The 68,444-nt window shown below is 56.6% G+C and overlaps 3 protein-coding genes across 5 annotated transcripts; 1 reads left to right on the top strand and 2 right to left on the bottom strand.

Annotated features, from left to right (window-relative positions):
- The first annotated feature begins 11,589 nt into the window (after nt 1-11,589).
- On the top strand, nt 11,590-23,640 carry CCND1 (cyclin D1). 2 transcript variants are annotated; one of them, XM_021082686.2, is made up of 5 exons: nt 11,590-11,946; nt 13,519-13,734; nt 14,278-14,437; nt 17,916-18,064; nt 20,330-23,640. In XM_021082686.2, exons 1-5 carry the CDS (start codon nt 11,749-11,751, stop codon nt 20,492-20,494), a joined length of 888 nt encoding a protein of 295 aa, XP_020938345.1. In that variant the 5' UTR covers nt 11,590-11,748; the 3' UTR covers nt 20,495-23,640. The 2 variants fall into 2 exon arrangements, with proteins under 2 accessions (XP_020938345.1, XP_084866018.1); XM_085009892.1 differs by lacking the exon at nt 11,590-11,946 and adding an exon at nt 12,480-12,697.
- Nucleotides 23,641-29,262: 5,622 nt separating this feature from the next.
- LTO1 (LTO1 maturation factor of ABCE1) lies at nt 29,263-37,275 on the bottom strand. 2 transcript variants are annotated; one of them, XM_005654640.4, is made up of 6 exons: nt 37,123-37,275; nt 35,709-35,814; nt 34,608-34,678; nt 31,304-31,421; nt 30,922-31,035; nt 29,263-30,159 (listed from the first exon to the last, which is right to left on the bottom strand). In XM_005654640.4, exons 1-5 carry the CDS (start codon nt 37,170-37,172, stop codon nt 30,967-30,969), a joined length of 414 nt encoding a protein of 137 aa, XP_005654697.1. In that variant the 5' UTR covers nt 37,173-37,275; the 3' UTR covers nt 29,263-30,159; nt 30,922-30,966. The 2 variants fall into 2 exon arrangements, with proteins under 2 accessions (XP_005654697.1, XP_020938344.1); XM_021082685.2 differs by having other exon boundaries at nt 29,263-31,035.
- A 19,570-nt stretch (nt 37,276-56,845) lies between these two features.
- Nucleotides 56,846-62,098, bottom strand: FGF19 (fibroblast growth factor 19). The gene is made up of 3 exons (XM_003122420.4): nt 61,591-62,098; nt 61,083-61,186; nt 56,846-58,421 (listed from the first exon to the last, which is right to left on the bottom strand). The coding sequence occupies exons 1-3, from the start codon at nt 61,829-61,831 to the stop codon at nt 58,107-58,109; spliced, it is 660 nt and encodes a 219-aa protein (XP_003122468.1). The 5' UTR covers nt 61,832-62,098; the 3' UTR covers nt 56,846-58,106.
- Nucleotides 62,099-68,444: the final 6,346 nt, after the last annotated feature.

The raw sequence follows: 68,444 nt of genomic DNA, 5'->3' as shown, positions 1-68,444 counted from the left end.
TTCATCACATTAACAGTGCTTGATCCCCCCCCCCCCGCCCCCGAATCCAAATTACAGGCCAAAGCCACAAAATTGTCTCCCAATCAAAGGCCTCTTGCCGAACGCCCCCCCACACACCAATTCCCCTTAATCAGGACCAAGGGGACCAGCCAGGCGCTCGGCAACGGGGAACACACTCGATTTTCCAATTTGGCAAAGCTCCTCGGCGCTCTCCCTCTAATTCTCCTGCTCATGTTCTTTTGAGGAGGTTTTGTGCCTTGTGAGCCAGAGTCCCATGGCAAACAGAACAACAGCAGCAACAACACATGCCAAGCTGAGAGCCCTGGAGAGCCGCCAGCCCAGCCTCCGTCCCACAAGCTCTCCCGGGAGCCCGGCTTTCATGTGGCCCTTGTTGCTTTAGGCTGGGCATCCGCTGGAAGGCCTTCCATGCGTGTTCTCTCTGGATGGTCTCATGATTTCTGAAGCCCCACTCTTGCGGGCGGACCCCCCACCTCCCACATCCCAGCTCAGAGCCAGTTTTCCAAACTCCAAAGACTTCCAAAGAGACACCTTCCCTGGGGAGCCGGGGGGCAACCCAGGGTCTCTTTTTCCTCTGAGCTCCTGAGCAGGCCAAGATGGTGGCAGGAGGGGACTGTGGTCACAGCTTCCAAAGGGAACAACCTCCCATCCAGCAACATGTGAGGCCCCAGGAACATCGCATCGGACTCAGGTTGGGGAGGGGCTGGAACAGCCACTGGGTCTGGTGTGAAGACCAGGGTGTCATGCACTTGGGGGCGGGGGACACTGTTGCAAAGGGAGCTTTAATGCCAAGGGCAGAAATAGGGGAGTGCTGGGTGGGTGAAGGTTTTATAGGAGGAAGGAGACAGGGGAGGAGAGGTTGACTTGGGCAAAGAGGGTCTCGGAACTCCAGGCTAATGATTTTAGGACGTCTTGGTGGGGGTGGGGGTGCGTCCTGGGGAGCCAGGTACTTGAGCATGGGTTGATGTAGGTACCTGAGCATGGAGTGGAGGGTACCTGAGATGGACTCCTCAGGTGGGACCACCAGATGCGGGGGAAAGGGGAGCAGTTACAACCAGAGCAGGGTTAAGGTCCTCACTTCAGGCCGGGTGACAACTACACGACCAACACACATCTTAGTCACAGCAGTGGCTCCCCCTCCGCAGTGTGGGTTTAGAGTCTTCACGTCAACATCCGTCCCTCCACTCTGTTCTCCTTTAATGTTGTGTTGGCGTTTGCCTCGCCACGTAAATCTCAGGATCACTCGGTCAATATCCACAAAATAACTTGCTGGGATTTCGATCAGTTTGACCCTACAGACCAAGCTGGGGAGAACGGACCCCTTGACCACACTCATTCTTCCTCTCAACAGGGATGGGCTCTCCCTTCATTGCGTTCTTTGATTTTGGTCATCAGAATTTTGGAGTTCTCCTCCGATAGAGCTTGCCCAGTTTTGTTAGGTTTAGACCGAGGTGTCTATCGGGGGAGGGGGTGGGGCTACTGTAAACAATGTTGTGTTTCCCGTTTCAAATTCCATGTGTCCACTGCTGGCACATAGGGAAGCACCAGGGACTCTTGTATATTAACCTTGTATCCTGCCACCGTGCTTTTACCCTTTAATGTCCCAACCCAGAAGCTTCGGGCGGCACTGTCACTCACAGCCTAAGCTGCAAGGGAGGCTGGGAAGTGTAGTCTTTAGGTGAAGAGTTGGTCCTGATTTCCTTAGCTGTAAACAGCGGATGAAGTGACTGAACTCAGAGGTCGCTGTGAATGTGAATCGCTGCTCTCTGTAAAGATGCCCTGCAGGTGCAGAGGGAGGGGCCTGTGGGGTGGGCTCCTAACTTTCTGCTCCCCCCTCCTCCCCCGCCCCTCCCCCCTCCCCCCTCCTCCCCCGCAGTCACACCTTCCTTGCCACCATCCTTGTCTTTCACCTCTTCTTCCCAAAGAGCCTCTTTCTATGACCTTGAAGGTGGCATGGGTATTTGCTGGTGGGTGAGCCTGGGGGGGAGCTGGAAGGGGCCTTCCGGGTGTCCCCTAGAAAACCCAATTCCTCTTCCCAGAGAGCTGCCCTGACCTCACCCTCATGGCCCCTGACCCTGCTCTCTGCCCTCCATGACCCTGGGTGGCCCCCTCTTTGCTGTTGTCACCCCAACCGGGGAAGCTACAAAAGGGCCAAGAGCTATTGTTCTCAGTCCCTCCAACAGCCCAGAGGAAGTGGTACCTTCACCCAGGACAAAGCAACAACAAAAAAATTCAGACGTTTTCCTTGATGGCTGCAAGGATATCAGCTCAGCATAAAAACCCTGCGTATCTCGTCTTAATCTTATGGGCAGTTATAAAAGCCTTTGATCAAAAAAAGACAAGGAGACGAATTGGTTGTGACTTAACAAAGAGGCTCCTTTTCGTGTCTGCAGTTTTCAGAGGGTGAGATTTCTTGAGAGTCTTGGTTAATAACGACGAGAGCTTGCTGAGGGCCCAGATTTAGCTACCCTAACTTGTCTAGTCTTCATGAAATATCCTCTGAGATCTATCCTTTCCGCCAGCCCTCTGTAGCCATGGATTCCCCATCATGGGTCAAAAAAAGTTTGAAAAACAATTAAAATTCCAGAAAGTTCCAGCAAGCAACACTTGAGTTTGCCGCACAACGGCAACGATTTTCATAGCATTGATGGCACTGTAGGTTTTCTGCGTACCCTAGAGAGGAGGAGGTGTGTGGGTCATATGCAGACACTACGCCTTTAGAAGTAAGGGACTGAGGCATCTGGGGGGTTCGAGACCCACCCGCGCTGTGCAGACTGAGGATGGCTGGTCTCCCCGTGGTGCCACCCTGCTTTAAAGGGTCCAGAGACTCTGCTTGCTGGCCAAGGGCATGCCGTGCACCTTCTCCTTTCAGGCTGTCACGTGTGCTCTTCGAACATCTAGAACAGTCTCTCCTCCCTCTCTGCCTTTTGAGTTTCCACCCTTCCTCATTCTCCGGTGAAGCCTTTCTGGTCACCCCTCCTCAGAATTCTAATTGCAGTGGCTGCTCATGACCTTCATGGAAGTCCCGGGTCAGCCTAGGTCTCAGCTGCAGCTGCAGCAACGCCAGACCCTTTAACGCCCGGCTGGGGATGGAAGCCCCACCTCTGTAGTGACTCGAGCCATGATGCCAGTAAGATTCCTTTTTTTTTTCTTTGCTTTTTAGGGCCTCACTTGTGGCATATGGAGGTTCCCAGGCTAGGGGTCCAATCGGACCTACAGCTGCCAGCCTACACCACAGCCACAGCCACAGCCACATGGGATCCGAGCCTCGTCTGTGACCTACACTACAGCTCACGGCAACACCAGATCCTTAATCCACTGAGCGAGGCCAGGGATTGAACCTGCAACCTCATGGTTCCTAATCAGATTCGTTTCCGCTGTGCCACGAAGGGAACGCCGGCAGTCAGATCCTTAACCCACTGTGCCACAGTGGGAACTCCTGAACTTGCATTTTTAAAAAATGTTTCCATGCGCTATTTCTCAGGCCCCCAGTGGAAAGTTCTGGAAGGCAAAGACCATAACTCAGTCCCATTTGGGCCCCATCCTCCTGCTCCTAAATATTTAACAAGGCCTGACACAAGCCAAGTCCTTGGACACAGGGATCTGATTGCCTAGTGCTGCTCCAGAGCCATCCCATTCTCTTCCCTCCCTGTACCTGCCGTGGCTGAGAGGTGGTCCCCAGGAGACCTGAGCACCTCCTGACCACAAGAGCTGGAGAACTGGACCGTATTTGGACATAAGGTCCCTGCAGATGTAAAGTTAAGAATCTTGGGAGTTCCCGTCGTGGCGCAGTGGTTAACGAATCCGACTAGGAACCATGAGGTTGCGGGTTCGGTCCCTGCGCTTGCTCAGTGGGTTAGGGATCCGGCGTTGCCGTGAGCTGTGGTGTAGGTCGCAGGCGCGGCTCGGATCCCACGTTGCTGTGGCTCTGGCGTAGGCCAGCAGCTACAGCTCCGACTGGACCCCTAGCCTGGGAACCTCCATATGCCGCGGCAGCGGCCCAAGAAATAGCAAAAAAAAAAAAAGAATCTTAGATTATCCAGGTGGGCCCTAAATCCCATGGCAGGTATCCTGAACAAGAGATGGAAGAGAACAAGACACACAGAGAGGTCCTGTGAAGACTGGGGCAGACCCCGGAGCGAATCGGTGACACGCCAAAGGACGCTGAGTCCCAGAAGCTGGAAGAGGATGGAAGGTTGTCCCCTGGAGCCTACAGAGGGAACAGAGCCCTCCCAACAACTGGATTTGGGACTCTGGCCTCCAGAACTGTGAGGGAATTCATTTCTATTGCCTTAAGCACCACCGACCCACTGCCCCTCCCCCAACCCTCCCCAGGTTTGTGGTCTTTTGTTATAGCGGCTGCGGGGAAACTCACATGCCACCCGTTCGGCCAAGGCCAAAGAAGGGTTGAGGCTCGCGGCGGCAGGGTGACAGCCATCTCACTCCAAAAGAGCTCACGGAATTTTGGCCACGCTGCCAGCACTTAGGCTGCATTTTGGCCTGGAAGCTTTCCAGCTCATGTTTCCAGCTTCGTCTTTGAGTTAGAAGGTGACTAGACGACTGGGTCCAAGGACAAAGGAGAAGGGATGACCAGAGTCCTGGGGTGACAGGATGGCCCGCAGGCTGCTGGCCCCAGAGTCGTTTCTCCCAACAGGCTCCAATTATGGCTAAATGTTCAAACCAGCCATCCCTCCCCTTCCCTTTCTGCAGCAGGACCCTTAGAACAGCCTGTGCCCTGGCCATCAGACACTGGCAGAGGCTCTGGCCTCGGTGGCTTCTTGACATTGTGCCTCTTTGCTGCCACCAGTGTCACCGGCCTGCAGCTTTGGTCAGTTTCACTTATGAAGTCTCCGCATCTTCTGCTTGAGCAGAGAGTGGCCCCTTTTGTGAGTCAGGGGACAGGCATGGACCCCTGTCATCCAGAGACCTTGGCTGGGTCTCCGGCTGTCTGCTCCTTGACCCCCCCCCACCTCCACCGCCGCCGACCCAGAAATCCTTCCCTTTATTTCTGACCCTCATCCTTGCCTGGACACTTGTGCCCTTAATTAATGTGCTTCCCTTTTAAATCAACTTTTTTTGGCAGGGCGAGAAGGAAGAAGGGCAGATTCATGTGGTTAAACTTTTTTTTAATGTAAATAATGCATGTTCTAGGATTTAAATCTCACATGCACAGAGAGCTCAGAAGTCAGCAAATAAAAGCGAGTTTATAGACCATAAAGCCATTTTTTAAAATCCTGTTTCTGAATATAAACTGAAATGTTTAATTAATTCCACATACAGCATGCATCACATGGCCTTCATTCTGCACAAGAACAAATACATGAATGAATAAATCTAACAGGCCTTGACATATGCCAGGCCCTGTGCGAAAGCCCCCCCACATTACCGTAATTACTCGTCCCCCGTCCTCCAGGACACACAATCACACCGGCTTTAACAGATGGGAGGGGGGCCTGCCCAGGGTTGCTCAGCTACTGGCAGATGTAGGTCTGTGTGCCTTACTCTTGTGCAGCTCCACAGATACAGCTGCAAACTTCCTGGCTTCACGAAAAAGTGGTTCGGGAGCTCCCATTGTGGCTCAGCGGGTTACGAGCCCAACTAGCATCCCTGAGGATTCAGGTTTGATCCCTGACCAGTGGGTTAAGGATCTGGCGTTGCCGTGAGCTGCGGTATAGCTCACAAATGTGGCTCGGATCCCACGTGGCTGTGGCTGTGGCGTAGGCCAGTGGCTACAGCTCCAATTCGACCCCTAGCCTGGGAACCTCCATATGCCTTGGGAGTGGCCCTAAAAGGCAAAAAAGAAAAAGTGGGAGTTCCCGTCGTGGCGCAGTGGTTAACGAATCCGACTAGGAACCATGAGGTTGCGGGTTCAGTCCCTGGCCTTGCTCAGTGGGTTAGGGATCCAGCGTTGCCGTGAGCTGTGGTGTAGGTCACAGACCCGGCTCGGATCCCACGTTGCTGTGGCTCTGGCGTAGGCCGGTGGCTACAGCTCCGATTGGACCCCTAGCCTGGGAACCTCCATATGCCGCGGGAGCGCCCCAGAAAAGGGCAAAAGACAAAAAAAGAAAAAAGAAAAGAAAAAGTGATTTGGTTGTGCGTAAATTCTTGACAAAGTAAGATTATTATCCTCTTGAGCTTCCAAGGACCCTGGAATTGTTCTGACAGTACCCCTGACACGCAGGGAGGTGCAGCCGAACGGTGCAGAGTAGGGGCTCCGAGGCCAGCCCCCACAGAACAACGGTGGGAACATGGGCAAGGTGACGGAGCCTCAGCTTGGGTGGGGGGGTTGTTCCAAAGGTTAAGTGCGTGACAGTGACAAGCTGTGGGGGATGGGGACACCTTGGTGAGGAGATGGTTACCATGGTGAAGGCTCTTTCTCCAAATCCTACAGGAGCAAACAGGTGTACTTCCCTTTGTCAGAGCAAACAGGTGTACTTCCCTCACGCTGGGGCCTAGAGGTTTGCAGCAGCCCTTCTCCACCCCCCCACACACACCTCCATCCCAGGGGTGGCAGCGAGGGGAGGGTCCTCAGAATGCCTCTCACCCATCCAAGCTGGGGTGGGGGGTCCCCATCCAGCCTCATGGGCCCCATGAGGCAGGTATCCTGTTGGCTAAGCTCCACTGCTCACGAGCCAGGGACCTGCTCCATTCTTTAGCCTCAACTGATCCTCAGAACAACACCTCTCCGGATGCTTTAAGCATGTCCCATAATCTGTTTCCCAGGCTCGCAGGGTCTTGGACTGATTGGGAGTTATCAGAAAAAGGAGAAGAAAGCCGTCAGCCCGCCCGCTGCAGCTCCTCCTCTGCTGTCACTGCTGGGAAGGCATAATGGTCACCGGTCCGGTTCGGTCGCGTTCCTCAGATGGACAGTCACCCTGTGGAGATACCAGTGGGGGCTGACCACCGTTCCCGCCTGTCTTTGCAAATGAATGTGTCACTACTCCAGCAGTGCTCTCCTTATTACGAAAAGAAAGCCACCTCTATCTATGCTCCAGGAGTGGGTGGGCCCGGCGCAGGGGCTGAGCCCAACGTCCGCGTTCCGCACCCTGGGAGGTCCGCACGCGCGCTCCGAAGCTCGGGAGTGCGCGTCTCCTCTGGGCTTTACGGTAAGCGCGGCGCGCACAGCGACCACGTGGCGGCGGAACCGAGGCCGGGCGGGAATGCGCGGAATGCGCGGCGCGGCCCCGGAGCCCAGGCCCAGGTTCCTGCGGCGCACGCCGTCGCCTCCCCTCTCTCCGCAGCGTGGCCGCACTCCAGCCCCCCGCGGCGTCTCCCCGGACTCCCAGGGCAGGCGAACTCTGCGCGATACCCTGGCGGGGCGTGGGGATAGAGCCTGGCCTTTCGCGTCCCTCGAACCCCCGCACGCCCCAGACTCCCCAGCGGGTCTGAACCCGTATCCCGCCACCAGCCCTGACCGCGCGAGGCCGAGAAACCGAAGGAAAGGAGTGCAGGGCGTAAAGTACGCAACCCTTCTTCCGGCACCCACAAAAAAAGAAAAAAAGTCCACCCCCCTCCCCCGCCCATGGCAAGAGTCGGGAGCCCTGGAACTCAAAGACCCTAGCCGTCCCTATACCCACCCCCCCGGGCCAATTCGAAGGATGGGAACATTTGGGGGCATTTCAGAGGCACAAAGGAGGCTGGAAAGCAAGAGGACGCCCCCCCCCCCCGCGCGCGCGCGCCCCCCGCATACAGTCTCGGGGAAAGGGCTAGATTGGGGGTGGGGGAGCGAGTGACAAGTCCTGCAGGCGACTGAAAGGGTGCCGCCGGAGCCAGCGAGGGTTGAGCTCTGGTCCTCTTCGCGGAGGGTCCTTCCTGCTCCCGCGCGTCTCCGCGGCAAGTTGCCGAGGCCCTGCGGGTCTTCGCGGCGGAGCCCCTCTCCCTAGACCGAGGGAGAGGGTCTGCTGGGCCATCAGTAGGCTTGGCAACTAGAGACGCGGGAGGGGTATGGCCTCCTAGGTCATTATCCCCACCTTCCGCCCGATTCCTTCGCCTTGCCCACTCCACGGCACTTGGTCAGAGACCGGCCGGGAGCTAGAGCCAAAAGGCTAGGGAATTCCTAGTGGACGCTGGGGTTTAGAATTGCTCAGGACAGCAGGCGGTGCGTTTTGAGGGGCAGGGATCTAGGAGTTAGAATCTTCTTTCATCCCTAAGAGTGCACCTTCCCCCAGGAGATCCTAGAGGCGTTATCGGAACCAGCCCCTCCCCACCCGTTGGGGTTTTTTGCTTTTAACTCCCCTGCACACCTCGCCCGCGACCTTGAGAGCTGGGGGTGGGGGGGAGGGTTCCGGTCCCCGCAACCTGCCAGATCGAAGACTGGGGCGCCGGAGAGGGGATTGGTCTGTGTGTGGCTGAAATTAATTGCTCACGGGCGAAACGCACGTCCGCGGCTTGGAACGGTGGGAGGTGCGGCTGCCCCTGTGCCCACCGTGGGTGTCCCGGGTGGGCGCCGGGGCCAGTTTGCTCCGGCTGGTTCCGCAGCTTTGGGGCGCAGGGGGTCCGCACCGCGTAGCCCAGGCGGAGATAACTCAGCACGTGGGCCGCCATACGCGCCCCGAGAGCGAGCAGCGTGGGGGAAGTGGAGCCCGAGCGCCCCCGGAACCCCGCGGTCCGCTTTCGGAAGCGTTTTCCAGAAGGACTTAAGGGCTTAACAATGGAAAACTCGCAGAGCTGGAGCCAAGCCCTTTCAAGTCGCCGCCAGGTATGCGGCTGCAGGTGACCCCACCTGCAGGCGCCCGCTCGCCGCCCAATCCTCTCGGGAGAGGGCGGGCGCCGGGGGTCGACGCCTGTGGAAGGTCTTCGCTCGGCCCTACACTCCCTCCCTCCCTAGAGCCCCCGGCCCGGCGGCGCGCAGCCGCGGTGCGTCCCGGGGTCGGCGCCGCTGCGCGCGGGTTCCTGAATGAACGCGCTCCCTTCCCCCGCCTTGAATGAAGGTTCCCACAGCCAGGGACGGTGGCAAACGCGCCTGCAGCGGAATTCGCCCTCTTGGGGCCGGCGTTCCTCCCCGGCCGCAGTCGCCTCGGTGGGGGGGCCAGAGGGCGAGGAAAGCGGGAAAATGCTTTATTTTGGATTTTCGTCCCAACCAACGTGGTTTCCTTTCTGATTGGGCCACTGGCCCTTTGTTCCAAAGGGTCTCCAAGAAATAGCGCGGAGCACTTTAAATGAGCCCCAAACTCGCAGTTCCTGCTTCGTGGTGGGTTTTTTAAAGGCAGTGCAAAATTATACGTTAAACAGCAAAGTTTTCTAAAGTTGCTTTTCTCTTTGAAAAAAAAGAAACTTAAATCAAAACGCCTCCCTCGTTCTCCTAGAAGCAGCCGCTCTCAAGGGCCGAGACTGTTGCCCTCCCCTCGCCGCCTCCCGGGGTCTCCGGGGAACCAGATCTGGGCTCCCCAGGGTGGGGGCTGGGCCGCTAGCGCTCCCCGCGGGGCCCCAAATTCCAGCGCTTCTCCCGCGAGTTCCTGGACGGCTCTTCACGCTCGTCCACCGGGCTTGCACTTTTGCGCCTGTCCCTGAGCGGGGAACTCAACTAAGTTCCTTGTCGAGATCTGCCCGGTCCGCCTAGTAACAGCGCCGCGCCCCCATTGGCTCATGCTAATTCCAGTTTCCTCTGTCTTTCTCCCGAGTTAGGGGGAAGCTCCCTCCTGGACCCGGAGCCCGTTTTGCCTGAGTGGGCGATCCTCTTTGTGACCCGCTGCCCCTCATCGTTGCCAGTCCGCCTCGGGCCAGGTCCAGGCGCACGCGGGGCTCGGGCCCCTCGCCCCCCGGGACAGAAGCAGCCGGGTGGTAGCTCGCAGCCCCATAAATCATCCCGGCAGCCGCCCGGTCGGGATTTTATGAATGAAAAAGCAGCCCGGCCGCCCTCGTGCGCGGGCTGAGGCTTCAAGGCTCTAGCGCCCCGGGGGCCAACTTGAGCCTGGGGGCCAGGGGGCGGCGGGGGCGGGGACAGGGCGGTGGGTGCTCCCTGGTCCCGCCACCCAGCGATCCCGAGGTGTGAGCCGGGGGTAATTAGCTGCCTGGACCTGGAATATTAGTAAACCCTAATTCTCGGCGGGGAGGGGGCGCGGGAAGAACCCTCCCTTGAAGGGGGGTTGGTATTGCGTGCGCCCTTGCGAAGGGGAGGGGGCTTTTTAATAAGTTTTCTTTGAGCCTTTAACCTTAGGGTGTATGGTGGTTTGATGACACCAAACTATACTGAGGGGAGTAAATGAACATTTTTCTTAATGGGGGTCAGGTAGTGTAAAAACTAAAAAAAATAAAAAGTGAAGTATGCGTAAAATGTTCTTTCAATTTAAAAATAAGCACCGAAGAAGAGCCTGAATCTTTAATTTTAAAAAACGTCATATATTCTTTGATATGTCTTAAAAGTTTGGAATAATATTGGGGACTCTTGTATAACCACGAAGATACATAGGTTTTGTTTAAAATCATCAGATCAATACAGCCATTTCTGTAACCTGTAATTGTTCTGCTCTTTGCCAGCCCCTGCCATCCCCGTCAGGCTCACGAATGCAGCCCCAGGGCAAATTCTAAAGGTGAAGAGAGGTCCACACCCCCAACAAAACCAATTAGGAAGCTTCCGGTGGTCTCGTCCCAGGCGGAGAGGGGACTAGTAGTTCCAGGGATTTAACTTCATTTTTAATTTTTAAAAATGAGGCAGGACAGAGACCAGTATTTTGCAGCCTTCCTTTCAGGGTGTTTTTCTAGCTGTTAAATTGCCAGGACAGGGCAAGGATGGGGGGATTGGGGAACCCCCGCAAGAAAGGACTGGCCAAGGTGGGAAGACAGCCTGCAGATCCCCCAGGCGCGGAGGACAGGATGAAGGAAACGCTGGCCACCATCTTGGGCTGCTGCTGGAATTTTCGGGCATTTATTTTATTTTATTTTTGAGCGAGCGCATGCTAGGCTGAAATATGCTTAACCATTAGGGTTCCTCCCTCGGGCATTGCAACGACCCCCCTGTGTGCCGGAATGAAGCCTCCACAAGGGTTGCCGGCTCTGCGTCCCTGAATGTTAAATGGTTCCTGAAATTTACACGTGTTGATGAAAATGAAAGAAGACACAGAAGCTAAGATTCCTAGGCTGCCTCTCCGCCCGTGGGTGCCCTCGTGGCGTTTTCGGAAATGCACCCATTCTCCTGGCTCGGGTAGAGGGTGTCACCGAACCCCAGAGTCCCCCTTCCATGCGGTCTTGCCCGGCTGCGTGTGGCCTGCCCGCCCTCCTAGTCGTCCCCCTCTGCAGAGCCACCTATACACAACCCCCCAAATCCTAAGGGGCCCACTCGGGGTGGACAGGACCCCCCTGCACCCCTCTTCCCCGCGGGGCGATTTGCGTTTCTATGAAAACCAAGTTTCGGGGGCAACTCCGCTTAGGGCAGGCGCGGCGCCTCCGGGATGGCTTTTGGGCTCTGCCCCTCGCCGCTCCCCGGCGCTCGGCGCCCGCGCCCCCTCCCCCTGAGCCCGCCCCCCCTCCCTCCCGCTCCCATTCTCTGCCCGGCTTTGATCTCTGCTTAACAACAGTAACGTCACACGGACTACAGGGGAGTTCTGTTGGAAGTTGCAAAGTCCTAGAGCCTCCAGAGGGCTGTCGGCGCAGTAGCAGCGAGCAGCAGCGTCCGCGCGCTCCGGCGAGGGGCAGAAGAGCTCGAGGGAGCACGGGGGCAGCAGGAGCTAAAGCCGAACGCGGACCCAGCCCGGGACCCACCGCCGCCCCAAGCCGCCTAGCAGAGCCCCAGCCATGGCACACCAGCTCCTGTGCTGCGAGATGGAGACCATCCGCCGGGCGTACCCCGATGCCAACCTCCTCAACGATCGGGTGCTGCGGGCCATGCTCAAGGCGGAGGAGACCTGCTCGCCCTCCGTGTCCTACTTCAAGTGCGTGCAGAAGGAAATCCTGCCTTCCATGCGGAAGATCGTGGCCACCTGGATGCTGGAGGTGCGGGGCTTCGGGCGGCTCTCTTAGCACTTTTCTGCGACTTGTTGCGCAAACCCACATTTCTTTGCCACTCATCTCCCTCCCTTCTCTCTCACCCCAACTTTGAAGTTTGCTGGAGTGTTGCTAGGAATCGTAATTCCAAAATATATAGATATTGTGGGTATTTTTTGAACGAGGAAGAAGTGGGGGTGGGGTCATTAGAAATTCCCTTCGTGGGGGGGGGGGTCGAAGACGTGTACCTTCGGGCAAAGCCACTGTCAAGGGCACCCCAGTTGGCTTCAGGGTGTGGGCCCGCAGGCTGGGCGCCCTTTGTAGCCCCCGCCTGGACCGCCACCGCGCAGCCCCCGCCTGCGCCCGAGCCCCGCTGCGCCTCCTCTCCCCGCCGCGCGGCCGCTGAATCTCCAGCTCCAGGGGGAGGGGGCATAGATTTGATTTTTAAATTAATATCCATGGACACGTATGCAAGGGCCACTCGTGCCAGTATTATGCGCCATCTTTGTTCTTTTATTGCAAAGCAAAAGTGTTTATTAATAATTGGGGGCAGGGTGGGGGCGGGGAGCGACCGGCGAGGCGCTTGGGGCCGCCGCGAGGGGCCGCGCGGCCACCGGGAACCGGCGGGAGGGGCGCGGGGACAGAACTCGGGCAGTTGTGCGGGGACCCCACTCGGGAAAGAGGGCCCCTTTGTTAAAGCAGCGAGTCCCGGGGCGCCCCGCAAGGCCAGCTTGGGCCGGAGAGCACGCCGGGCTGCAAGGTCGTGTGGCCCCCAAGACGCTGGGGGCTGACTCTCATCTGCAGGGGTCTCAACTTGGGGGACCTGTGTGGAGGGAGCCGGGGGCCCGGGGCACGTTTTCAGGCCTTCAGTGGGCTCCTACGGGCACCGCAAGTATTTTAAAATAATTTCTGAAAGTGCGGCGTGGTGCCCTTGCGAGAGGGAAACGGCGCCCGCGCCCAGGGGGAGGGGGGCTCCGAGTTCGAATTCCTGGGGCTCTCCCCTGAGCCTGCAGCGAGCTCTCGACCCCCGGCCCGGGTAAAGGACCGTCCGAGGGTCATTTTCAGGGGTTTTTTATGTACCCAGTTATTTTTTTTATATTTTTAAATATTTTTTGAAAAGATGACGTCTGGGGAAATGCGGCTCGGCGGCCTGGGACGCCACCTTTGTGTCTCGCAGGCGCTGCGAGCGCGGCGCCCAGCCCCACGGCCCGCCCCACGGCCCTGCACCCCATTTGGTGCCCACCCCAAGCTTGGAGGGTCCCGAGGCACCCACGCGGGCCGGGGTCTCGGGGACCCGCAGCCCGCGAGCGGCACACGCCGCCCAGCAGTGCCCGCTCCCGCTCCACTGTGCCAGCCTCCCGGGGACTTTCCCTTTCAGTTTCGTGGTGGGTGGGCATTAGGGACTCTCGGGGGAGGGGGCGCGTCGGCAGAAGCTCCTGCCGCCCCCTGCCCCGACCCTCCGCACGCTCGGGTACCCGAAGCCAACCCTGGCGGGAGCGGGGCGGGGGACGCCAAGTCTCCGCAGAGGGGGCCGGGCGCTCCCGGCGGCGGCGGCGGTCACGGCCCCCGGTGCCCCTGCAGGTCTGCGAGGAGCAGAAGTGCGAGGAGGAGGTCTTCCCGCTGGCCATGAACTACCTGGACCGCTTCCTGTCCCTGGAGCCCGTGAAAAAGAGCCGCCTGCAGCTGCTGGGAGCCACCTGCATGTTCGTGGCCTCGAAGATGAAGGAGACCATCCCCCTGACGGCCGAGAAGTTGTGCATCTACACCGACAACTCCATCCGGCCGGACGAGCTGCTGGTAACCCTGGGACCCCCACCGCCCCGGGACCCTCCGTTAGCCGCGGGACCCCGGGGGTGGGGGAGGTGCGGGGAGCAGGCAGTCCCGGCGGGCCGCTGACACACTCTCGGCCCCCGGAGAGGACGGCCACGCTGGTGGGGCCCCTCTCGCGGAGCGGGCGGGAGCGGGTGAGACCCTCGCCGCCCCGCATCCTGGCTGCCCCGCCTCACCCTTTCTGTCCGACTCCCCCCGCGTCTGCTTCCCTAAGGCCGCGAAAAGTGGGCGACGCGCGCCCTCTAGCGGCAGCCTCGCGGAGCCTGCGCCAACGTCCCGGGCTCGCGTTCCAGGTGTGGGCGGTCTTCTGGTCCCCACTCGAGGAAGGGTCGGCTTAATTAAACGCAGGAGCCTTTGCCGGCGACACCCTTCCTGTATAGATGTGGGGTCGCGCTTTGTCCCTCCAGGTCCCGGACCCTCCAACGCCCCCCAGTCCTTTCTCCCCGCCCCCTGTCCCACTGGGATCCATGCCTGTGCCTCTCTTTATGCCCGGTCCCCCCATTTCCCCAGCAAATGGAGCTGCTCCTGGTGAACAAACTCAAGTGGAACCTGGCGGCCATGACCCCGCACGACTTCATCGAGCACTTCCTCTCCAAAATGCCGGTGGCCGAGGAGAACAAACAGATCATCCGCAAACACGCGCAGACCTTCGTCGCCCTCTGTGCCACAGGTAGGGTGCCCGCCCCGCCTCTGAGTGCGCGCGCGCACTGTCCGGTGTCCCGCACTCTGCTGCTGTCTCCCGCGTCCTAGGAGATGGTCCCCAGGCCCCTCCCAGTCTCAGCAACCCTCCTCTTTTTCCCTGTCTTGGGGAGCAGAGGGCCGGGCTGTTGGTGGTGGCTCCAGGGAGGGGGGGGGCATCGCCTCCTGGGCGGGCAGCTCAGGCTGGCCACGGCCACGGGGCAGTGCCCGGGGGAGGGGGCGGCGGCTTCTGCTCCCCGCCAAGGCAGGGGTCGCTCCACGCTGAAAGGGCATTACCTTGGCCTCCCGGGCCTGCCTCTTGCGGGTCCTCCCCCCCCCCCCCCAGCCTTCCCGTGTCCTCAAGAAGCCTGAGCTGCGGGGCGGGGTGGGGGGGGTGCTCCTGGCCTCTGCCGGGCTGGGCCACCTGCCAGGGCCGCCGGCGGGAGTGCCTGCACCACGTGCTCTGGGCGGCCAGCAGCGGCCCTCGTGCGGGGGCGGCCAGCAGAGGCGCTTGGCCGCCTGAGGCCCCGCCAGGGGCGCCGCAGGCCGGCTCAGCTCACTGCCCTGGGAGTGGCTTCAGATCGCCGGGCTCGGGCAGCAGCGGTTGGCAGCGGGAGGCCCTCCCTCCCCCGGCACTGCTCTGGCCCTTCCCTGGGGGCTCCTCCCTGGCACTGCCCTCTCCCCAGCCCCTGAGGCCAGTCTCTCAGAACCCAACTCAGAGCCACATGGCGTGGCCCCCTCTTCTCCCAGCCCTGCCCCTGACCCCCTGCGACCTCTCCCTCCGCTCTGACCTTATAAGCTGGGGCCAGGATGCCTGGAGAACCTTGACCGGGGGTCCCAGGCCCCCATCCCGCTCAGCTCTGCTGTGGACCACCTCTATCCTGGTCGGGCCTCAGCGGTCAAATCTGTGTGGGGCTCTCTGGGGGCCACCTCAGGGCCACTCGGCACCAAAGTGGGTCGTTGGCATCTTTCACCCCATCCTCAAAAGAGGGGTAGAGCCCCCACCCCCGCTTGCCTTCACCCTCCTGAGGTCTGGGTGCCCTGGTGCTGGGATTTCTGGGTTAGGAGAGTCGGGAAGGTTCTGCTCCCTGCCCTGCCCCCTGCCCCTCCTCTGCCTGCTCAGAAACGGAACCCCTTTTCCGAGTCCTTACAAGGAAGCCTTCTTGGCGGGGGGCAAACGAGAGGCCCAAACCCTCCTTGGCCTGGATGGACCTGAGGGCTCAGGGTGCCCCTCCCCAGGCTTTCCCACCCCTTAGCACTCGCCTTTGGGGAGGGCAGCCTCTCACCCGAGTCCCCTCAGCCTCCAGGGACCAGCCCAGCAAGCAGGCAGGGAGGCGTTCTCTGGCTGGGATGCCTCCGAAAAGAGAAGCCTCCAGAGACTTCAGGCAGCCTTTTATGGAGCTGAAAGTGCTTCAGAGAAACGGCAAAGTTTCCTGGAGATAATGCAAGGAGCAGTTCTTGTGCACCCCGCCCCCAGGACGGCGGAGGCAGCCTGGAGCTCCCCCTCTCCCGGGACCCCAGGAAGTGGGGTGTGCAGCCTGCGTGGGGTGCTGGCAGCCCAGAAGCCCGGCGCAGAGGCTGTGATCGAGCTTGGCGCCGGCCCTCCGGCTGCTGAGCCTGGGCCCGGCGTGGGGGTGTGGCCCCAGCACAGATACCTGGGCTGAAGGCGGGCGGGTGGCGACCCAGCTTTCACGTGCATTAACTCCAAGGAGGGGCTTGATGAGGGACAGACAGGCCAGGGGAGAGGGCAGCACCCACCCACCGGGTCCTGACCCCGCCTGCCTGTGAGAACATAACGCACGTGGCTGTGTCCTGAGTCCCAGAAGGGCTTCTCAAGATGAGAGTGACATTACAGTCTAAAAACAGGCAGCTTCCGTGAGGTGGAGACGTGAGCAAAAGTCCCGGGAGATGTTTTGACCCCCACGTGGCAAGGTCCCTTTTAAGGCGCCGGGGGTGGGGCTCTGCTTTTCCCGCCCCGAGGGCCTGCAGACCTGGGTTCCTGTGTGCAGGGGCCTCGTCGCCCACACACGGGGTTGGCTTCTGCTCGTGCGCACGGAGTAGCACTGGGGCAGGCGAGGTGACGAATGACCAGTGCTCTTTGAAGCTGGCCTGTCACCGAGCTTAGTGGATGGGCCTGAGCGGGGTCAGCAGAGCCACACAGCTCCCGTGCCCACTGGCCGTGGCCTGCTGGGCTCTTGATAGCCAGGCAGCGGCCAGAAACAGCTGTGGGAAAGACGCGTGCACACACGTGCATGTAGCACACGCACACGCGCACACAGCCCATCCCTGCTGAGCTGGTCAGAGCCCAAGCTCAGGCCTCGGCAATTTCTGCGCTGTCCTGATCAGCCTCGGCAAAAAGCCTTCATTCCTGGCTCCTGGCTCTCAGCCTGCGAGGGGGCTGCTTTTTAAGCGGTGGGGTCGCCCAGCAGCCGCTATGGGGCCCCTTGGTGGCGGTGGCCTTTCTTCCTCCCCTGCCCCCGGCCCGCTCCCGTGAACAAGGCCCAGGCTGTTCATTCTTAGTTTGGGGGGGGACATTTCAGCCCCAGGAGCCCATCCTCCCTTAGGGCTCTCCGTCCCCTGCCATTCAGCTCACCGCCCGTTCCTGGGGCTCAGTGACGCAGCGGGGCGGGCGGGCGGGCAGACAGAGATGCCACGCTCGGCCCTTCTCAGGCCCGGCTCTGGGCTAAAAGGCTCCCTGGTTCAGATGCTGAAAAGGGTGACCCCCCCCCAGTCATCCCTGGTTGGAAGTGACAGGCGACCCACGTGTGCTGCGTCACCTCCCAGATGTCCTTAGGGCTTCCCCATCTTCCATGACAAGTGTTCCGGAGGGGCTTACAAGAGGCAAAACAGGTGCTCCCGCACCAGGGAGCTGCCAGGAGGGGACCCTGGCCCAATGCCAGCCAGAGCCAGCCCGCCCTCCCCTGCCTGCCCCCAGGCGGAGTTTCCCTGCAGTTTGGGGAGGGCGTGCTGAGGACAGCGGGTGAGGGGGTGAAGTTACCCTCTGCCCCTTCCTGGAGGCAGAGAAAACGGGGATAAGCGTCTGGCTGCAGAGATGGGCCATGCTGTGTCCATCTTCCCGCGGCCCCCGGGGAATTTGGGGGCCGGCTTTGCCCAGTGGGGAGGCCTGGCCGTGTGGGTACAGGGGGTCCCCGCTGCCTCCTCGTGGGTGGGTTTTCCCCGCCTTTTTTCCTGAAGGCTCTTATTTATTTGTGTGAATAGCGATGCTGAGGATGGAGCAAGCCGAGTCCCCTTCCCGGAGGCCTCGGCCCCCCTTGCGTCTCTCCCAGGGCTCTTTGTGGTTTATGTTCCTGCTGTTTTCAATGGGGCATCACAAGCTGGTGTTGGAGCCCGGCTTCTGCTCTCTCCGGCACTAGAGTGGCAAACAGGTGCCGGGGGACTTGGGGGCCCAGATCCAGGGATCCTGCAGAGCCCCCCCCCACAGCCCCTTTGCCTCCTCTCCTCCGCCGCAGACGTGAAGTTCATTTCCAACCCGCCCTCCATGGTGGCCGCCGGGAGCGTGGTGGCGGCCGTGCAAGGTCTGCACCTGGGAAGTTCCAACAGCTTCCTGTCCTACCACCGCCTGACGCGGTTCCTCTCCAGGGTGATCAGGTGTGACCCGGTAAGTGACCGCGCTCCTGCGTCTAGATGCTTCTAGAGCCGAGCTGCCATCGGCCGGCGGGAAATGATGGGCTGGGGCCACCTGGGGGACTGTCCGGACCGCCTGCGTTCAGAGGCCCTGGCCCTGGCCGGGGGGGCAGCTCCCCCCTTTACTCTCCCGTTGGAAGGAGAAGCACCTCAGAGCTTGCTGATGGGCTGGAGGGTCCTCCCAGGCCTCTGTGTCCCCCGGACTCCTGGGAACTTCAGCCCCTCCCTGGGGGGCCAGCTGAGAAGAGGGGCCACAGGCAGGCCGAGTCAGTGATCCGTGCCCGAATGGGGGGTGGGGTGGGGCCCGCTGGAGCTTTGTCCCGGCGACAATGTGGACGCCCGATAAATGGCCGCTTTACAAGGGCCCCTGTGAGGTCCAGCGTCCACAGTGGGTCCCGTACAGACCACTCGTTTCTATGGCCCCTCGTTGACAGGCTGCTGCTCCTGAAGCTGGAGTCGATTGTATCTTTCTTCTTACAATTGTCATTGTCTTCTTCTCGACTCTTGCCTGTAAAGAAAGAATTAAAATAACAATTGCAAGGGTTTGTGGCCTTCACCAAATTAGACCGGCGAGGTTGAGGGGTCATCAGCCCCCCTGGTGTGGGAGTGACCGCCTTGACCCCGGCCCGGGTCGGGCTTGGGCCCGTGCTGCTTTTTGGTGGTCTGCCTTCCGGCGGTCGGGAGCCTCAGAAGGAAAGAGAGGGTGGGTGACGGACGCCTGCATGACCCCCCAAAGGGGGAAGGTTCTGGTGCACAGGCACGGGCAGCTCTGGGCTCAGGGAGTGGAGCGTCCCTGCCTGGCTGCTGGGGGTCATCCCCCAACTGGAAAGACCACAGGGGACCGTCAATCTCCACGTGATCCCTTGGGGGTAAAGGTGGGTGTGATGAGATTTGAAATAAAACGCCTCTCAGCTGAGGGATGGGTTTAATCCGTGGAGGTAGAAATCCCATCAGGCTGGTGACCAGGTGACAACCGTAGCTGAGCTCAGATGCAGGAAAGCCTGGGCAGCAGTGGCTCCGGGTCATGGCCGAGCAGCTGCTCCCCCCTCCCGCCCGTGGCTGCTGCCCACTCCTCTCAGGAGGGCCAAGAGGAGGGGGGACGTGCCCGGCCCTGCGGGGAGGGAAGGCCGTCCTGCGCGCCCCCCCCCCCCCCCCCGCTCTCTACTCTGCCATCAGCCCTCCCCGCACTCCGGGGGCCAGTGAGCCAGGGCCCCTGGAGCCACCTGCAGACGCTGGTGCATTTGTTGGGTGGGGGCTCTCAGGTCTCCGGATTGGAACCGAGGCCATGCTGGATGTTTGATCCGAGCCCCAGCGGGGGGAGGACAGCAGGAGTCCTGGGTTCCACTTGGGACCTTCTGGGCCTCAGTTTCCTCCTCTGTGAAATGGGGTCATGTGCACCGTCACTGCCTTCTCATCTGCCACGGTGAATATTGGGAAGGTGGGGAGGAACCCCCCGTAAGGCATGGCGCTCTGCACCCATGGGAGACACCCCGGGATCCACCCAGAAGCCCTGCCGGCTGGGCTTCACTCCTTTGGGGCGGATCCCCCCACCTCCTTGTTCCTGTGGGAGAGGCTGCCCTGGAGACTTTACCTGGCTCTGGACTATTCTAAGCTCCGGTGTGGCTTCCCGGGAGTTGAGGGGGCCTCTCTTCAGACGTGGGAACCTTGGCCGCCCGACAGCAAGGGGCACCTTTGAGCTGCTGGGAGCTTTGGGGACCAGGAGAGGGCCCTAGACTTGGGTTCCTCCTCTCCGTCGAACGCATGGGGCGGGCACTGCGGGAGGACGTCTGCAGCGGTGGCGGGAGAGGAGGGGGATAAAGGGTCCCCGGGGCCACCCAGCACTCATCCTGGGTCACGCGCGCCATTCATCACAGAAGGCTGGGTTCGCCACGAGGGCTGACACGGCAGAGGTGAAGGGTCTCCCCGCCCTGGATCAGATGGTGCTGGACTGGCTGAAGGCAGCAGTGCGGTGGTGGGCCCTGGGGCCAGAGATCAGAGCCCCAGGGAGGGGTTCCAGCCAGGGGTCTGGCCCCGCTGGGGACTCCAGGCGGCAAGGCAGGTGGGCGGGCAGGCTGGGTCCTGAGCAGACTCGCCACCTAACGCCTGGGCTCCTGGGGGCCGATCGGGGGTGCACGCTGTTGATCCTGGGCTCCGGGCAACGGCCCCCCTGGCTTGGGGGAGGCCGCATTTTCTGTTAGCATCCGGGGACCCTCTGAGCATCCCACCCCGTCTTGCCCAGGACTGCCTCCGCGCCTGCCAGGAGCAGATCGAAGCCCTTCTGGAATCCAGCCTGCGCCAGGCCCAGCAGCAGACCTTGGACCCCAAGGCCGCGGAGGAGGAGGAGGAAGAGGAGGAGGTGGACCTGGCCTGCACGCCCACCGATGTTCGCGACGTGAACATTTGAGGCGCCGCAGCCAGGGAGGGGCCGGCCCGCGCTCCCCAGACGGAGCCGCTCAGGCCCGGCCACCCCCGGGGGAGAGGCCCGCCCCTCACCACTGGCGTTCCCCTCTGCTCTGTCTCCCTCCCACCTCTGACTTAAGCGAAAGGCAAAAAAAAAAAAAAAAAAAAAAAAGTACCTGAAAACCTGTCTTTAAAAAACAACAACGACAACAGAAAAAGCGAGGAAAAAAATAGTATTTGCATGACCCTGAGCTGGCGGGGGAGGTGGGTCATGCTGCAGAAATAGAGGATTTTATACCCCATAATCAACTAGTTTTTCTATTAATGTGCTTGTGTCTGTTGTAAGAGTAGAATTAAGATGAGCAAGTGTGCGGGGAGGGTTAGATGTGATTTCTTTCCGTGTTGAAAACAAACAAAAAAAGCATAAACATGTTTTTAAAGAATAGAAAAAAAGCCCACCACCCGTTTGTAAAGTAGAAGAGGGTTTTAGCTAGAGAAACATACCTGTGTGCTTTTTTCCCAAGCACGGCTTTAAAGCAGTCCTAGGCATCCTGTGTCTTGCTTATGCATGTAGTCACTTTATAAGTCATTTGTGCGTGTTTATTTTATTTCGTAGGTAGGCGTGTGACCTTCACCTTATCGGTGGCCGATGTCACCTCTGTCTAGAGTAGCGCAGGCTTCGGCATCGTCCGATGCTGAAAGAGGCTCGTCGTCCTCTTTCTGCCTGCGCACCGGCCACCTGAGCGGTTTGTCGGGCGCCAGCCAGCGTAGCAGGGACGGAAAAGCCACCTCCGACTCCGCGCCCACCGCAATAGTGACCTAATATATTCTATTTTTATAATCTTCCTATTTTTGTAGTTACTTGTTCACGAGATGCTGGTTTTTCACCCAACAGACCTGCAGCTCACATCCAGGTGAAACCCACAGCTGGTTGGTTTTTGTGGTTGTTTTTCTGTTTTGTTTTGTTTTGTTTGTTTTTGGTTTTCCTCAATATTCCAGAACCATTCCATTTCAAAGCACTTTTGGTCCCGTAGTTCTAGGGGCTGTCTCTCTGTTTATGTTGTGTGTGGAGGCGGGTGGGGAGCGATTTCCTAGTGGAATGGTTTGGGAATATTGCCGTGCTTGTGTGTGCACAGCGGATTGCAAGGCAGGTGCATGTTCGTGAAGTGGGGGGAAGCGAGCTGTTTTTGAAGGCGAGGTTCCAGTCAAGAAGCAGGACGTGTGCATTCTCAAATTGCCAGGATGATGTGTTTTTTTTTCCTTTTCTGTAGAAAAGCTGAAGTGTAGGAGTTCCCCTGGTGCCAACTGGTGTTTGAAGTAGGGCCTTAAAGGCTGACCTAGAGAACCAGCAGTTTCAGGGTTGTCTTTAGATGTTTTGCAACGTTGAAGGTTTTTAAACACTAAAATATATAATTTATAGTTAAGGCTAAAAAGAATATTTATTGCAGAGGATGCTCGTAAGGCCAGTACGATTTATAAAGTAATGCAATCTCCCGGTGATTTACACACAGACACACACTTTTCTGCCTTAGATGTTGCAGGTGTAGTACAGTTTATGAAAGTTAGGTCCTTTTATAGGAGAGGGGAAAAAAGAAACAGTCCCAAGATACAACACAACGACTTTGATTCGGCTGATTTGGCCTGTCCGGCGTTTGCCAGAGGGACCCAATCCGAGAGGCGTCAGAGTTACAGGACGTTCAGGGCGCTCGCGACGCGTTCTGACCCCATCCTGTTCTTTGGAAACAACGAGATGGAGCACAAAACCGGTATAGACCATTTGCACGTCTTGGCTACGTACCTTTTGTAGTTACTGTGGGGGGGGGGGTGTTGAAGGAGCGAGGAGGTGAGGGAGGGAGTGTGCGGGGGGCGGGCGCGGACCCCAGGCGACAGGCTGCGACTCCGTTTTCTCATTCGCTGCTACCGAGGACTTCCCAGCACCGTTTGGAGACAGACTCCCCACGCTTCTCTTTCACGTTGTTTTGCTGCTATTGGAGGATCAGTTCTTCTGTTCTGTTTTGTTTTACAGTGTCATATACTGCCAAGTTCTAGGCTGAATTATCTCATAGAAAGATGTATTACGGATGCCTTTTTTTTTTTTTGGTAGGGTTTTTTTTTTTTTTTTTTTTATGTGATCAATTTTGACTTAATGTGATTACTGCTCTATTCCAAAAAGGTTTCTGGTTCACGATACCTCATGCTTCACTTAGCCGCGTGTAAACCAGGCGGCCAGGCCTTGTCTGACCCACAGCCTCTTTGCTTCAGCAAACAGACAGGGGGACGAGACCCCCCAGAAAGGGCCTGGCGGGGGCCCCCCCAAGGGCCGGCGTTCCCGAGGACCCCCGGGCGGCTCTGGAGACAGGCCACGTCCGTGTCCTCTGCCCTGGGCCTGGTTTGCTGGACTCGTCACCAGATCTGGGACTTTCCCTGATAGGGAGTTCTTTCTACAGCCCATGTGACCCTTGTGTGTAGCTATGAAAGTTGCATTATTATTATTGTTATTATTATTATTATTATTGTAACGAGTATGCCTTAACGTGCCACCGTGGTGCTGTGCTGTAGGACTCAGTCACTGGGTGATTGGAATGGCTTCTGGAATGCGTTACAGGTTGGGAGTGCGTTGCATCTGTTACTGTGTTCTGGAGCTGTTTTGTCATTCTGTTCATTACTGCAAAATGCTAATTGAAAGAAACTCCAAATCTCCGCCAAGCCAGCTAACCGTGCTGTGTGCCCGAGAGCCGCCTAGCATGCTGCCGAACCCAAAGGAGCTGCACCGTTGGCGGGGAGGGCGGGGGTCCCCGCCGGGGAGGGGGGCTGGGGGGGGCCAGGTGCTCCAAAGCCACAGGCCGGCCCCGCCCCGCCCGCAGGCTCACCGCTTCCGCTTACCTCAACCATTCTGGCTGCAGCGTCTCTGAACCAAACGGGGTCCTTGAGGGACGACCGGTCCGTGGTGGGGGGGTGACAGGTGTGCTCCAAGGCCAGAGGCTGGCCCGTGACTGGCAGGTCTGAGGGGGCTGGGCGGGCGGCACTTGGGGTCTGTGTGGTTTGGCTGCGCGCTGCCCTGTTCCCCGGCGCACATGTGTAACTGGCACGTTTCCAGCAGGAAACAAGACAAACGTGGAAAGTCTAGAAATAAAATTGGTAAAACCCCCAGGTGGTGCCCATTTGTCTCTTTCCTGGGGCGGGCAGGGGTCCCCGGCCTGGCACCATGGACACCCGGGGCCAAGTGGTCCTCTGTCGATGGGGTTGTCCTGTGCACCGTGAGTGTCCCTCTAGATGACAGCACTGGCACCGGTGGTGACAACCAAGAGCGTCTCCGGACACGGCCACCCGGCCCCTGTGCACCGGAAGGAGTGTGTGACACCTCCAGCCCGAGAAAATCCAGATGTGGGGGATGCGGTGGGAGGGGCCCCGAGAAGAGTTTGGGGAGTGTGGGCAAGCAGCACTGGCCACCTCTGACCAGGCTCCTGGCCCGGGTGACGTGTGCCCTCACCTGTCGATCAGACCACCTTCCGGCTCACGCCTGGCCGGCTGGTCCTCCAGGCGCTTTGCAGACAGGAAAGTAAAGTCAGCACCCATTACACAAATGGTTTGTTCCAGGCGAACCGTGGCCCTGAGGTGCCCTGAGCTCAAGGGGGGCCACGTGCACATTGGGGCCGCGGGCCGGCGGCCTTTCACTTGGGCCTGGCGACCTGGGAGGCCCAGTGGACACCTGTGACGTCCGCCTCAGCCTCAGATGCTTGCACACTGGCTGCATGTCCATCTCCGGGGGAGGGGGGGGGCATGGAGTGACCCGGGAAGGCATCTGCAGACCTTGGTCCCAGCTCTGTGGGGTCCCTGATGTGGCCTCAACCCCTCCCCCCAGCAGTCCGTGAGCGCTCTGGAGCCAGAAGGACGCCTGGGTCACGTGCCAAGGATGTCGCCGCTTGCCAGGTCTGTCCACCACCTGTAAGAAGCGCCTTCTGTATACCAGCCTGCCCTGCTGGGTGGAGGTGGGGGGGGGCTACAAGTTCAGTGCGGCTGGTCCTCCCGGAGCACCAGAGCTTCTGGGAGAAGGTGGCATGCGACGGGGCCTGCACTGCTGCACCCCCAGAGACAGCCCCATGCCAGGTGGGTGGGGGCAAGGCCCCTGCCCCCAAGGGTGCTCTGAAAGGGGGTCCCGGGCAGCAGGAGACCAAGGCAGTTGGAGCCACGGGAGGTGCCCTGAAGCCCGGGTCCCTCTGCTCCACCTCAGTGGCTCAGCCCAGGTCCTGCGACATCCACAGCCTGTGTCCCCAGGCCACACATGGACGGAGGGGCCCAAGCGGTTTCAGGGGAGCAGGGCTCACAGTCTGACTGTGTGAAGTTCCAGCAAGACCCGGTCGAGGAAGCAGGAGGGCGGCCTGCTCTACACGGGGAGGCGGCCGCTGCACGTTTCCACTGTTCCACAGGGAGGACCTGAGCCCAGGGTGACAGTGCAGCCGAAGAGGACAGGAGGTGGCCCGAGATGGGGCAGGACTGACACCAAAAGCACACAGAGGGTCTGGGCTGAGGGAGCCCCAGGGCCTGCCTCCTGCTGTGCGGCCCGTGGGGAGGCCCTGGGGCTTTCCTGGTGATGCCCTGGGCCCCGACGTCTCCAACCAGCCACGCAGCTCGGGCACCTCCACACCCTCATGGGAGGACGGCGAAGGCCCTGTGCCCAGCGTGGGGCGGGGGTTGGCTGCCCCGTGCCTATGGTGAAAATAAAAACTGGCCTTGGAGGGACTTCTGAGACAAAGCTTCCCAGTGTCGCCTGCCACGGCTCTCCCGGAAGCCCGAAGGCCTTCTCCCTCGGCCCCACTGCCACTCGTCAGGGGCCTCCCTGCCTCCCAGCCTTGTCTCCCTGTCTAGAAGGCCGCACCGCCCGCCCTTTGCCAGATCTCCCTGGCATTTCTAGTTCCTTCCAACTCCATCTAGGGGCCTGAGACCTGGCCCACCTGGCCCACCCCCCTCATCTCCCCCCGTCTCTCCCCCAACCTCCCCACCGGCTTCCCCCAGCCTCCCCAGCTCCCCCTCAACCTCCCCTTCATCCCCCCCACTCTCATCCCCATATCCCCCCAGCCTCAGACGCCTCTGTCCCCGAAGTCTGCCCGTGGGACTGCAGGACACACCAGACCATTCCGGCCTCTCTCGCGGCTCTGTGCCTGGAGTCCCTCCCCTGCTGCCCCTCAGGCTCACCGAGACCCTCTGCGGGCGTTCCCCGCCCCGCCCCAGACAGCTGGCTCTGGGCGGACGTGGGGTCCCCCCTCTTCCCCCACTGCCCCCGGGCTGGACCGCGAGCCCTTGAGGACAGGGGGTGCTCCTTCTCTGTGCCCCACCCCACCCCCAGCCTGCATACAGTGGGTGCTGAGAGGTGGGCTGCAGGGAGGCCCCTGGCTCTGTGAGGTGCAGAGACCCAGGCCTGGTCTGACCTGGGTGCAGTGGGCAGAAGGAGCCGGGGGTGGGGCGGGGGCAGGGGGCCGCAGGGCTCAGCACCTCATCGTCCTCACGAGACCCAGCAGACCCCAGGACACAGCGTGTGCACTACGAGGAGTCACTTCTTGGCGGGGCAGGTGCATTTGCAGGCCCCTGGACAGGTGCATTTGCAGGGGTAGGCGCTACCCCCAGGCTCCCACACTCCCACGGAGCCAGGCCCTCCTGGAAGCCTAGTGGCCGCAGGTCACAGCCCTGCATGTGGTGGGAGAGCTGTCCCAGTGGTGGGCGATGCAGGGCTGGGCGCTGCGGGGTGGCCCCCGGGGGCGGCTGCATGGGGCGTGTGTCCACACGCTGGGCCGGCCTCTGCAGCACACAGGGCTCTGTTATCCCAGGAATGTCTTTGATCAGAGTTTATGCAGAAGGGACGCGAGCCCCCCGCCCCTAATCCGTTCCCACAGTCCCCTGCCTGCCGGCCCCTGCCCTGAGCCACACCGCGGCCCAGCAGACAATAGCCGTGGCCGGTGGGCGGGCGGTGCGGGGGCCGGGGCCGGAGGCCCACATCCGGGGGGCATTGTCACCGCCACTCACAGGGGCACAGGAGAGCAAGGCTCTGCTGAAGGGCTGCCGTGGGCCCGAGCCTATCAGAGGTGGCGGCGTCTGCGGAGCCTCTCAAGCTTCAACTAACGGCCGCTGAGCCTGGCCGCTCCAGGGTCTAGTGGAGGTCCCCCCCAGACTCTGGAGCCCAGGCCGGGGGATGGTCCTGCCTGCCCCATGGCAGGACAGTAGCTCCGGTTCAGCCGGCATGCACTGGATACCAGGCACTGGGCTGACTGCCAAACACACCATTTCTCCCCAGACCTTGAAGCGACCCCAAGGGCTTGGTGACAGGCAGGGGCCCGTTCACTCTCACAGGTACAGTATCCCCGTCTTCGAGGTCAAGGGTTGGCAGGCTCCTTCACAAAGGGCCCGATAGTGAGTGTTCAGGGCTTTGCGGGCTGGTAGCTCCGTCCCCCTTGTTTTGTTTTTTGGGTTTTGTTTTTGTTTTTGTTTTTTGCTTTTTAGGGCCACCCCTGGGGCATATAGAAGTTCCTAGGCTAGGGGTCAAATCAGAGCTGCAGCTGCGGGTCTACACCACAGCCATGGCAACTCAGGAACAGAGCCGCCTCTGGGACCTACACCCCAACTCACGGCAACACCGGATCCTTAACCCACTGAGCAAGGCCAGGGTTCGAACCTGCATCCTCATGGATACCAGCCCGGTTCTTAACCCACTGAGCCACAAGAGAAGCTCCCTCGGTCCCACGTGTCGACCCCGCGGAGTGGATCGAGCAGCCGCAGGGAACAGCACGGGAACGAGCACAGCCGTGTGGCCGTCCAGCCTCACTCCCGAGACGGGCAGTGGGCTGGACCTCGCCTGACAAGGGGAGTTGGCTGCCCCCTGTTGTGGACGGTTAGACCCGGGCCCAGAGAGGTGAGTTAACTGAGCTGGGATCACACAGCCAGGAACTGACCGAGACAGGCCCCTGGCCAGGTGTGTGTCCCCAAGGCCTGCGCCCCTGTCAGCTCGGCTGCCTCCCTGCGAAGAAAGGGCACCAGGTCTCTGGAAACGGGCTTGACGAAAACACACACAGCCTTCATTTGATCCTTTTCACCCAATGGTCAGCACTCGGACCCTGCTTCGCCAGGAGACCCACATCCAAGGCTCCACGTCCCTGCGGCCAGGGCAGTGTCGCGGTCGGCAGCCTGCGGAAGGGCAGCCAGGCAGCTGGCAGTGGCGTCGGATGTGGCCCGTCGTCGTTTAGGAACTCGGCTCTCACGCACGAGCACGTTCTGCGACTTGCAGGCTGTGCGGCTGCGCCTTCGGAGGCTCAACTTTCTCAGCCGGATAATCCTGTCTACAGGGAAGGAGGCTCGGGAGAGGGCATCCTCGCATCTGTGACACGCGGGGCTCAGTCTGTGCAGTGAGCGCCTCCGGGGGGGACGGAGGACCGGAAGGCTGGGCGCTCAGGGCGCACTTGGCACAGCCCCCGGCACAGAGGCCTCACGCGGTAAACGTCGCCGTCTCGTCGCGCCGAGCATCACGGGAGGAAGGAGGCCCCAGCGTCCCCGGGGCGGCATCGCGGTCATCCTGACCGCCCTCGGGCTTCTCGCCTCCTGGGGTTGACGGCGCCCGGACTTCACGCCGTGGGGACCACCATTCTCAGTCCTTTTTTTTTGTCTTTTAGGGCCGCGCCCACAGCATATGGAGGTTCCCAGGCTGGGGGTCCAATCGGAACTGTAGCCACCAACCTACACCACATCACAGCAACGCGGGGTCCGAGCCATGTCTGCAACCTACACGGCCACGCCGCATCCTGAACCCACTGCATGAGGCCGGGGATGGAACCTGCAACCTCATGGATACTCGTCGGGTTCACTTCCTCTGAGCCACCACAGGACCCCTCCACTCCCAGTTCTGTGGCTCTGATGGGACTGGCCCCAGCCCCAGCTCCAGGACAGGCGCCTCTCCTACAGCCCCCAGCACGGGTCTCTTCCCATAAACCCTCTGTCCCTGCCTCAGGCTGCCCGATGCAAGACGGGTCAGACAGGCTGCAAATGATCAGAAAAACGGGGTCCTGTTGTGGCCGAGGATGGTTTAGGCAAACTGCTCTGAGCCTGCTGTTCTCTGTCAGGCCTGAGGTCAGCCGCTTACTGCAACCGTCAGCACGTGACTCAGCTCCACTGGGCGCCCCAATCGCCGTCTTTGAGGTATGGGGGTGGTGGGCGGGGGGGGGCTTCGTGGACACTTCAGTGACCTGGGGGAGGTCGGGGTGCCCAGGGCAGCCACTGGGCAAATGAGACATTCCCTCCTCCAAATCGCTCCATTCTTTTCTCACCACCGGGCGGAGCAAAGCCGCGGGTGAACATGAAACAGAGGAAAGGCATCGGGACGGCGATCCGGCCAGCGGGTGGGGACTCTGGCCCCGCGGTGCCGCGGAGAGCGAGGTCCCAAAGGGGTAAGTCCAGGTGGGGATGGTGAATCTGCTTCTTCCCAGTTACTGATGTTCTAGAAACAGCAAGTGAACTGACGTCTCTCAGGCGGACACTGGACACCGGCCGGGAGAGGCGCAGACCCGGGAGGTGAGGCTGGCGGCGCAGGGGACCCGCCCATCCCGCGTGTCCCAGGCACCGTCCTCCCCTGTCAATGCGGCTTCGACGTGATGACGAAAGCACGCGGTCAGAACGGCAACAGAGGGCTGCTCGGTGTGATCAGAAGGACATCCTGCTCGTACCTGGACCCCAGCTGCTCTGGGGTAGGGGACGAACGCGCAGGATGTCACATCATACATGGTCCCAGAGGCCTTTTGCTTGAAAACACGCTGTTTATTTTTCTCTCCAATTGTAATAACCATACATCATCCAGAGAGCTTAGAAAACACGAAAACCCATGGAGGAAGACGACAGCAGAAGCCCCTCGACCCCACTGGCTGGCAACGACCACGGCTGGTCTCCGCGAGGATGGCGCAGCTGAGGCTGTGGGCCGAGCCCAGCCTCCCCAGTCCTGCGGGGGCAGGGAGGGTGCAGGAACAGAGGGACACGGGAACCCGCCAAGCCGGTGCAGCCCAAGTCCTGGCCTCCAACAGCTGAGAGCTGTGTCCTTGGCCACATCAAGGGCTGCCGTCCCGGGCCTCATGGGGACCCCGGCCTCGCCCCGCTGGCTCAGGCCCGGCAGCTGCCAGGAGGCGCACGCACTCAGACATTCTAGAACGATTTTAAAATCGGGAGCGGATCCACGGCCCCCTGCGCTAATGGTCTTCAGGGCTTCCAGATCTGCGCCCTGGGCCGGGGGCACGTGGGGGCCTGGCCACGGGCCCTCGGGTGCAGAGAAGTGCCCGGGAGCACGTGTCCCGGGGGAGTGGCCTGCCCCTCCCCGTGTACAGATGGCGCTCCGGGTGCCAGCAGAAGGTAGAAGTCACGCTAGCAGGAAGGTGCAGAGCCCTCACCGTAAAGCTCAGCACACGGAAGGGGGGCCGGTGTCGCGTGGAATCCAATCTCCTCCCCTTGACCTCTGAATACCGCAGAGCCCCACCCCGAGGGACGCGGTAAGAACGGCACTGCCTCCTGGGACCGGGCTGCCCTCTCCTCCTCTCGGCCAGACGTCCCGGGGCTCCACGGAGGGCGCCAGGGACTCCAAGGAACTCAAGACAGCGGTGAGAGACGGCGCGGGGCCCGGGCAGTCGTCGGGCCTCGGGTCCTCACCTGTAAAGTGGGAGGAACACGCACCTGTGGGCTCCCCAGGGGACAGAGACCCTGGGGAGCTGGGACAGGCGCTGGCCATCTGAGGTGGCCGTGGATGTCACCGCCCTCACCACTTGCCCTGGCAACAGCTTCGTGTCCACTCTGTCACTCGCATGTTTTTTCTCATGCTTTTTAGGGACGCAGCCGTGGCAAGGGGAGGTTCCCAGGCTGGGGGGCGAATTGGAGCTGCAGCTACCGGCCTACACCACAGCCCCAGCCCCAGCCAGGCCAGATCCAAGCTGCATCTGCGACCTACGCCACGGCCCACGGCAGCGTGGGACCCTTAGCCTGCCGAGTGAGGCCAGGGATCGAACCCGCACCCTCGTGGAGAGTAGTCAGATTCATCTCTGCTGCGCCCCAACGGGAACTCCCTGTCACTCTCATCTTTTTAAGAAACTGTTCCTCTGGGCGCTGACCAAGGCCTGGAGGTTAATTCTCCCCAGAGCCAGCCCCAGTCTAGACCCAGCCAGGCCTGCCAGGTGGCGAGAACCTGTGAGGCCAGTGGCCCGGACCCTGGACCTGAGGGAGAGGCCCCACGAGGGCTCGGCCAGGGCCGCAGGCTGACTGCAGAGCAGACAGGGCCCAACAAAGGGCAGGCCTGAGCGGAGGCCCCGCGGGCACCCAGGCGACACAGGCGGACCTGGGGGCAGGAAGCCTCCCCGCAGAACAATGAACACCCGCCACTGTTTTGCCTTTAATCACAGTTTTGAACACTTAACATACGGACATCTGTTCCTCGATGGTTCGTCTTTTGTTCGTCTGTCCACCTCAAAAGGCAAGTCCAGAACCTTCCGCACTAATTTTAAAGTCCGGCTGAACGTTTAGTAACGAACAAAGCTGAAAACACAGAAGAAGCAAGCTGGATTTCCACATGAGACAGGCACGCGCCCCAGCCGGGCTCTTGCCGGCCCGACGCCGCCTCCGCGCTCTCGCCCCCGCCTCTCCCGTCCCCACCTGCCTCTCGTCGAGATACAGAGCTGGGTGCCTTTCACTGACCACTCAGAGAGCACAGGCGGCCCCCAAACCATCGGCAAAGTGGACGCCCAGCCCCGCGCGGGAAGGCCAGGGGACCCCGATCCAAAAGAAACCGGCCGCGCGCACCAACCTGCTTAAACTTCCCTCTGATCCTGTCTAAGTCTTCGTGGAGTTTATCGTAAGTAGGGTCGTCATAAGGGAATTTCTGAATCATTCCAATCAATGACTCTAAGACCTTCATCTTTTTGCTGTAAAACACAGAAATACAGGCTTTTGGACGCAACAGGCTTGGCTCGTGTGGCGAGGAGGCCACTCGCTGGCTCTGGGTTCAGAAGCCCGAGACAGACCTCATCAGCCCCACCCCCAGCACTGCCCGCCTGCCCACACCCGCACCCCGACATCGAGTGTGTTGCGAGCTTACAGGCCCGGCCCCACCCCAGCCCAGGGGCAGAGGCAACCCCGACAAGCAGGCCTGACCCAGGAGCACCCAGAACCAGGCAGGAAAGCACGCAGGGCGTGAGCACACCTGCTCTAGACCCGGGGGGGGGGGGGGGGGGCGGGGAATCTGCCAGGATCTGGAACCTTCAAACTCTGGGAGCTCGGCAGCGGGTAACCCTGCCAGCCCCCTCCCTTCACAGGGCAGAGGCTGCTATCTGGTGTTTTGAGTTCCGCTCCCCTGAGAGCTCAGCTGGGGGGGGCGGGCAGGGCACGACCGGCCCAGGGCTCACGGGCGTTTCCCTTCGCTGAGCCGTGGCGTCCGCCTCTGTAAAACGAGCCCTAAGAGCCACCCCGCAGGCTCTCAGGAGGCTCTGCAGTCCAGGCAGGGTCCAGAACCTACTACAGAGCAGGTGCTCAATGAGCAGGAGCCGCCCCAGCCCCCTGATTCCAGAGGCCGGGGCTGCCACTCAAAGAGGATTCGTGCAGGTGTCCTTCTGGCTGCTACAAGGGAGCCTGCGGGCAGCCTCCCCCAGACCGCACCTCATCACCGGGTGTGGCGTGTGCCTGACCCAGGGGAATCTCAAAGAACTCAGCCTGAGGACAAATCCCCAGCCATTCAAACATTCAAAGCGGCCAGGACTTGCTCAGTCTGCTGTCTTTAAGTCAGTTTATAGGAACCATGACAGCCACTTTCCTGAGAAAAGGCGAACCTACAACAGGTCAAGGCGGGTTCATTTAGGCAACAAGCACTCGGCCTCCAGGGAGACGGAGGGCGGAGGCCACCCTGTGGGAAGGCCTGGACTCCACCAGGATGCTTTCGCCTCGGCAGGCAGCGACGGGCCCGGACACACCCAGGGCATCACCGGTCAGAGCCAGGGCCAGCAGGAGGGTGTGACCCGCTCCTGGCTGCGGGAGGGCAGAGGGGCGTCTCGGGATGGATCAGAAAGCGGTCCCGGGATGGAAGACGCCAGCCTCAGGCTGAGACCGCGCTCCACTGGGCGGCTCCAGTGTTCAAGCCCCGGCCTCACCAGAGGGCCGGGCGGACAGCAGGTGCTTCTCTATCAAAGCCTTACTTAAAGCAGCTCCACTGTCCACCTTCTACCACTTTTTCCTTTTTAATTTTTTTAACTGTTGTTTCCCCAGTACAATTTGTTTTTCCTAGTGTCCGGCATGGTGACCCAGGTACACTCACACGTACACATTCTATTTTCGCACGATCCACTCCAAAGGCGACAGTTTGCATCCATTAACCCTGAGCTCCAATCCACCCCACTCCCTCACCCTCCCCCACTAGCATCTTGTAAAAACTGTAGACTTAGAAAACCAAAAACCCCCTGCTCTAAGATAGAGGGTTTTAGGTTGCATTTCAAAGAGACCCCCAGGTCCAGGGAGGTGGGCCATGGGACTTCCAGCAGCCCCACCCAACCACATGGACCGACAGGGGGCACAGCTTTGAGAGGCGAGGGACCCCTGCCCTGGGCATGGGCTGGCAGCCCCCAAGAGTGGGACCCTTCTTGCTGGTGCAGCACCGTCCACGAGCCAGCAGACCCATGTGGGAGGAGGGGGCGGCTGCTGGAAACTTCCTGGACCGTGGCCCACACCCCCTTTTATGGACCAGGAGTGGGAAGCCACACTCATCTACGACCGCCATCCACTGGTGCCATGGGCTGCCAACCACTGTCCCAACTGGATCACTGACTGAGTCTTCAGGGGGAACTCTCCCCAGGGTGGCCCTTGGCTAGTGGATGGATTCGGTCAACTCCCACTGTTGACACGAATGGAGCAGGCCAGTGACAGCACAGGTCAGAGAAATGATCCCAGAATCACCCAGAGTCTGCTGCGAGCGTCCCTGCCCTGACCGTCTAGAAATTCAAAATATTTCCTATAAGGTGACAAAGCACCTTCCCAGCTCTGTCACCCACTCTCCTGGTGCCCCACCAGGCCAGGCAAGCCACCGGGCATGGGAAAGACACAGAGCGCCTAGCAAAGCCGAGCCTCGGTCCCCACAAGCAGCAGGAGGGCTTCTGTCACTTGAGAGTCTGTTTCCAGCTTAAGGGTGAAGACCCAGTTGCCCTGCGGCACAGGTTAAGGATCCGGTGTTGCTGCAACTGCAGCGCACGTTCGACTCCCGGCCCCGGAACTTCCACACGCCGGGGGTACAGCCAAAGAACAAGAAAAAAAAAAAGAGTGAAGACCAGTGCAACGGGCCCCAGGGCTTCCGGGAGCAGCACACAGTCAGGGCGGGTTCCCAAGGCTACAACAGTACAAACAGCAGCTAAGCTAAGGCCTGCTCAGTGCTTCGGTTCTTGACCTGCATGCGTGAAACACAGAAAATGCAGTCTTTTTTTTTTTTCTTTTTTGGCCTCCCCCACAGCATATGGAGCTCCGGGCCAGGGATCACATCAGAGCCACAGTTGTGACCTAAGCCACAGCAGTGGCAACACCAGATCTTTAACCCACTGTGCCGGGCCAGGGATCAAACCTGCGTCCCTGCGCTCCCAAGACGCTGCCAATCCCGTTGCCCCACAGCAGGAACTCTGGAAAAGGCAGTACCCTTGTAGGCACACCTTTTGGCTCCATTAACAGCCCGGTGACAAGGGAGCCACCACTTCTGAGCCCTGCTCATACCCAGACTGCTGTACTCTGTGTATTAGAAAGGCAGGAGAAAGAGGAACGAGAAGATAGAATTTCCACACTGTTTGATCGGCGGTATTGAAAGGCCACGTGGCGCTCGAAGGCTTCCCGGACAAGGCAGGGGAGGTGAGAGGACTCTTGAGAAGCAACGACAACAGACGTTCATCCAACAGCAAGAACACACGTGGCACTTTCAACCCCCTCTTCTTGCAACCCTCCCAACAACGTTCACGGTCGGCCTGATCAGTTTCACCATTTTACAGATGAGGAGACCGAGGCGGCAACTGCTCAAGGTCACGGTCAGCCGTGGAAGCAGGACTCCTGGTCCCGATACCAAAGAAGAAAGATGTCTCGAGCTTTACCTGTCCTTCTCGGTGGCACAACTGTGCAGGAGACACCTCCAAGCAAAAGCAAAACCCTGGTAGCACCCGATCTGTGAGGTTACAAAACATGGAAGGGGAAATCAATACTGGCAGCTGCCCTTGATTCCATCACCAAGCTCTCAAAACAAATGGCGGGGGCAGTTCTGGAAGCACCTGTCGGGCACCGGGCCATGGAAGTCAGAGGGTCAAGTCATCCCTCCAAGGTGGTCCCACCGCACCCACCTCCCTGGGACACATAACCTCAGGGTCCCCGCCGACCCCATCAGGGTGGCCTGGGTCAGCAGGAGAACAGAGAGGAAGAGGCAGCACGTGACTCTGAAACGGGGCATTAACAACATCCCCTCTGCCTTGCTGGCTTGGGTCACGGGGACACGCAAGCAGCCCTCCGGAGAGGTTCACGTGGGAAGCGAGCCATCGAGAAGGGGCTCTTTCGGCCCCAGTCAAGCCTTCAAGTGACTGCAGGCCTGGCTGACGCTCAGCTCCAACATCAAGGGACCCCGAGCAGCAAGCTCCCAGCTCGGCTGCTCCCGGACAACAGAGTCTCCGCATCTGTGCGAGACAACAGACGCGGGCTGCCTCAAGCCCCCGTGTCTGGGGATGCCTCGTTCGGCAGCAAGGGACAGCTGGCACGGCCGTGGCGGCCGAAGACCCTGCCGTTTAGGGCCGGATACCCGTCAGTGGGGGCCGATCCAGGACCAAGGGCAGAGGAAAAGAAAAGCTATGCGTCTTATGGAACTGCACTGCAAGTCCAAATGGATGCTGTCACGTGACGCAGGGCACGCGCGCTCTGGGTGAGGGTTCAGCTGTGGCTCAAGACACAGGGCGGCACCGAGACACTCGATGTCACCTGGGGAGGCGGGGGACTGGTCTTCTCATTCTCCAGCCCACGCGGCTTCATCATCTCCACACAGCGACGTGCTGTGCGGGTTCCGTCCTGAGACTATTTCTCCATCGAAACTCCATCTAGTCTGCTGCCATCTTAAGAGGCCTAAACTTGTGGCTCAGTCACACTGCTCATCAAGGTAAACTGGAAACAAAAAGAAAAGGATTCCTTTCTAAGTGGGGGGCGTCCACACTCACCTCTGATCCGATTTTCGCTCCGTGGAACGTGCCATGCTGTCTTCCTTCGATTAGACCCAAGCCACTCCCTTCTTCGTAGCCTTCCTGATAGCCTTCCCCGTGAAACCTGCCCCAGAGAAGGAGCAAAAGTGTGAGCAAATAATCAAAAGAGCACTTTTCCCAGAAAAACGTTTCTCTTCCACCACAACCCAAGACCCAGCAAGACCCGACTCAGAACAGCAGAAAGAGAAGAGAATTCACTCAGGTTCCAAGCCCTGCTCCCTCCCTCCCTCCGTCTTTCCTCTGGCAAATCGCTGCTGAACCTCCCGAAGCCCAGTTCACCTCTTCTATAAGGGGGGCTAAGCCAGAGAGCCCCAAATCTGGCATAACACCAGAGACACACAGGAAAATTCCAAAGATACAAATCCAGGAGCCTCCCCAGTCAGGGCAAGTCTGGAGTCAGGCCCAGGAAATCTACTTTTTGACATTTCTCAGCTGATGAGCCAGCAGCCAGGTCGCCAGCCTCCAGTTCTGTGAGTGGGTGAGCTAGAGTGCTGGGTCAAGGGCTTCAAAGCACTCTGCCACCTATCACAGGGCCTTCTGCCGCATCTCTGGAGACTGGCTGGGAGAAACGCCATCGGATCACCACGAGACGTACCATGACTGTGGGGCCTGTGGTATAATAAAGGCTGTGGCTTTGAGGGCTCAGCAGGGGAACGGACACCAGCAGAACATGCAGCCACCCCAGGGAAAGGAGCTTGTTGGAGTCCCCAGGGAGGAGCGTGTACAGCTCTCCCTTGCCGTTGTGTGGCTCTGGGAGTTGACCTTGCCTCCTGCCCTGAAAGACAGGATGACGGATAAGATCTACTTTACAAGCAGAATTAAAATAGATAAAGGGGTTCAATACTCTGCTCCCTGTCCCATTCACAGCAAGCTCCAGGGAAACGTCAGCGGACGACTGTCTGATGTTCCCTCTCTCTCCCAACTGACATCTACGGATGTCTCTGGCGGGCCGGGCGCTGGAAGACTGCACAAAGCAACCCCCGGCTCCCCCCGGCACGGCCCAAGGGGGAAAGGACGACGCCTGACACATTTATCAGCTTGTCTGTGAATGCTGCCGTATGTCCGACCCCTGAGCAACAAGCGAAAAGGGGCAGCGCCCAGATGGCAAAGCCCGTCCCACCCGCGGCCCCGGCGTCCCTGGAGGGAGGCACTCATTAGGCCGAGCAGATGCGTGGGGCAGCCCCGGGCCGGGGGAGGCGGGTCTGGAGGAGCAGCTGGGCGCTCCCCCGAAAAGCCGATGCGTAAAGGAAAATCAAGGGCACCTCGGGCTCCCGCTCCAGCCGCCTTCAGGACCACTTTGCGCTCCCCCAAGGCCCGAGCGGCCGCGAGCGGCCCGCCAAGCGCGGGAATCCCAGCCAGCCCCGCCACTCACCTCTCATCTGCCATCACGATGGCGTCGAACATGTCCTGAGTCCCGGCCATGGCGGCAGCCGGCCCGCCCTGCCCGTCGGCCCCGCCGCCCTGCGCTACGGCGCAGACCCGGGAAGCTCGGACTCGAGGCCCGGCTGCTGGCAGAGCGAAGCCCACTTCCGGGAACGCCGCGCGGGGCAGGCCGGGTAAGGACGGCGCGCGGGAGGGCTCAACACGCGCCGGCGCGGGGCCAGAGCGCGTGCGCGGCGGCGGCGGCGCAGGGCGGAGCTGAGTCGGGGTGCGGCCCCGCCCCGGGCCCCTTGGCACTGCTCCCAGCTCTCGCTGGGGGCTGCTCTGTCCCCGCCCGGAGCAGCTACCTGCCCGCGGGGACAAGACTCGTGATCTCATTGTAACAAAACCAAGTAGATGCAACCAAACTGCCAAAAACGGCTCGGAATGAACCAGGGAAGAAACGGGAAAAGTTATCAAAGAACCAGCGCCTCCCCAGGTTCCAACAAGGATGCTGTGCCCTTGGGTTTGTGGGGGAGAAGTTCCAGGAAGGGCAGTTCCCGGGATGCAGGCAGCACCCAAGGACGGGGGCCCGGTGCCCCCGCGCTCGCCGACCCCGACCCACAGCCCGGGGCCACCTTCCGGGACGCCGTCAGACTCCCGCCTAAAATGCCACCAAATCCACGTCCGCAGTAATCCAGGGACTGCGGGACCTTCGTCCAAGAAGCGCAGGGCTGACTCGACCCCCGGAGATCTGAAACAGCCGCTGTTGGCAGGGAAACAGCCTGGTGGCCTCGCTGGGAAGGGCATTAGTAAATATTGGCATCCGTTCTTGAAACTTTATAGAGTCTTTTGAAAAAATAAAAGTTTGTGTCTTGATTCTTGAGATTAGTTGTTGTTAAAGCAAAAGCATAATGATTCATAATTCATGAAGAGTCAGAACAGACTCAACGGAAGGGTTTGAGCGACCGGTGCGCTTGCTCAAGCAGCAAGCATACCCCCTTCTCATCCTTTCCATGACAAGATACTTTCTGAACGCGGTTTTTATTTTATTTTATTTTTTTGTCTTTTTGCCATTTCTTGGGCCGCTTCCGTGGCATATGAAGGTTCCCAGGCTAGGGGTCCATTCGGAGCTGTAGCCACCAGCCTACGCTACAGCCACAGCAACTCGGGGATCCCAGCGGCGTCTGCAACCTACACCACAGCTCACGGCAAGGCCGGATCCCTAACCCACTGAGCAAGGCCAGGGATCGAACCTGCAACCTCATGGTTCCTAGTCGGATTCTAACCACTGAGCCACGACGGGAACTCCCCTGAACACGGTTTTTAAAAGGTACTTCAAACTATCAATGACAGTGGAGCATAGATAGGAAATACCAAATGCATTCTGATTAAAATCAGAAGTAAAACAGGATGGCCTTCTTTTTATTTTCTTTTTCTCTTTTTAGGGCTGTTCCCACGGCATATGGAGGTTCCCAGGCTAAGGGTCAAATCAGAGCTGTAGCTGCCAGCCTTCGCCACAAGCCACAGCAACACCAGATCTGAGCCACGTCTGCGACCTACACCACAGCTCACGTCAATGCCAGATCCTTAAGTGAGGCCAGGGATCGAACCTGCATCCTCATGGATACTAGTCAGATTCGTTTTCTGCTGAGCCACGATGGGAACTTCCAGGATGGCTTTTATCACCTGCCATTGAACACATCAAGGAGGCCTAATACAATAAAATTAAGCAAGAAGTCTTATTATCAAAAAAAAAAAAAAAAAAAAAGACAAGAAAGTACCGTTAAGCAAATCCCTTGCTTTATGTTATTGTAACAATAACTGGTAGTCACCTGAACAGAGATGACTGGGGACATCCATTTTGCCATGGTCACAATAAATTTATTCAAAATAACAAGATTTGAGCAGAACCTATATGAAGAAAACTATATCCGCCGCTCCGGTTGGGCAGAAACACAAAAGCAGTTTCTACATGATCTGGGGAAATGTGTCAAAATTCTAAATTTCATCTGGATGAATAAACCGATAAGAATAAGGTTTTTTTTTTAAGTGAAAGGGATTTTTTTAGAGAGATCCACATTCCATAGACTGAATGATGTCCATTTCAGACAGCGAGAGCAGCCTAAGATGTTTTTCAGAGAGAAAATGAAATGGAAGAATTGTCATACCAGATATGAAAAGATAAAGTCTCTAGAAGAATACTGTAGCATGTCTGTTCGAGATTAGACAAATGTAGGAGTTCCCTGGTGGCCTAGTGGTTAACAACCTGGCGTCATCACTACTGTGGTTTGGGTCACAGCTGTGGCATGGGTTTGATCCCTGGCCTTGGGAACTTCTGCATGCCTAGGATGTGGCCCCCAAAACGAATAGACAGGTGAATGAAATAAGAATGGATTGCAGCACAATTCACAATAGCCAAGACATGGAAACAACCTAAATGTCCATCGACAGATTAGGAAGATGTGGTCTATATACACAAGGGAATACTACTCAGCCATAAAAAAGAACAAAAGAACGCCATTTGCAGCAACAATGGATGGAACAAGAGGCTCTCATACTAAGTGAAGTAAGTCAGAAAGAGAAAGACAAATACCATATGATGTCACTTATATCTGGAATCTAATATATGGCACAAATGAACCTTTCCACAGAAAAGAAAATCATGGACTTGGAGAATAGACTTGTGGTTGCCAAGGAGGAGGGGGAGAGAGTGTGATGGATTGGAATTTGGGGTTAACAGATGCAGACAATTGCCTTTGGAATGGATGACCAATGAGATCCTGCTGGGTAGCACTGGGAACCATATCTAGTCACTTATGAAAAAAGAATGTATACGTGTATGTGTGACTGGCTCACCTTGCTGGACAGTAGAAAATTGACAGAACACTGTAAACCAGCGATAATGGAAACAATAAAAATCATTATAAATGAAAAAAAAAAAGAAATAAGAATGGAATGAGCTAGAAGGGGATTCCAGGAAATGCAAAACCATCTCGTGTGATAAAAGGCACCACAAATTCATGGGAAAGGGGATACTTATCAACTACTAAAATGAGAATATTTGTCGTTTGGGAAAAGTCAAGTTCCATTTAGACTTCATACCGTATATCAAACTATGTCCAAATGATAGAGAGACTTACGTTGCGTTTTAGAAAAGCCTTTAAAAATGTAGGTGGAACATTCAGGTAAGTATAGAGACTTTTTTTCTCTTGTTTTCGTTTTACAGCCACACCTGTGGCATATGGAAGTTCCCAGGCCAGCGGTCAAACCGGAGCCGCCCCTGCCAACCTACGCCACAGCCACAGCAACACTGGATCCTTAACCCACTGAGCGAGACCAGGGATGGAACCCACATCCTCACAGAGACAGTGTCCAGTTCTTAACCTGCTGAGCTACAGTGGGGACTCCTGGAGATGCATTTTCAACACATGAGAAGCCAGAGGGAATCACAAAAGGAAAATCATGCAAATTTATATCAAATGTAATAATGAGCAAATTAAAAACCAAAGAACAATTTGGGGATATATTTGTCATAAATATTAGGATGAAAAGAATATTTCTAGTTTATAAAGAACTTATTAAAATGGATCAGAAATAAAGGCATTCTAACGGGAAAAAATGGGCCAAAGACTTAAATACATAATTCACAGAAAAGAGCAAAGCAGCTGGCTGGCAAACAAAAGTAGAGCAAAGACAGACTTACTGGTAGTAAAAGAACGCAGATCGAAAGAATTGGTTGCATTTTTTACCATCTTAAAATTGTCTTGGAGTGCTTGTCATGGCTCAGTGGAAATGAATCTGACTAGTATCCATGAGGATGCAGGTTCGATCCCTGGCCTCGCTCATCAGGTTAAGGATCTGGTGTTGCTGTGAGCTGTGGTGTGGGTCACAGATGCAGCTCGGATCCTGGGTTGCTGTGGCTGTGGTGTAGGCCGGGACCCCTAGCCTGGGAACCTCCATGTGCTTCAGGTACAGCCCTGAAAAAACAAAAAGAAAAAACTGTTCTAACAAATCATCTTTTGGACCTCGCGCCATGGTGCAGTGGGTTAAGAACCTGACACAGTGACTCAGATCACTGCAGAGGTGCAGGTTCGATCCCGGGCCCCGCCACAGTGGTTTAACTGGATCTGGCGTTGCCGCAGCTGCAGTGTAGCCACCTAGTACTTTTACTTCCAGGATTTCGGCTCAAGGAAACAATCAGAAAAAGCGAAAATTTTTCTGTCCAGTGCAGCATGATAGCACAGTCTGTAAAAGCCAGAAAGAGAAACCAGCTTATGAGGACAAAAGAGAGACGGATGATACACACAGGCTTGGCTGCTCAGACTGGAGACACTCAAGCTGCTGCCAGAAATAATATTTGAAACAAGAGTAATGTCACGGAGAATGCTCTCAATGTTTAAGGGAAAAGAAAAAAAACCCTGGTACACCTGAAACTAACACGGTATTACAACGTGACTACACTTCAATTTAAAAAATAAAAAACTAGAAAACAGAAAAAAAAAAACCCTTTGCATATACTCCAATTCCAATTATACGAAACAATTACAGGGGGTGTTTTGTTTTGTTTTGTTTTGTTGGCTGCTCCAGAGGCATGAGGACGTTCCCCTGGCCAGGGATCAAAGCCAGCCACAGCAGCGACCTGAGCCACTGCAGTGACAATGCCTGACCCTCAACCTGCTGTACCACAAGGGAACTCCCAACAATTATGTTTTTATTTATTTATTTATTTATTGCTTTTTAGGGCCGTACCCGTGGAATATGAAAGTTCCCAGGCTACGGGTCAGACCCAAGCTGCAGCTGCCAGCCTATGTCACGGCCACAGCCACAGCAACGCCAAATCTGCGCTGCATCTGTGACCTACACCACAGTTCACCACAACGCCAGATCCTTAACCCACTGAGCAAGGCCAAGGATCAAAGCCGCATCCTCAGGTATGCTAGCCATACCCATTTCTGCCGAGCCACAGCAGGAACTCCTTTTTTAAAAAAATTAAAGTGAACATACCAAAATGTTAAGGGTGACTACATTTAGATTTTGGGGATTACATTAATTTTTAAATTTTATGTTTTTTTCTGAGTGTCCCACGTTCGCACAATGAACATGAGTTACTGCTATACGAATAAAAAATTCCAGCAAAATATACTTTGAGGAGGATGAAATGAAATAGACTTTATATTATTCGGTCCTTTCAATGTCTTTTCATTTTTAGTTTGGTTTTTTTTTTGTTTTGTTTTGTTTTGCCTTTTTACCATTTCTTGAGCCGCTCCCACGACATATGGAGGTTCCCAGGCTGGGGTCCAATCAGAGCTGTAGCCGCCGGCCTACACCACAGCCACAGCAACGCCGGATCCTTAACCCACTGGAGCAAGGCCAGGGATCGAACCCGCAACCTCATGGTTCCTAGTCGGATTCGTTAACCACTGAGCCACAACGGGAACTCCCTGGGGTTTTTCTTAATAAGCAAATGACGTCACAACATTTGGGATGTTTGATAAGAGGACAAAAGAAGTGAGCAACCTCCTTGCCAGCAATCTGGCCAGGGATGCATTTGTGCTTATTTTGTTACTTTTTTCCTTTGCATTTTCACAGAGAAATTATCTTCACACAATTTATATGCTCACACACTTTATATGCTCCCCCGACCCACTTAATATTGTACTGAAACAGGTCCCAAATGTTTCCATACGATAGCCTCTACTACAATACGTGCCCTCTTATTATTATATCCATTAAATACATTTTGTGAGCATAAGCCGTGTCAGCTGAAGGAAAGTAAAACAAGCTATGTCTTTTGGCATAGGGAAACAGATACTGATGAAAATTAAAAGAGACCAATTACAAGATAAAACTCGTGGGCATGAAGACGCGTACAGAAGAGCACACATCAATTTCCAACTTTGAAAACTGTATGGAAAAAAAAGTACGCAAAGCTTTACCTGTGCTGCAAAAATCAGCATTCCTGAGTTCAGATGATTAGTTTGAAAATAAAGCCATCAGGAGTTCCTGCTGTGGTGCAGTGGGTTAAAAATCCGACTGCAGGAGTTCCTGTGTCGTGGCACAGTGGTTAACGAATCCGACCAGGAACCATGAGGTTGCAGGTTCGATCCCTGGCCTCACTCAGCGGGTTAAGGTTCCGGATTGCTGTGAGATGTGGTGTAGGTCGCAGACACGGCTCAGATCCTGCATTGCTGTGGCTGTGGTGTAGGCCGGCGGCTGCAGCTCTGATCAGACCCTAGAAAAAGACAAAAAAAAAAGAATGCAACTGCAGTGGGCTGGGTCCCCACAGCCGTATGAGCTCACACCTGCTTTTGCTTCCTGGTTGTATCCCTAAAGTATTGTGTTCAACACAGATTGTCTTAACATTGAAGCATAGGCATCTATCTAATTATGTTATCTTGGATTTTCAGTATTGTAGTCACAAATCAGGTTATTTTCCAATAAGGACCCGACTTTAAAACTAGGGTCTTGAAGGTACAAAAAGGCAGAATTTTAAAGTTCAAATACAGGGAGTTCCCTGGTGGCTCAGCAGGTTAAGGATCCAGCATTGTCACTGCTGTGGCTTGGGTTCGACCCCCTGGCCTGGGAACTGCTACATGTCACATGGCCAAGAAATGGAATGGCAAAAAAAAAAAAAATTCAAATATAATTTATTTCAAAATTCCTAAATAAGTTTCAAATTTTAATGTGTATTTGAGCAACTGGATCCACAAAAAGTAGGCAGGAGGAGTTCCCATCGTGGCTCAGCTGTTAGTGAATCTGACTAGCATCCATGAGGACACGGGTTCGATCCCAGGCCTTGCTCCGTGGGTTAAGGATCCAGTGTTGCTGTGAGCTGTGGTGTAGGTTGCAGATGCGGCTCAGATCCTTCGTGGCTGTGGCTGTGGCATTAGTTTTTGAGAAAATGTTGTGATGTTTGCTTGTGTTAATCTTAGGAATTGAAATTTTTCCATTTTGTTGAACAGAATAAGAAGTGGATTGTACAGGTACAATGCAAACTGTTTACAAAGGTTCTCGTAGGTATAGGGCTTTCTAAATTTTAGTTTTCAGTTTCTCTGAAAGCTCCCTGGATTGTACTTATTGTAGTGATTTCAAAACAGTAATATTAAATAGTTCATTTATAAAAAAAAAATATAAAGGAGACATTATAACCAACTCCCAAGGATCTACCATATTAATAAATAAAACACATTTTAAAAAATGGAAATGTTTTGCATATCGCTGTCCAAGTTCAAAGAGACCCAGCTGGATGCGATATACTGAAAAATAAGTGAAAAACAAATGTCCTCCAAATTTATGGAAACATACTGATTTACACGAATTGATTTAAAAGAATTCTTTTTTTAATATTTGCAGCAAAATACTAGGCAACCTCCAAATCTAGCCAAAGTCAACCCAATATATAGCTCTATGGTGGTTAATCTGGAAACATCTATTTTTTAGGACAAAAACAAAATGTGTCATTTGCTCCTGTGGTGGTTAAAGAAGAAACAAGCAAACATATCGACCTGTTTTTTTTTTTTTTTTTGGCCAAGCCAGCAGCATACACAAGTTCCTGGGCCAGGGGTCAAACCGGAGCCACAGCAATGATAACACCAAGTCCTTAACCTGCTGAGCCATCAGGGAACTCCCTCCACCAGTTTTGCTATATATTCAAAAATCACCCGCAGGGTCCCTTTCACACCATAGATTAAACCTATATCCATGTCCTCCACTTAGCAGGCGCCTCCCTGGGGACAGGATTGATGAGACTGTAAGTAATTTTATTTTCTCCTTTGTATGTTTATATGAGTTTGATTTTTTTGCTGTTTTTTTTGGGGGGGGGGTTGGGCCTGCACCTGCAGCATATGGAGGTTCCCAGGCTAGGGGTCCAATCAGAGTTGTAGCTGCCGGCCTCCACCACAGCCACAGCAACGCAGGATCCGAGCCGCATCTGCGACCTACACACAGCTCACAGCAACGTCAGAATTTTAACCCACTGAGCAAGGCCAGGGATTGAACCTGAATCCTCATGGATCCTGGTCAGATTTGTTACCACTGAGCCACAGTGGGAAACTCCTGAGTTTTGATTTTGTTTTTTTTCACGCAGTAACAATGCCCTTCATAACTATAAAAAAAAAAAGAAAAATCCGTTTCTTAAAAGAAAGACATGAAATGACAGTTCGCTCCCAGGAAACAAATCTCCCTTTTGTTTTATATTCTTCATATAAAACACAACTGGGAAAAGAGGCATTGTTTTAGGATTTGATACAAGTTTGACCCCCTGGGGCAGCCTCCCCCCCACCCCCAGTCCAAGGGTTGAGTCCCTTGCAGGCGTTCCAGCGATTTCTTTGCTGCTCCTTTCCTGCAGGAGGCGCTCTGGGACCCCACCTGGAAGGGCCATTTTCTAGCAGCTTCCCAGGACTGCGCCCTGCCCGACCGCATCCACAAAGCATGGGGATCAGGCGGGGGTGGCAGCTTGAACTGTCACCAGCGACTAAGAGCAGGGCCCCCATGGACACTCGCCTGCTACAGAAGGGCCCTGGCCAGCGGCAGGCATAGGCCAGCACCGTGTGGGTCAGGCTCTGAGATGCAGGCCGTGCTGTGTGACCCCAGCCCCTCAGCTCCCAAGCTCTCATCGTTCGGACTCTGCTCTGGGATCCACAGGGATGGAACCAGGAAGGAAAAGCTGCAAGGAGAAGCGCTGCTGACTGCCACTGCCTTTCTAGAAAGGGGAGCCTGGGCGAGCAGGGCCCTCCCTGAATTCCTTGAACCTGGGTGGGTCTTGGGGAATCGCACGCCATAGAGAAGCAGGGAGGATTAGGGGAAAGGAGCACAGAAACGAGGCAGCAGGACCTCCACCAAAGGGTATAGCCGTCTGAAAGGAGACTTCCTTTCCGCTGCTTATCCTTGTATTAGTCAGGCTGGGCTGCAGTGACAAAGAAACCCTGCCACCTCAGGGGCTTAAACCAGGAAGGGCTATTTCTAACTTACACAGAACTGGAGTTCCTAGTGTGGCTCAGTGGGTTAAGAACCCAGCGAAGTCTCCGTGAGGATGTGGGTTCCATCCCTGGTCTCGCTCAGTGGGTTAAGCATTCAGCGTTGCCACAGCTGTGGGATAGGTGACAGATGTGGCTCAGGTCCAGTGTTGCTGTAGCTGTGCCGTAGGCCAGCAGCTGCAGCTCCCATTTGACCCCTGGCCCAGAAACTTCCACATCCCACAGGTGTGGCCATAAAATGGGGGGGAAAAAAAACCCTATGATTTTCTTTTATTCTTTTTTTTTTTTTTTTTTGGAAGTCCCCAGGTCAGGGGTGGAACCTGCCCCACAGCAATGACTTTGCTGGTTCTTTAACTACTAGGCTGCCAGGGAACTCCCCAAGCTGTGATTGTCAAAGTAAACAAAGGTTGAAAAGACAACACGAATGTTTAAGTGCCAACAGATATCAAAACTGCGGTGCTTGGGAGTGTCTGTTGTGGCTCATCAGGTTAAGAGCCCAATTAGTATCCCTGAGGACGCAAGTTCGATCCCTGGCCTCGCTCAGTGGGTTAAGGGTCTGGCATTGCCATGAGCTGTGGTGTAGGTCGCAGATGCGGCTCAGATCTGGTGTTGTTGTGGCTGTGGTGTAGGCTTGCAGCTACAGTTCCAATTCCACCCCTAGCCTGGGAACTTCCATATGCTGCAGGTGTGGCCCTAAAAAGCAAAAAAAAAAAAAAAAAACAACAAAACACCAAACCCCCCAAACTGCAGCATTTACTTTGCACAGGCCCAGCACAGAGTTGTTGATAGAATGAGGGAGGGGGCGCGTGTGGCTGAGAAGCACCCCCCCCACTCCTCCCCAGCCTGGTGAAATCCCTCCTCCCCCGCCCCTATGGGGCAGCAAGTCCTGCTTGGGCTCCTTCTCTGGAGCCAGGAGAGCCAGGGGCCACCTTTGTCCCATCTTCCTCCCACCCTGAGGACCCCCCTCCCCAACCTGACGGGTCTCCTGCCAAACCTCGAAGCCCCCAGTCAGGCCCAGAGTGGGGTCCCACAGCAGAAAGGTGAGCAGTCCCCCTCAGCAGGTCTCCCTCCTCTGCTTGGTGGCTGGTGCTGGTGCAGGAACGCAGCTTTTGTGGCATCTGCCCTGGGGTCTCACCCAGTGGGCATTAGTGGAATTCCCCGCCCCCAGCCTCAGTTTGCCCATCTGTAAAATCGGACGGATGCTGGTACCCACCTGTCAGGGCTGACAGAGGATGCATGTACCGCAGGCAGGAACTATATTAAATGCAATAACTTCGTTACTACGATGAATATAATACACTCTACATGTCAGCCTGCAGACGCGATGGCGCGCTCCTCTTCCTTTTCCTTCGCACTCTCTCCCTGTGCCCACTGTCCGAGGTTCTCTTGCCCCCCGAAGGCCGGTCTTCGAAAGAGGGCGGGCGGGCGGCGTCTGATCAACCAGCAGAAGAGACGGGGTGGCGGGAGAGGCCCACCCGGGGCAATTCCCGTACCCGCCACCGGGGGGCGCCATTGAGCTTCGGACCGGCTCCGGCCCCACTCGGGCCGCCTTGTAGCCAGGGCTCGGCACCCCCTCTTCGCGGCCCGCCGACGGCTGCTGGAACATTCTTCTCCTGGGCCTCCGTGTCCCCAGACCGCCGTAAGGACGATAAGGACCCACTGTGTGTCAGACCCTCGTCTTTGGTTATCACTGTCATTCCTCAAAGCAGCCTTGGAGATGGATTTTATCAGCATTACTCACGGAGGTTCTGGAGGACTATGAGGCTTTTAAGAAGCAACTGTCGAAGCCTGGTCCCCGGCTGTGGCCACCCCAGGCTGCCCGGCCTCGCTCTGTTACGACCCCACCCAGCCTCTGCCTCCCCAGCCCCCACCACGGGCTGAGCAGGGGGCCCAGGCGTCCGGCCACTGTGGCTCCCAGCCCTCAGATCACGGGCAGGGAGAAGAAAACGGGGGCCAGATTACCCCATCCTGATGGCAGAAGCTCGGTCATGGAACCCTGCCCCCCAGGACAACCCCCCCCTCCTCCGGGCAGCACTGTCACTCTGGCGCTGTCCCACCTGCCCCCAGGACTCAGACTCCTCACCCCAGGCTGGTGTTGGGGCCCAGGCTTCAGCATCCATCGCTCCACCTGGGGCCCCGGGGGGCAGTGGGTAGCACAGCTGACAAGGGCCGAGGGGACCCCCACAGACCCCAGCCTGTCTCAGACCTCACCATGCCCTCATGTAAGGGGAAGGCCAGGGTCTCGGGCTGGGGTCTGCGGTGAGTGGAAGTCTGGGCGTAGCGCCCTCACCACCCCCTCTGTCTCCCCTCAAGTAAATCACGGTCTGGGGTTCTGAAGAGTCTGACTCTGTGCCCAGGTGTGTGTTCAAATTGCCCTGAACAGTTCCCACCATGGCTCAGCGGAAATGAACCTGACTGGCATCCATGAGGACGCGGGTTCAATCCCTGGTCTCCCTCAGTGGGTTAAGGGTCTGGTGTTGCCATGAGCTGTGGTGTCGGCCGGCAGCTACAGCTCTGATTAGACCCCTAGCCTGGGAATCTCCATATACTGAGGGGGTTACCCTAAAAAGACCAAAAAAAAAAAATTGCCTCAATATTGGAGTTCCTGTTGTGGCTTGGTAGTAACGAACCAGACTAGTATCCATGAGGATACAGGTTTGATCCCTGGCCTTGCTCAGTAGGTTAAGGATCTGGCAGCTGCAGCTACAATTTGACCCCCAGCCTGGGAACTTCCATATGCTGTGGTGCTGCCCTAGAAAGACAAAAAAAAAAAAAAAGAAAAAAAATCGCCCTGAGTAGATAAATCCAGGATGCAGTCTGGCAGCCCCTGGAGATGCTTTAAATGCACACACCCTTTCCAAGAGAGTAATTGCACGAGGGTCTAATGATGGCCCCAAGTAGATCTAAGTCCTAAACCCAAAACTTGGAAGGGTGACCTGAGGTGGAAAAAGTATCTTTGCAGATATAAGAGTCTTGGGTGAGAACACCCTGGATTCTCCACATGGCCCTCAACCCAAGGACAAGTGTTAAGTCATTCACAGAAGAGGAAGCACACAGAGAAGGGAGGCCGTATGAAGACAGAGGCAGAGGGTGGAGGGACATGGCCACGAGCTTAGGGACGCCTGAAGCCCAGGAAGCTGGAAGAGGCAGAAGGGACCCTGCCCCGGAGCCCCGGCGGGAGTGGGCTCTGCCTGCACCTTGATCCCCGGCCTCCTGGTCGTGGTCCCTCGTCGTGGCAGCTCAAGGGAATGGCGTTTCTGGCTCCCTGGGGAAATGCGTGCTGATGAGGACAGAGCCCCATGCAAGGGTATTCCCAGAGCTCTGCTGCTAAGAGGAGAGCATCTCTGAGATCCCGCTGCAGCGCCGCAGGACCAGCGATGTCTCTGCAGCACCAGGACGCAGGTTGGATCCCCGGCCCAGCACAGTGGGGGAAGGATCTGGCATTGCTGCGGCTGAGGTAGGAGCTGCATCCTTGGAGCTTGATCCCTGGCTTGGGAGCTCCATATGCCGGGGGAGGCCAAAAAAGGAAGAAGAAAAAAAAAGAAAGCGTCTCAGCGCCCTTGTGCCTCCACAGACCGTGGTGCCACGCATGTGGGCTGGAATCCTGTGGGTGTGGCAGGAAGGACGCTGTTAAATCAGGGGTGGGGGTCGGCTGGGGGGGTGGGAGGGTCACTCCAGGCAGAGTCTAAGCTTGAGGGGTCTTAAGGGGAGGTCTTAGGTTGGAGAGGCCATCAGGAGGCCAGAGAGGCTGTTGGAGCGATGGAGGGTGGATGGGGAGAGGGGGAGGTGAGGACCGGGGGTGGGGGTGGGGGTGCAGAATGACTAGGCTTGGGACCCCAGTGGTACCAACATCGCCTGCTGCCATGCACATACACTGGGTGGGCAGGAGAGTGCATGTGGCGGGGGAGACAGACTTCCCCTTTGCCCATGGAATTTTCTTTTTCTTTTTCTTTTTTTTTTTTTTTTGTCTCTTGTCTTTTGTCTTTTTAGGGCCGCATCCGCAGCATATGGAAATTCCCAGGCCAGGGGGTCAAATCAGAGCTGCAGCTGCCTGCCTACACCACAGCCACAGCCACACAGAAGCCGCGTCTGCCACGTCTGCGACCTGCGCCACAGCTCACGGCAATGCCGGATCCTCAACCCACTGAGCGAGGCCAGGGATCAAACCTGTGTCCTCATGAATACTAGTCGGGTTCGTTAACCACTGAGCCACGACAGGAACTCCAGAATTTGCTTTTCCATGAGGATAATATTAGTGTAGTTAAATACACACGTTATTCGTTTATTTATTTATTTTGGCCACGTCGGCGGCATTCGGAAGTTTCCAGGCCAGGATAGAACCTGAGCTGCTGCAGTGATAACTGCGCTGAGACATCAGGGAACTCCAAATACACACCGTTTTAAAAGGACTCTCACGTGGAATCCAAGGACCCAGGTCCAACCCACCCCCATTTTACAGGCGGGAAGGTGGAGGATCTGCACATCCCCCCAGTTGTCTATCAGACCCCCACTGGCAGAGAGGCTGCCCCCCACCGGTGGCCTGGAGGAGGTGTGGGTTTGGTGGGCAGCATTCCTGCAGTGACAGCTCCCACATTCTCTTCTGCACCCTGCGGCAGGTGGAGTGCCCCAGGCACCTGCAGGACCCCAGGGCTCCAAGTCCCCACGGGGCTCGCCCTCCACGCCCTCAGGGTGAAGTTCGACTTCTTCCCCCTGGCCTAGGTGTGCCCTGCAGGAGGCAGGATGCTGAATGAGGTCTGGAGCCCTGGTTCTGAGTGATGCAGACTGAAAGGTATGGATCCCCCCCTCGCCCCTTAACCATGCAGGGAGCCTGCAGGTGTTCCGGGGCTGGGGATACGACAGCGAGTGAGCATAAAACCTGCTTATGTGCCAGGGAAGCTGGACTAAGTCCAGGTTAAGCTCTCTCGCCCAGCCTTCCTTCTCAGCAGAATGCATGGAGCTGTGCATTCATTTGCTAAGGGTACCATAATAAAATGCCTCAGATGGGGGGGCCTGAACAACAGAATGTATTGTCTCTGTCCTCATGTGGCCTTCTCTGTGTGCATGTCCCAGCTGTCTCTTCATTTTCTTATAAGGAGCCCAGTCAAGTTGGATGAGGGGCCCACCCTAATGACCTCATCTTAACTTGATTAACCCCTTGAAAGACCCTATCGCCAATACAGTCACCTTCTGAGATGTACTGGGAGCTATAGGGTGTCACCTGTGAGTTTGGGGAACACAGTTCAGTCCATAGCACACACAGGTGTATGTGCAGGTTATACACATCCGACTCCCTGTACTTCCTTCCAGAGAGGTCCCCAGCACACAGAAGCCTCTGGGAAGGGTGACAGTGGTGACATTTGTCTTAAACCCTGGATGAGAGGAAGAGAAAGTAAGCAGGCCGCTTAGAGTTACCAAGGAAGTCAAGAGGGAGGATGGAAGGAAGAGAGAAGGAAGTTTGTATAGATGGATGGGTGGGTGGATGGAGGATGGATGAATAGATGGGCAGATGGGTAGGTGGCTGGATGGTGAATGGATGGATGGAGGATCAATGGATGGGTGGATGATGGGTGGGTGGATGGATGGGTGGATGATGGGTGGGTGGATGGATGGAGGATGGATGGGTGGGTGGATGGATGGATGGATGGGTGGATGGATGGATGGGTGGGTGGATGGATGGATGGATGGGTGGATGGATGGATGGGTGGGTGGATGGATGGGTGGGTGGGTGGATGGATGGGTGGATGGCTAGGAGGGCAATGGGAGGAAGGAAGGGAGGAAGGGAAAGTTGTTTCATTCTGTCTTAGTGCCCTGGGGCTGCCCCATAACAGAATTCCAAGGACCAGGTGGCTCCAGAATGAAGGAGAAATGGACATTCTCACCACCCGACCTATGAAAAACAGCCAAAAGAAGTTCTCAGAAGAGAAAGACATCAGAAGAAGTCTTAGAACTTTGGGAAGGAAAGAGGAGCTCACGCTGGGGTAGACACATGAGACCATCCTTCTTGTGGTTTTTTAAATCCTCTTTGGTCATTGAATCAAAAATGGTGACAACATCTGCTGTGGGTCAATGTATGCGGTGGAAACATTTAAGACGAATGCGCTTACTTAGAAAGTGGGGCGGGTAAAACATCAAAGTAGAAGGAAGGTCCCTGTTCCCCCACCCCCTGCCCGCACCCCGCCAGCTCAGAATGTAAAAAGCCTGCCGTCTGCAGACAGTGAGGAGTTAGGTGCGTGCACTGTGACACCCACAGCACAGCCACCAAGAAAACTGTCCCTCGGTCTCCCTGCCTCCTCTCCCCCACCCCTCCCTCCCCATCTCTGTCTCCCTCTGTCTTTCCCTGTCTCGGTCTCTCCACCTCCTCCCCGACCCTGGTTGCAAAAGATACACCTCCTCTCCCCATTCTGTGAGCTGAGCCTTCCTTTTGGAGCCCTTGATGGTGGGGAGGGGAGTCTGATGGTGGGGGCAGGTGGTCCTCTGTAGCTGGATGAGCCGTTTCTGCACCCAGGGTGGCCCTCTACTCACCCACCCCTTAGACTTCCGGGCTGTGGGATCACGTCTAGGCAGCATGTCCTGATCTGGAAGAGGGAAGCTCGCCTGCTCTGACGCTAAACGGTGGCGGTCGCTCTTTAGAGGGATTTCTCCTCCCCCTGGGTTTCCCTCCAGGGAACCAGCCCCCCTCAGCCCCAAAGCTTTGCAGGATGAAGGACATGACACAGGGCTGACCAGTCAGAGCATCTTGGCCTCCCTGCTGCAGGGATCTGGTGCAGAATGAAGATGGGACATGATAAGAGTTTGCCAGACCTGGTTCTGGGACTCCGGCTGGAGCTGTTGATAGGAGTGGGCTGTGCGGTCCCCCTGCTGAGGCTGCCGAAGGACGGGGAGAAGCCGAAGCTTCTTGGGACCTACTTGTCGTCCCGAAGGAGAAGATGCCTGGAAACAGAGACGGAGAACCAGCCCCAGCATGCCAGGGGCTGAGAAGGGGACAGCGGTTCAAGTTCCCACTTCGCAACCCAAAGAAAGAGTGCGATGCTCCCAATGCTGCCCCCAGGGTCTTTCAGGTGCTCCTTCTGGGCTCCGACCCCCGGATGGGTTCGTCTAAATGAGCTGCTTTCGCCCCTGGTCCTCCCTCCTGATTTAAGCCCATGTCAGTAAAGCGCTGCCAGATAAATACAGGATACCAGTTACATTTGAATCTCAGGCGAATGATGAATAATCTTCTTCGTACGTCTCAGCTATTGCACGGGACATACTCATACAAAACAAGAAGAGCATTGCTTCTCTGAGATGCAAATGTAACTGGGCATGATGAATTTTATTGGTCAAGTCTGGCAACACTCTCTAAGGCGGGGAAGCGGAACACAGCAAGAGGATAAAGCCACCTTCTTATGAGGAGGCAGGGCACAGCGGTGACCCTGAGAGGCAGCCTCAAAAGATAGTCTTTCTGCCAGGGCGCCCACATCATCCACAGAGACTCTTGGGCTGTTGGGCAAATGAAAATGTGACCTGGAGAGAAAATGTAGTAGCCATTTACACTCTAGTGTGAATTAGTTCACAAAGTTGTGCATCTGCTCATTCTTGTCAGCCGGGCTGTAAGCAAGAGATCCCAGGGAGGGAGGCTCTTGGTTTTCCCCTGAAGTGTTTGTCTCCAGGGTACAAACCAGAGTACAAAGGATGGGATGGAAACAGTTCCCTGTGATTATTGACCTGCACTGCAGAGGAAAACCACGGGGGAGCTTCGAAAAATCCCTATGTCAAAAAATAAATAAATAAATAACACCCCAAAACAAAAATAAATTAAAAAATAGTAAATAAGCAAAAAAAAAAAAAAAATCCCCCAACAAAACAAAAATAAATAAATAAGCATAAACTAACAAACCAAAAACCCTATGTCCAGGCCACACTCATTCTGATTAAACCAGGAGCTCCAGGGATGGGATCTGGTGGGATCCCACACAACCTAAAAGCTGAGAAGTATGTTATATTCGATAGACTTTCTGAGGACTTGAGCTTCTCAGATAACTCTGAAGGACTGCTCAAAAAAAAAAAAAAAAAAAAAAAGGGAGTCACATTAAAATCTTAAACATCAGAAGCTGACTGTTAATTAAAGGAAAACCAGACATCGCAGGTCAGTGAATGTAGCGCTTTTCTCTGTTTGGGAAGATGCAGGGGTCTGGGCTGGTGGAAGTCATTCCTTCGATATGCATCTGAACTCTCCAGGGCCAGTGTCCTGCTTTTCTCCATCCTGAGTCCCCTCAGGCTGCACAGGCAGCTGCCATGGCTGCTGGCTTGATGGCTGCAACATCTTTTGTTTATTGAGATGGCAGGCCACATTTTTCATGCATAGCCAAGTTTGAGAACCAGTGGAAGTAACTGCTGTCGCCAGTAGCCTGCTCTGTGCAGACATCCTGGGGACATAATTTCACTTGGTTTCCCCAACAGTCCTTCAAAGCAGACATTGTTAACCTCACCGACCACACAAGAGGTGACAGGACTGCCTTGAGGTCACACAGCAGGTGTTATCGGCCTGAGGAGTCATTTACGTGACCCCCCAGCCCTTCCGCCATGCTGCCTCTGGGCTGTGCAGCTGTGGGTGAGTGCCTGCCCCTCTCTGGTCCTGCATGCCCTCATCCCTAAAGCAGGGCTAGAGGATGCTATGTCCACAAGGGTCATGCCGTCTTGCCTGCCCAGGATGACGGGGGCATTAAAGAGGGAGAGGCATCTCAGAGCTCCCGCTGTGGCTCCGCAGGTTGAGACCACGACTAGTATCCATGAGGATGCGGGTTTGATCCCTGGCTTCACTCAGTGGGTTAAGGATCTGGAGCTGCCGAAAGCTGTGGTGTAGGTCAAAGACTCGGCTCAGATCTAGCATTGCTATGGCTGTGGCATAGACTGGCAGCTGCACTTCTGATTTGACCCCTAGCCTGAGAACCTCCATATGCTGCTTGTGTGGCCCTACAAAAATGGGGGGGGGGGAGTTCCCATCGTGACGCAGTGGAAACAAATCCGACTAGGAACCATGAGGTTGCGGGTTTGATCACTGGCCTTGCTCAGTGGGTTAAGGATCCGGCAATGCCAGGAGCTGTGGTGCAGGTCACAGACACAGCTCGATCTGGCGTTGCTGTGGCTGTGGCGTAAACCAGTGGCTACAGCTCCAATTAGACTCCTAGCCTGGAAACCTCCATATGCCGCAGGTGTGGCCCTAAAAAGACAAAAAGACAAAAAAAAAAAATGAGGGTGATTTTAATAAGCCAATGGCATGGGTCAACCCTGCGTGCCTTGGGCATGTCATCAGTGTCTAGGTGGTTTAGAGGGTGGGGCCCCCTTGCTGGTGGAGTGGGAGGCTCCTGGCGAAATGACCTTAGAGGACTTTAACAAAAATCTCAATTGTCTTAAGGGCCGGACCTGAGCCCTGGGTGGTCCCGTGCTGAGTGAGGGAGGCAGACCCCAGTCCAAGCCAGGCCCTGTGCTGAGGCTCCATTCTCATCCCATCCTCAGCCCATTTTACAGATGAGGAAATCGGGGCTCAGCTAAGAACGAACAGCTGGTAGCTGGAAGATTTGCTGAGCACTCCCCCACCCCAGACAGTCTGTTCCCCAGCCTTCACACTTAGCCATGGTGCATTTCCAGCCTGGGCAGCTGCAGGAGCAAACATTTGTGGTTTTAGGTTGTCAGAGAATAGGTTGTGTTGCTTGGGGGCTTTGACGGGGCGTTATTTTTTATCTAGAAATAATTATAGGAATTCCGTCTGTGGCGCAAGGGGATCGTCTTGGGAGCACTGGGATTCAGGTTCGATCCCCAGCCTGGCACAGTGGGTTAAGGATCCAACCTTGCTGCGATTTCGGCTTAGGTCGAAACGGAGGCTCAGGTCTGATACCTGGTCCAGGAGTTCCATGTGTCGTGGGGTGGCCATAAAAGAAAAAAAAAGCGAGAAAAAATAAGTATAGATTCACCATAAGTTGCAAAGTCAGTACAAAAAGTCCTGTGTCCCCTTTGCCCAGTTTCCCCCAGTAAGTAACCCTCGTGCCGGATCAAAACCAGGGAGCCGAGGTCAGTCAGTGTGCCTGTGCTCCTGTCATTTTACCACGTGTGGATCCCAGGCAACCACCACCAGCGGAATACAAAGCTGTCCCAGCGCCCCCTCTACGGTCACCACCCCACTAAGCCCTGCCTGCCTCTTAGTCATGACTTTTCTTTCTTTTTTTGGTCTTTTTAGGGCTACACCTGCAGCATATGGAAGTTCCCAGGTTAGGAGGTCAAATCGGAGGTGTAGCTGTAGGCCTTCACCACAGCCACAATAACACCAGATCCGAACCGCGCTTGCAACCTACACCACAGCTCACGGTAACGGTGGATCCTTAACCCACTGCGTGAGGCCAGGGATCGAACCTGTGTCCTCATGGATGCTCGTCAGATTTGTTTCCACTGAGCCTCCACAGGAACTCCAGGCCAGTGGCTCTTAACCAGGGTGTGATTTTGCCCCCCAAGGACACGTAGCAACTTCTGAACTTTTGAGGTTGTCACTATCAGCAGGGGGTGTGCATGCATGCGTGGGTGTGTGTGCTGGGGTGTCATGAGCAGATGGCTGGGATGCTGCTCATCATTCTAGAACATTCAGGAACACCTGCCCCCAACAGAGAATTGCGGGGCTCCAAATGTCAGAGTCCCAGACACAGCAGACACACAGAAAGGGGCTCCTTCCCGCCGCCCCCACCCCAACCCCCGCCATCAAATCATCCAGTTGGATCACGGGATGCAAACTTTGATACAAACTTGGCTTTAATGTAGAAAAAACCCTCGTGTACATACATAAATACGATTTGGGGTATAAATAAAGTAAGAAAATAAAGAGATGTACATATCAAACACAATAAATTACTCATAAATATCACAGTGGAAACCCAGCACTGGGGTAGCACTCGGTCTCCACGCGGCTTTTACAAGTTATCGGCTGAGACAGGGGCTTTCGAATCTTTCTTTTCCAGGTTTTTGAATAAACCATTTGGGTTTTAACCTAAGGCGGGAGGCCGCCAAGTCGCAATTCAACGGAATGACTCGGCGCCCAGGGCAACGGGCTGGTAAAAAGGAAGCAGCTTCCGGGAGACGGCCTTCTGCTCTTTTCGGGTCAAGATCCCCGGTAAGGAGGGAGGCAGCCCGACCCCCAGCGTGAGCTGGGAGGCTGGGGGGGTTGGGTTGGCTGGCCTGTGGGGTTCCGGAGATCTGGTTCTCTGGAACCCCCAGTCACCATGGCCAGGAAGCCCTGCTGGAACTGGCTGTCCCTCTGAACAGGTGACAGCGTGCTTGTTCGTGGGGGAACCCGCCTGAGCCCGGGGAAGGGCACTGGTTGCGGGGGGTAGGGGGGACCTGCCTTATCTGCCCTGAGCCGGTTGCCAAGGAGTCTGATGGTCCATCCCAGAACCAGCCACAGCAGGGAGTTCAAGAGGTACCCAGGCTAGAGGGGCCTCCTGGAGTCAATTCTATCCCAGAGGGGTGAGTGGGGGGCGGGGGAGGCGATGGTTCTCCTTGGAGACGCGGAACAATTCTCGGAAATGCAGTGGAGTCACATTTACCTGAGGCTTCACCAAGTCGATTATCTACGTGTACATGAGTGTGCCATGCCTGCTTCCCTCTGGCTGCCCCGCTGGAAAGGAGGGGAGGGAACGGCATGGACTGTCAGCTTGGCACAAGAACTTTGCCAAAGGTAGTGAGTTCCCCATCCGTGGAGGTATTCAAGCCGAACCGGGGCAGCACAGTGACCTGTCCAACAAAGGCAAACGGGGGAGGCAGGTCGCAGCTGGGTAGGTGGAGTGGAAGGCTGACAATTTTATGATCGTACACATCTATCCGCTAGAAACCGGCACAGCCAATGTAAAATATTGCCTATGTACAAGTTCTAAATGGTTCTCCCTAAGGCTAAATAGAACACGGACTCGGGATCGTTACTCGGAGCAAACCCACTCTGCAAGCGCCACAGGCCTGGGGTCCTGGTCTCCAGGAGCGGGCTGGGAGGACAGAGCCTCAGTTATTTATAGAAGCTGGGACTCTTCACCGCTCCCAGTTTGGCGGCGATCCGGAAAGGGTCCATGCTGTCCGTTTCCAGGGGCAAAGAAAACAGGTCGGACTTGAAGGGGTCCTGGAGGTCCTCCGGCTCGGCTGGGAGAGTGGACAGCATGGGCAGAAAGTGGGACAGCGGCAGGAAGCCCCTGCCTTTGTACAGCTGCCTCTGCCTGGCGCTGCTCAGAGAGACGGGCAGATGGTGTTTCTTGGACCAGTACACGTTGTAGCCATCAGGGCGGATCTCCTCCTCGAAAGCACAGTCCTCATCCGAGTACTGAGTCTGCAGAGCAAAGAGGCAGCCTATGAGCATCCGCGGGTACCAGCCGGGTGCGACCAGGCACAGGTGGGCATATGTGCTAATACCGCCACTTGGGTCCACACGCGGGTGCTCACACGCATTCGTGTGTGTGTGTGTGTGTGTGTGTGTGTAGTTAAAAGGTTTATAAAGTATGAAGGCGTATAAAGTACATATCTGTATAGATAAACTTGTATCTATTTAGTATAATGTTATATATATATACAAAGTACAAAGCAGGTATTATATTAATATACGCATTAAACATTACATTGTACTAATATAGAGCTATAAATTCTATAACATTAAATACACATTAAACATAACGTTAGACATATATGCCAAGCGTGTATATAAATATACCTGTACTTTAGATAGCTGTACCTTTTATAACCTTCAACTGTACGCAGGAACTTCAGGTGTGTATTTCATGTGTTTTACACATGTACTCAATATTCATTGTGCTTTACAAAGATGCTTTACGTTTTCCACTAAATCCAGTCCCTTTTGAAACCTGGTCTCTTTCAGAGCCGTGTTCAGAAAATCACAGGCGTGACGGACACACATACTTCCCTGGCTCTTACGCTAAGTACATAATTATTGCCATGAAAAATCCCTTGTATCCCACGGCGCTTTGGGAAACACAACTCAACTATGTTATCCTTTTAGGATCAGTCTTTTAATTAAGACTCACATGTAATCCAATCTGGGGCCCAGATGAAAGAATCTGTTCCCCATTTGACCAAATGACTGGGGTTCTGAGCCTTTCTGTCTGGGGCCCTTGTAAGAAACCTCAGCCCCTCTGGCTCCTTCGTTCAGGACCTGGGGCCCTGTAGGCAGCCTGCCAGGATCATCAGCCCCCTCCCCCCAGGCCAGGAAGAAGCCTGCACCCCGTGGGTGGCCGGAAATGTGGCCAGAAGGACAGAAAATCAGCCCCTGGTCCCAGAATACTAGGAGCTGGGAGGTGAACGAGTCATGTCCCAAACTGGAGAGGGTCATTAGGTCTTGGGGACACAGAGAACAGCCAAAGGCCGGGAGCCAGGAGGGCTAGACCATAAACTATGCTGGGAGGCACCCAGTCTCATTTCTGCCCAAGCCTACAAAGGTCGCTGAACTGCAGGTGGGTGAGCACTGTGCTGATAAGGCTCTGATAAGGCCTGCATCTTATGAAGCAACACGGGCTCCCTCGCTGGAAGAAGGCCACCAGGCAGTGTGGGGGCAGGAGGGGGGGGGATGTAAATTGATAAACAAGGGAATTAAAATCAAATAGAGCGACCGTTTCACTCCGCTGGCTCTTTGGGAGAAATGTGCATCTCATTCTCCGAAGAGAAAATGAAATGAGTTCGAGTTTCTAGGAGAATGTGACATTTGCTGCTGTTGTCTCTAAACCTCGAGTTTTGCTAAATCACGGCCACAGGATCTAGAGGCCGAACTGGAGTTAAGATAAAGAGCCCCTGCCCCCCCCTCCCCAGTTCAGATTAGAAGGATGGGTCAGACCCATTTGCTCCTGGGGCTCCCACCCCCATCCCCGCGAAAGGAAATGTCACAATAACAAAAGTTGCAACTGCGGGTTTGGAGTGGCTTCGGGGGTATCAGCTTTCAGCAAGCTGATCACCTCCTTTTTTCTTTCTTGTTTCTGCCGTAAAACCTGAACCAGGCAGGGTTTTTTTTTTTTTTTTTTTTTTTAATCTCTGGATAATTAAAATAAATGGGCACCAGAGCCACAAAACAGGACTGGGACGCTAAAAAGACTGCTGTTACATTCAGAGAGGCGGGCGTCTCCGTTTTTTCTGGATGGTGGGGCACCCCTTGAGAAGCGGTGCCCTCCCTCCCCCCGGCCCCCGCTCCTCCATCCGGAGCCCCCCAGCCCAGTGGGGCTGCAATGAGGCCCCGCGCCAGGCAGGACCTCACACAGCCTCCTCTGTGCGCCCGGGGGCAGGGCTCCCTTTGAACCCTCAGCCTTTGTTCCGGCAACCAGAGACCCAGCCTCTGCACACTTTCTGCCCTGAGACCTCTGTGGTCACCTGGGCCTTCCCAGCCCGCCGCCGGCCTCCCCCCAAAAGCCTCTGCAGTACAGGTGAGCCCCAGCCCAGGACGAGCACTGACCCAGCAATATCACCCTCATTCGGATGCTGCAAAACCCACAGCTTCTGATGCACAAAAGCTAATTTTTAAAAATCTCTTCCACCGCAAATGTGATTTTTCTACTGACTAATTTGAAGACCTGCTTTTTAAAAAAGATCCGAGTTGTGGATACTCCCTTTCCCTTTCTTTAAAGCAAACAAATAAAAACTGCAGAGAGGGAGGCGGAGGCAAGCCCCACGCAGGCACAGGCCGAAGCCGAAAAGGCCAAGGTGGATTTCCCCCATTTCATATCAAAGAGCCCAGGGATGGCTTCCTCCAGCCAACTGGACCCCCCTTCGGTTCAAGTGGAAATGCTAAGGCGGGTCTCACATTCTCCAACCCTCAACTTCCATGTTAGAAAGTCGGACGTTAGCTTCATGTGGTCCTTGCTGTGTGTGTGCGCCTCACAGCTCCACGCATTCCAGCAGGAGGAAGCCAGGAAACCCCGGATTCGAGCCCGGGCGCCCGCCTCCCCCAAAGGCGCCGGTCCCAGCTAGCTTCCTGCGGGCCGGAGACACTCACCTGCCCTTGCATCTTGCCGTCGGCGCCCATGCAGAGGTAACGGCCGCTGCGCTCGCCCTTGATCGCCACGGTACTCAGCGCGACTGCCCTGATCTCCATCAAACCTGGGCGCGAAGACAGCAAAACACTGCAGCCGCGACCCGCGAGGCCCACCACACGTGGATGTGGTTGGTCGGTGTTCGGGCCCGTGCCCCACCCCCCAACTCCCCCAGTCCCTCTCGAAGTCTGGGGGCCCGGCGAGGGAGGAGGACACCCAGGTGCCAAGATCTGGCGTTCCGAGGAATGGGGGTCGGTCCGCAGGAGCCGAAGAGGGGCGAGGGGAGGGAGGGTAGCGCGTGGGTGCAGTAGGTCCAAGCACGCATCGCCCCCTCCCCCAGCTCCTCCTGCAGTCGGGGGATCCCGGGAGGGGGCGGAAGGGCCAAGACCTGGGGTTCCCGGGAGTGGGGGGCTGAGGGAGGTAAAGGCAGGAAGGGGCACTGTGGCGGGTGGGGGCCCGGCGGGCACTCACTGTGCGCGCTCTGTCCCGGCGCGCAGTCCACGGGGCCGTCTGAGTGGATGCGCAGGAAGCAGCTGGAGACGCCGTGGGGACTCGCAGTGTACAGGTGCCGCAGGCGGACCGACTCGCCCCAGCCGTAGTGCACGTGCGGCCCAGCATCCGAGAAGGCTAGGGGGCGCCCGGCTGCGGCCAGCCAGAGGCCGGCCAGGACCAGGGCGCGGACCACCGCGCACCGGCTCGGAGCGCTCCGCATCGCGCCTCCCTCGGGCTCGGGGCTCAGGGCGCAGTTCGGGAGGGTGCGAGAGGCTGGGCGGCCGCCGAGAGGCCCTGCGGGGCTGAGCGAGCGGAGGCGAGAGCAGCCGTGCGCTCCCGGGCACCGGGGTGCTTAGCGCTCCTGCTCCGACGGCGCGGCGGCCCGAGGCCGGCGACCTTATATAGCGCGTCTGTTACCCGCCCTGGAAGCCCGAGACGCTAAGCATTTCTTATCGAGATTGCATCAGCCCTCCGCCCCCCAACACACACACCCACTCACACTCCGCCTCCGCCCAGCCCCTCCCAGGGCCCTGCCCGGGTGACCCCGCCCAGGCCGCCCCGATCTGAGGGAGGAGGAGGCCCCGCTTTGCTGGAGGCTTGGGGGGGTGGAGGCTCCTTCCCGCGCGCGGGGACGAGGCTGGAGCCAGGTCGCTCTCGGCTGGGCGAGATTGATTTTATAAAGAAATCTAGACGACAACGGAGCCCAGCCCCAGGCCACGGGGTCCCCGGGGAATGCGCTGGTCGCGGGGCGCTAGCAGGGGCGCGCAGCAGGCTTCCTGGGGCCGGAGACTGGGGGGGGCGGGGGGGGGCGGGGGACACTGAACTTCCCAACCCTTCGCTCCCTGTGGGAAAAATCTTGCCTCGGCTTTGGGGCCTTTTCCCCTAAAAAGCCACATCCACTCCCTCCCACCACGGTCCCAACCCCTCGAAACTCCAGAGGTAAAGCCAGCCACCAGAATGTCCCCTGCAGCTCCGACCCTCTGTGTTCTCTGGCTTTATGTTCTCGCGATCCCTGCCCGCAGCCGCTTTTTACCCCGGTAAATTGTCCCCCAACTGGGGGCCGGGCGCGACCTCGGCTCGCGGAGGAACAATGGAATCGCCCGGGCGAGCGCTAGATGGCGCTTCAGCCCCGGTTTCGGCCCCGGCTGGCTCTGCGCCCAGTCGCCGTCCTGCCTCTGCAAAGACGGAGGGACCCCGGAGATCGAACCTGGCAGGGCGGTCGTGGCAGGGTGGGCTTGCGAGCTGCAGACTGGGAAACTGACTTTTTTTTTCGGGGCGCAGGGAAGGTCCTCCGCTTTCGAGGTGCCTTTTGTAGTAGGTCTGGTCCCGGGATCCCCGGGCGCGCTGTTTGCAGGGTGGGGAGACCGGGAGCTCCTTACCTGGTGGGGAGGGCAGAGCGGCAGTGATGGGCCCTGCGAGGGTGGGGCCACCTCGATGAAGGGCCTCCCTCCGCTAATGAGGCTCTGAAAAAGGAGCCAGCATCCAGAAGATGCCCTGGCGGGAAAGGGGGTGTTTGTCCTAGAGGGCTTTGGCTCAACACTGATTCTTCCTCATTATTCCTCCAACCCCTGCGCCCTCCCCGCTCCTGGGTGTGGGGCCCCAGGAGGCTGGTTTTGGGGAAAAGCCATGCCGCTCAGGGCAGAGGCGATGGGAGGGCAAACCGTGGAGACACAGGAGAGAAAGCGGTGCCAGGCCAAGTGAATTTCAATGAGCAAAGGCCATGTTCATGGCCCAGTCAGTGACTGGCGTTAATGACGATCGTGCAGAAAATGTCACCGGCAAAGTCTTTACAAAAAGACATCATCTCGAACGCTGTATAGGCCGGGGACCCCCACGCTGCGTGTCTTGGTTCAGAAAGCCGCGGCTTCTGTTAAATCTAATTACTTCCCCCCTGTGGCTTTAAATCGACAGCGGCTCCTATTAAACTTAATTACCCTCCCCTGCAGCTTTCGCTTTAAAGATCCTGGATAAATGCGGGGCATTGAGGAGGGAGGGAGGGTCGAGGCTGTGCTGGGGGCCCTGCCCCACATGGGGCTGAGGGAGGGGGGCCAGCAGCCTCCGGTTCCACCCCCCACCCCTCCGCTGCCCCCTCCTAAGGCCTTGGTGGGAAAGGAGTAGCCACAGTGACCAGGGAGCTCAGGAAGCTGGCAAAGGCGGCAGCTTCCTATGCCCAGGCCTTGTTCTGAGCACGCGATGGGTACTCTCAGCTTAACCCCCGCTGGCACCCTGCCCTCCCCCGCTGAACAGACAGACGGGGGGCCCCAGGAAAATGTCCGAGTGACTCTGGAATTTGAACTCAGGGCTGCCAGGCTTGCAAATCCAGGCCGAGCTGCTGCTTTTCAGGGAGTCCGTACGGCCTCCTAGCAGGGGCTCTGGGCCCAGGGTCAGACCCTCTGGAGTGCAGATCCATGCTCGGCCACTCCCTGGGCAGGTCATGGACCGCCTGGGCCTGTTGCCTCCTTGTGTCTGCTTTGAGCCTTGAAGTATGGGGGTGGTCACACAAGAGAGTGGACAGAAAGTCCCTGGGCCATACTTCATGAAGAATGACAGCCACTCCGAGTTCCCTTCGTGGCTCCGAGTCTTCATGGTTCATGGTTAACGAACCCAACTAGGATCCATGAGGGTGTGGGTTCAATCCCTGGCCTCCCTCAGTGGTTAAGGATCTGGCATTGCCGTGAGCTATTGGTGTAGGTTGCAGACAGGCTCAGATCCCGAGGTCTGGTGGCTGCAGCTCCAATTCGATCCCTAGCCTGAGACCCCATATGCCACAGGTGTGGCCCTAAAAAAAAAAAAAATGACAGCCACGCGCTGAGGCTGCTGCTGTGTACCTGGCATTGCATGGTCATGGCACTGCTCTGAGAGTTTAGGTGACGAATAATTCTGAGTTTAGGTGATGAATCTGAGCTCTATGTGAAGAAACCCGGGCTTACAGATGTGGCCAGACGGCCAGCAAGGGTTTGCACCCAAGTGCTCCCAGTGCTGGGCCTGGGCAGGCTTGCTGGTACCCCTGGTCTGCGGGCTGGGAGGGATATGAGAAAGACCGCTAAGGATGGCACTGGCCAGCAGGGGGCGCCGCCGCCAAGTGTCCGGCTCCCCAGGTGAGAAGTGCGATGGCCCAGTTGTGAGGTCAGGACCAGCTCCCAAGCGGCTCGCTGGATGCAGACCCCCGACCCCTGCGGCGCCCCCGTGTGCTGGCTTGGGCTGATGCTGAGTTTTCAGGCTGCGCTTGTTTTGGTCCAGGTGGTGGAGCCATCTGACTCTCCCTGGTGAGTTGGGTGGGCTGTGCGGCGGGTCCGGTCGCCCCCACGGCCCCTCAGCGCGGGGCGGGGGGGTTTCAGGCACAGGGGGCCAGAAGGGCTTGGCTTGGCGGCTTTGTTCTGCATCTGATGTTGGCGGGGGACCTTTGTAACTGCCCCGAGCCCTCCCCCCGGGTGTCCCTCCTCCGTCAGAGCTCGAGGGGGTTTCTCCTCCTGATCCTGGTACCTTTCCGTGTTTTCTAAAGCCACATCCCAACAGCTAAGAAAATCTTGTTTCGCTTCACTTCCAGGCTTTGCATTGTGAAAGTAATCGCGTTTCTTTTCACTTGGGGACTAGAAATTTGCGTTACAATGTCAAAGGTGCCTTCCTGAGTACAGGAACAAGTCCCCGTGCCCTCCCTAGATCCGCCCCCACCCCCCGCCCTGCGGTTCAGAAGTACTTTGTCCTGACCGAAACTTCTGGGTCTCGGTAAAAGAAAAACCTTCATCAGGAAAAAATAAAAACGTCGGGGACAGAAAGGACGGCGAAGACTCGGGCGGCGGTGGGGAAACAAGCCACACGGCGAGTCCTTGGCCTCGCGGACGCCGGAACTGGGGGACCCCTGGGTCTCCGCGGAATATGCGTTATTCCCCCCAACCCTTCTGCTTCCCTATTTACTCCCCCCCTCCCCCTCCTATCAGGATCATTATTCTCAAAAGAGAGCAGCCCACTAGCCTGGAAAAGGGAAGCCTCGTCTGAGCCTCTGTGTCTTTATTTGTGGAACAGAAAAAAGAACGTTTTTAAACCCAGAAGAGGTCATGTGGGAATTAACTCGCATTAGAGATAAAAGATATCTCAGTCACTCAAGGGCTTTGATTATAAATATGAATTTACACACAGATCGCCTGGCGAATGCGGGCGTGTGATAGACAGGGTCCTTGGGTTTGTTTTTGTTTTTGTTTTTGTTTTTTGCTTTTTAGGGCTGCACTCGTGGCCTATGGAGGTTCCCAGTCTAGGGGTCCAATCAGAGCTGCAGCTGCCCGCCTATGTCACAGCCACAGCAACACGGGATCCGAGCCTCGTCTGTGACCTATACCACAGCTTGTGGCAATGCCGGATCCGTAACAGAGCGAGCGCAGGGATCGAACCGGCATCCTCAGGGATCCTAGTCCGGTTCGTTCATCGCTGAGCCACGAACGGAACGCCTTGGGAATGCTCTTCTTTGTGTTTGCTTTGGATAACAGGCAAAGACATTTGTCCAAACTCATTGACCAGTGCCCTTGAAATCAGGCGGCACTTTTTTTTTCATTTTTTAACATTTTATTGGAGTATAGTCGACATACAATGCTGTGATCATTTCTGCAGCACTTTATCTAAATCATGTCTCCGTAAGGTTGATTTTGAACATTTCTTTCTTTCTTTCTTTGTTCCTTTCTCTTTTCTATTTTAGGGCCACGCCTGTGGCATACAGAAGCTAGGGGTTGATGCGAAGCTGCAGCCGCCAGCCTACGCCACAGCCGCAGCAACGCGGGATCCGAGCCTTGTCTGCAACCTACACTGCAGCTCATGGCAACACCAGATCCTTAACCCACTGAGCAAGGCCAGGGATCGAACCTGCATCCCCACGGATACTAGTTGGGTTCAAAACCCACCAAGCCACATCAGGAACTCCCAATTTTGACCATTTCCATTGCAAAAGTAGGACTTTTTCCTGGTTGAAAATCTGGAGACTACAGGCACACAGAAATGACCGCTGTGAAACCTGGACAGTCCTGACGGCGTCACAAGCTACGGTTTCGATGGGGCGACTTTCTTCCGCAGACTTTTAAGAGGCAGTACTTGTCTCTTCTTAAAGCATTTGAATCATACCCTCCTGTCGCCCCACTTACTATAAACATCAAATGTCTCTGGGCGGGCAGATCAGGGTCCCACACGGGGAGTGCAGTCTGTCCCCTTTTGCTGGACATTTAGCTTAGTTCCAGTTTCCCGTCCCACGTCACCCAGGGGAGAACGGCCGTCCACTCTCGTATTGGGCCTGTGGTCTCTCCTCCCACGCAGGTCCCATGGGTGTCAGCGTGGGGACCCTCGATGAGGGCAGGCTGTGGTGGTTTTCTCCCGGAATTCGGGGCCTTCCCTATTCTGTCCATGCTGAGGGAGGTACCGCTTCCTCCAGACTTCACTGGGCGAGGGCCACATTGTGTTTAAGTCGCGGCCACCAGCCGTCACCCAGGTGGCACAAGAGCTGGCACTGACAGCCTCTCAGGCGGTTGAGGCAGACTGCCCCCTCCACTCCCTGAGTCTGAGGCCCACCCAGCTGGCCAGCCACCCTGCCCCCTGCCACCCCACCCCATCAGGCTGGCCCTGGGTATGGATGTGCCTTGCTCTTGCCATATGCAATGATAGGAGCCTAGGTCCCATCAGGTTTTTCCTGGGACAGATGAATTCCTGCCCCCCATGTGGCCGCAAAGGTGATGTCTGCCCGTAATTCTATTTTCCCACCATCTCCATCCTCCAAACAGAAATGTGTTCCAGCAGGAAAGACGGTGACCCCTCCGTGTAGCCACGTGAGGAGGCAGCAGCGCGGTTGTAAGTGTCCCCTGAGTGAAGCAAACAAGAAGCTTGATGAGCAAACATTCACTGTGCTGACAGTCACGTCCTCAAACACCATAAAATTAAAACGTTGAAATCAGAAAGAGCTGGAACCCCAGGCTGGCGATTGCCAACCCAGCCTCCACCAATGGGCTGTTTTTGCATTTGACACTCACCGTGAGTCTCTTCTGTCTCCATGACAGCTCTGCACAGTGCGTTTGCTCCTTCTGCCTTCAGGGCTTTGGGGAAATCCTGAACCAGGCACAGCCCGCACAGTTTGCCGAATGCCAGTGACATGCCAGACGCCGTGCGGATCCTGACGACAGCGATGATGGGGGCGGGGGCGGCTGACACTGACTAAGCCCGGAGCATGTGCCGCGAAGCATGCTAGGTGCTTTACGTTGTCACGTTTAACTTGCACAGCCCGCATTTTATTTTTTATTGAGGTATAGCTGATTTTACAATGCGGTGTTAGTGTCAGGTGTACAGCAAAGTGATTCTGTTATACATACAGATGTATGTTCTTTCTCAGATGCTTTTCCATTATAGGTTATTATGAGATACTGACTATAGTTCCCTGTGTGATACAGTAGGTCCTTGCTGTTTATCTATTTTATATATGGTAGTTTGTGTCTGTTAGTCCAAAGCTCCTCTAATTTATCCACCCCCCTTTCCCCTTTGGTAACCGTAAGTTTGCTTTCTAGGTCTGTGAGTCTCTGTTTTGTAAATAAGTTCATTTGTACTATTTTTTAGATTCTGCATATGTGATATCATATGATATTTGTCTTTCACTGTCTGACTTACTTCACTTAGGATGATAATCTCTAGGTTCATCTATGTTGCTGCAAACACCTTTCATTCCTTTTTTATGGCTGAGTAATACTCCATTGTGTATATGTACCACACCTTCTTTATCCAGTCCTCTGTCCACAGACACTTAGGTTGCTTCCATGTCTTGGGTATTGTAAATACACAGTACCCATTTCAAAGAGCTGGAAAGTGAGGCT

The sequence above is a fragment of the Sus scrofa genome, chromosome 2 (assembly GCF_054392235.1).
Source record: "Sus scrofa isolate SSC_HxYL_T2T_F1_AM1 chromosome 2, Sscrofa_HxYL_maternal_Yorkshire_Landrace_v2.0, whole genome shotgun sequence".
In the NCBI taxonomy this organism is placed as follows: Eukaryota; Metazoa; Chordata; class Mammalia; order Artiodactyla; family Suidae; genus Sus; species Sus scrofa.
This window is presented reverse-complemented; position numbering and strand designations above follow the sequence as displayed.

Coding starts and splice junctions, on each gene's coding strand:
- CCND1 (XM_021082686.2), top strand. CDS start 11,749: ATGGCACACCAGCTCCTGTGCTGCGAGATGGAGACCATCCGCCGGGCG. Junction 13,735..14,277: donor TCCGGCCGGACGAGCTGCTG/GTAACCCTGGGA, acceptor CCATTTCCCCAG/CAAATGGAGCTGCTCCTGGT. Junction 18,065..20,329: donor GGGTGATCAGGTGTGACCCG/GTAAGTGACCGC, acceptor CGTCTTGCCCAG/GACTGCCTCCGCGCCTGCCA.
- LTO1 (XM_021082685.2), bottom strand. CDS start 37,172: ATGGCCGGGACTCAGGACATGTTCGACGCCATCGTGATGGCAGATGAG. Junction 31,422..34,607: donor TGTGCCACCGAGAAGGACAG/GTAAAGCTCGAG, acceptor TGTGTTTTACAG/CAAAAAGATGAAGGTCTTAG. Junction 31,036..31,303: donor TCAGAGGGAAGTTTAAGCAG/GTTGGTGCGCGC, acceptor CTGTGTTTTCAG/CTTTGTTCGTTACTAAACGT.
- FGF19 (XM_003122420.4), bottom strand. CDS start 61,831: ATGCGGAGCGCTCCGAGCCGGTGCGCGGTGGTCCGCGCCCTGGTCCTG. Junction 61,187..61,590: donor GCCGGGACAGAGCGCGCACA/GTGAGTGCCCGC, acceptor CTTCGCGCCCAG/GTTTGATGGAGATCAGGGCA. Junction 58,422..61,082: donor ACGGCAAGATGCAAGGGCAG/GTGAGTGTCTCC, acceptor TTTGCTCTGCAG/ACTCAGTACTCGGATGAGGA.